General features: G+C 47.4%; 1 protein-coding gene across 2 annotated transcripts; it reads right to left on the bottom strand.

Moving 5' to 3' along the window:
* Window positions 1–14840: 14840 nt before the first annotated feature.
* Window positions 14841–50975, bottom strand: LMCD1 (LIM and cysteine rich domains 1). Of its 2 annotated transcripts, none has more exons than XM_074914025.1 (6): window positions 50926–50975; window positions 33731–33819; window positions 30852–31107; window positions 25307–25642; window positions 19288–19503; window positions 14841–18840 (listed from the first exon to the last, which is right to left on the bottom strand). In XM_074914025.1, exons 1-6 carry the CDS (start codon window positions 50950–50952, stop codon window positions 18682–18684), a joined length of 1083 nt encoding a protein of 360 aa, XP_074770126.1. In that variant the 5' UTR covers window positions 50953–50975; the 3' UTR covers window positions 14841–18681. The 2 variants fall into 2 exon arrangements, with proteins under 2 accessions (XP_074770126.1, XP_074770125.1); XM_074914024.1 differs by lacking the exon at window positions 50926–50975 and adding an exon at window positions 50317–50804.
* Between the last annotated feature and the right edge of the window lie 20545 nt (window positions 50976–71520).

Genomic DNA, 71520 nt, shown 5'->3' with positions numbered 1-71520 from the left:
CTGCCAATATTTCCGGCAGTAAAATGGCTGAGGACTGTTTAGTTTGGGATCTCCGCTGCCACTGGCTGGGACGGGGCAGCCACGGCATGGTTGCACAGTGTCCATCCCTCACAGATGCTCCTTCACTCCTGCCTCAGGAAACCCTATTTTCAGTGTCACGTACACTGTGGAAATGGCCCAGGGAGGGATCCTGGGAGGAAACCCTGATGCCAGCTTTTGGGTGGGGATGTGGGAGCTGATGCAGGTGCCTGTGTGTGGGGGGGTGTCCTCTGGGCATTCCTCCATGTCCCTGTCACCAGAGCACGAACCCTGCCAGGGAGACAACAAAGAATATAAAGACATTTTCCAGTGTAAGCCGTGCTGACTTAAAAATGAGAGCTTAGAGAGTGGAAAAACATTTAAAAAAATCCCTCTTTGAGGCAATATTAATGAAGCAGCAGCAAAAATTGTGGCAATTCCTTTGATAGCTCCATGGGTGCTGGAGTCCCCTTGACTATTTTTGACATGGAACAGCTCAGATATGACATGGAATAGCTCAGATGATAGTGAAAACATCGCTGGGACTGGGGCTGGGGCTTGGGCTCGCTTGGACTGTTTTATTTCTAAGGAGATGCTCAGCGTCCACTCATGTGGGAAGTCGGTGCACACAGGAGAGAGCAGCACCAATGGGTTATCTGCCATAGCAAACTGCTCCTGCAGTGGTTTCCTTGCCAGGGATGCTGAACACGGGTCTCTGTTTAGGAAATAAATGAGCAGAGCCCTGCTGCTGTGCAGTTCAAGACCTTGTAGCAAAATATTGGTTGTAGGCTTGAGGTTCCTGGGGAGCGCCAGTGATCTGAGGGTGGACACGGAGATCACAAGGCTTCTTCCACCATGCCTGCTCAATCAGAGGAAAGCAACAGAAAGAGCAAATCTTTAATATCAGGCAAGGAAAACACTCATTAGACACATGCTGTAACCTACTGAAATGCAGCATTATCAGGCTTTTTTTTTTTTTTTTTTTTTTGTCTACTCCTGGCCACATTACTCTGCTTCCCCAGACAGATGACATGTTTATTTGCCTGAGCTGTAGCTGGGAGCTTGTACAGTCTTACCATTGTCAAAGCACAGCCTAGCAGAGAAGTGATTTTATCTTTTGCTCTCTGCTATTTTTGCTCTTTCGGGGCTGGCCTTGCAATAGAAAAGTAATTAGTAATTGGGCAGGAGCTCAAAACAGGTTGTGTGATCGTTTGCAGAGCTCCTTGCTTTCCCAGACAAGCAAATGTTTCTAACTCCTTACTTTGTGTAGTTCTTGTGTTCAAAATTACTGTGAATTAGTTATAGGACTCATGATCATAAAAGTGTATGGTTTTAAGGACAAGAAAATACATTAATTGGTTCAGGCACTAAGAACATATGAAATAAATTGAATTTCTTTTGGGGATTAAGGAGGAAAATCTAGGGAGGCTCCAAGACAAATTTGAGAATAATATGATAGCTGCAGTTAATTGCAGTGTTTCAAATGCATTTTTTTCTTAACCATTTCAAATTTGTTTTCCCAGAATTGGGATCTCTGACAGAGAGATGTGATTTGGGTTCACACACGTCACTTTATATTCGATACTTCAAAACTAACTGGAATTTTGCATCCAGCTGCAGTTAAATGCAGTGCCAGGATATGTATATTACTGTCAGTGTTTTATTTTTACAGGGGTTTTCTGCTTGTTCTCTTCCTTTCTAGTTCTCCACTGGCTTTTCTCCAGCTGAACAACCTGGCACAGGGGTGCAGACCTCCCTCAGCACCCAACCTTGGCTCCTGGGGAGGGTGATGCTGCCAGGGGGCACCCAGGACATGGGGAGCACCCAGGGTGCTGCTGCTGCTGGTCTCGGGGGGCTTGGCCCTGCTTGGCCCACAGTGCCCTTGATGCAGCATCTGGGTCCTGAGGCTTTGTGGGGGGCGGAGGGGCCAGACACGAAGCATGCAGTGACAGTGGTGGCTACAAATCACAGCGGTGGCCACTGCTGCAATGGCCCATTTTGCCATTCCCCTGCTCCCAGCTGCTCCCATCTCAGCTCCTACCTGGGAGCAGTATCATCTAAGGGACACGTCACCACCACCATCAAGATGGGGCTTGTGCACTTGCTGGCATTACCAGGGAAAGATTTATGAGCTGTATGAAATAATAATAATAAAAATTTCTATTTTATTGTAAACCACTTGAAGTCAAAGAGCTCCTTTCCGCATTAAAACAAGCAGAACAAAGGAAACACTGGGATTGTGTTCATTCTCAGAGGCACGCGGTGTAACAGCACTCCTATAACGTTACTGCAAGGTGAGGAGCCTGCCCCTGGAGCAGGCCCTGGCCAGTTGCAATTTTGTTTTATGCAGTAAATCATAAAAAGATTTCTTTCATCACTGTTACTGACATTTGCTCAGCAGACATTAAAAACTGCAGTTAAAAATGAGAAAGATGAAATCCAGCTGGAACTTACCTGGAGCCCTGGAGCTGCTGTTAATGGTTGTGCAGTCGCAGGGTTGTTTCTTATGAAGAGCGTAAGAGCAGCAACCGCACACCATTCCGCTCGAGCCAGAGGTGGAGGGTAAGTTGCATGAAATAACAACATCTGATGAAACATGGTGCAAGCTGGAGACCATCAATGGTACCCATAAAGTCAGCAGCACTCTTGGGCGCTGTGTGATGGCGCTGAGTTTGGTGGGATCACCTGCCATCGAGTTTGTATGATGCCCGGCCCTGAAACGCTCTCTGAGGGGAGCGCAGGCAGAGCTGACAGCTGAGTGCTGCAGCAGAGCCCTGCCAGCCGTGCTCAGACCTGGCACTGAAGCCCAGGGACACACTGATTTACACTTGGCAGCCTCCAAAAACTCCATTGTGGCCAAATGCAGCCTTCTCTGGCTTGGGACGGGGGGGCTGGGTCTGGCCATGTTCTCCCTTTCCACTGTTGTCCCCACTGCTCTGTGCTTTTGGGGATAATCACATACAGCACCTCTCCTCTTCCTGGTGTCTCTCGTGCAGATCCTGGTCGCTTTTCACCCGCTGAGGGTATGGTTGGCCTCTGCATGGATGCTCAGGATTATCTTTGCACATGACTATGGGTGTGAGCTGTGAGGCAGGAGAAAAACTGTGTTTCAGCTGCGCAAAGGAAAGCGGAAGCACTGGCTTACGGGAAAAGTCATCAATGTGCAAACACCAAGCACAGCCCTAAACTTCTGCTGAAGGGCAGGAGGAGGTGAGAGGATACTGCTCAGATCTTCCAGTATCACCCCCATAACATGGAGATGGGGGTGAAAGGCAGACCAGTCCCCGGTGGGTTCCCATGGCCCCCCCAGGACCACCATTGTTAGAAAGTCCACCCTCAGAAGTTGGGGTGGCCCTCAGGGCAGGGGACACCGATGGAGTTGGCAGAGCTGGAGTTTTTCGGGATTTGGGCAGAAGCCCCAGGAAAAGCTATCTGCAGCCACCCCATGAGAATTTTTGATAAAAGTGCCAAAACAACAAGAAGACTGAAAATCCTGTATGCCGAGTGAGGGGTGGGTGTTCCTGAACAGACATTGCACACTCCGCTTTTTGCCAGCCAGCAGCAGGCTTCGTGAGCAAGCCACGGGCTCTCCATAGGGTCTGCAATTAGCAGGTAATACTGAGAGGCTTGTTGCCTGAGACCACAGTCAGTCCTTTGAATATATACTTTATCGGAGGCCCAAAGCGATGCAATGGCTTCCTGTTACAACCAAACGCATCTGGTTTGGGTTTTCGGATTTATCCCTTGATTCCTACCATAAGGGGCTGGTGTCTTGCCAACCCATTGTCTCTCAGTTGGAAACAGATGGTATGGGCTAAAAATGTGATTGTGTTCAAAACCAATTCAGAGTATTTAATGTCAACCTGCTAGCCAGATGCATTTGGAGAGCCACCTGAGCGCCCTGTGCCCAGGTGGTGGCTGCACCGTGGACCTGCGGATGGGCAGACACACGCAGGCTCAGGACCCATCCCCACTCCCGGTCTGACCGCACCTCCCCAGGGCAGACAGACTCTGCGTTTGAAATCCATAAACCCATCCATTTCCATGCTAGGGCTGTAATTTTCAGACCCTGATTTACCTCTGCCTGGAGTTTTTTCTCAAACTAAGTGAAATCAAGAATCAAAGGTGATCTGAGAACTTAACTCTGATGGAAACATTTCTCCTCCTTGGAAGAGAAGAAATAGATTAATACTCACTTCCATGGCAGCCTAAGTCTCATTTCTGGTGACTAAGAAACCATAAAGAACAGCTACTTCAGGGAAGACACATTTATCCCGATACAACATTTTCTTCAAAACTGGTTGAAATGTAGCTTTAGATTTTTGCAGAAGCTATTGATATTTCAAAATTTGTTCTGATAAGAAAAACCCCAAAACCCATGACTTTTTTTTTTTTTTTTTTTTTTTTCCTCCAGGCAACAGCATTTGTAGGAAAACCCTTGAACAATCCTGGTTTTCTTTTGGTGAAAGATCCTGGGGCAAATTTTCTGGTTCTATAAATAGATATTGTCCTCTAAATCCTCTGTGCTTTGTTATGAAGAGTGTTGACTACGGTCTCCATCTCTCCAAGACTTGGGCTTGCAACAGCCCGAACTCTTTCTCCAGGCTGTTTTTCAGCCTCCAAGACCTGATGCCAGAATTCTTTGCTCCAGGCAGAGTGGGCCAGGTTTTCCCTGCCACTGCTCGACTGGCTGCAGCAAGTTTCCACAGGGGAATGTGACCCAATGAGTTTAATCAAAGGGCACTTTTATGCTCTTTCAAAGTGTAGATGTAAGTCACATGAGGGATTATTGACTGGGATACGACAACCAGAAATTCGATGCAAAATCTAAATGCCATGCCTTGCTGAAGTGTTTAAAGCCAGACCAAGAAAAGAAAAATTAATATAAAAGGAAAGAAAGGCTTGCTCTTGAGGATTTAAGAGTAGGCTGCAGCCTCAGATAGATCAATTACTTTCAAACTGCCCATAGGGTATGAAAGATAAAAGGACAGGATTTCTGGAAAAAGTAAAACAAAACAAAGCAAAATTGGGCCACTGATGCCATCAACTGCACCCCACCCCTTCCGACTAGAAAAAGCATTGTCTGTGACACCAGCTTCGTTTCTGCAGGTACAAAAAGAGATTCCTCTTTAAGAGCAGCTTTACTTCCTACCCTAAACAATTGTCTGTGTCACAATATTATGGGCTGGGTATATGAAGGACCAAGCAGCAGGGAAGGGCAGTGTGGATATTGAGAGGCTGCAGGCAACTGGGCACTGATCCCTCCCAGCCAGGCCCTCGCTGCCAGCCGGTGCGGTTTGCATATGGCATTTGCCATGGTCGGGGGAAAGCACATACTTTTATGGTTTAAATATTGTGCCCAACAGTCAAGTAAATTCTTGTATATTCTAAACAAAGCAGAAGATGCAGCTTCCTTGCTGGTTGCTTTCAACTGTAAACACTAGGATTTGATTTGTCTAAACTTTTGTCCTTTTTGGGGAAAAAAAATGTCTTAAAGGATAAGATATTTGTAATTTTTTCAGTTTGTTTGTACTAAAATTCAAAAGGCTCTTTTGTCTGGTGTGCCTCAGTGAGCGCATCCCTGCCATGCTGAAGAGGGCAAACGTGGGTGCCAGGCAGCATGGTCACCCAGGCTGGTGCTAGGGCAGCTTCCAAAATCCCCAGGAAATCCTTGGGGTGGCCTCTCCTCAGAGACTGGTTGGATTATTCCCTCTTCATTCATATTTAGTGGTGCCTTGGGGATCTACTGAGTTGCTGACATAACTGAGTTTTATCAAGAGCATCGGCATTTCCCCAGGCAGCCGCTCCCTGCACTGTGGCAGAGGGACAGCCATGAGCAAGTGACAGTGAGAGAGCTCTTGGTGTCCTTTTACTTTAACACAACATGTCTTTTTGAGACGAAGCCTCACCCCAGGGCTGCACACATGGCTGTGACCCGGGGGGCTGTGGCCAGTTGGGAGCACCTGGGGAGGGAGTGGAGAGCTTCTCTCAGGATCTGGATGCCAGCTGGGATGCCAGGCTCGCCGCTGCTTGGGTGCCCATGGACAGCAAAAGCAGCTCTGTGGGTAGGGCGGCTCCGGTCGCAGTGATGTGGCAGGAGGCAGCCCCCAGTTGTGTGATTTTGGGAAGGCAGCAGGCGACCTGTGCAGCTTGGGGGTGGGGCAGGATGAAAACCTGGTGGGGGAGCAGGTGGGGGATGGCAGTCCTTCCAAAAACTGAATCCAAGTGTAGGATTCCCCCTACCAGCTTTTCTCCCAGCTGTGTTTAATAATGCAGACAGGTGTCAGAGCCCGACTGTGCTCTGCGGTCAGCATCCCCTGGCTCTGGCAGCAAGGGCTTTAACCCCCGGGGAGCGGGGTGTGTGGCCAGGCTCGAGGGGCTGCAAGCAAGGCCAGTGAGCTGGGGAGAGCCACGGGTTGTGCTGCTGAGGGCACGCTGGAGCCTGCCCACACCCCACTGCGTGGTCAGCACATGCCCCACTGCAGCCTTGGCTGGAGCTCCTCTGACAGCACTGGGCATCGCTGCCATCAGGTGTTGGCAGAACCATAAAACCTGCTGGAGTACTTGATCTCCCTTGAAAAGTCCCCGTAAAGTGGGTAAATGTTGCGAAGTGTCACAAATTCACATATTCCAGCCTGCAAACAGTAAGGCTCTCTGTTTCAAAAAATGCTAACGTCACCTAGAGCAAACCAGGATCAACAGGAAATATTTTTAATGTGGCTCTGAAGAAGAATTATTGTGGGAGGCTGAGGTAAGGAGAGATCCTGAGCGCTGACTCGTGGTCAGGGCAGCTCAGCCACATCGCCGGGGACGAGCTCACCCCATCTCGGAGCCAGAGGACACTGGGGCAGCAGTGGGTTTAGACAAGTTGTAATGGAAGCCCTCAGAGAGAGTCAGGGTCTCCTAAAGGCATCCACTGTCACAAGGGACACAACTCTCTGCTTGCTCCCAGTCTTTTCTTTTGGACAGTTATGGCCAAGTCCTGCATTTAAAAAGGCATCTAACATCTGGTGACAAAGATGGTGTTCTGGATGCTGATATGTCAAGGTAACACCTCCACATCCTTTGGGCAGTGTTAATATTTGGACAGTGTTAAAATATAACCAGCCTTTCTTAGTTTAGATTAACGCCCTGGCTGCGCCCCAGTCCTCGCCCGCCTGTGAAACACTGCCTGGATTTCCTCCCGCTCTCAAGCAGCAAAGGGCTTAGGGCTTGACATTGGCACTCGGTATTTAAACAAAATGCACATTAATATCTGTGGAAGTAATGCCTGAGTAATAGCTGCAGGAACAGACACGATTAAGGGCAGTGGAGAAAAACAATTAAGCTGATCAGCCAAAATATTAGGAAAGCAACTCTGCAAATACCATTTTTTGTCTCTCTCAAAAATAAAGAAGGAGCCTGAGGTTGCTGGGTGCTGTGTTCTGAATATTCATGGGGTATTACTGGTCCTCAGGCAGCGTTCATTTGCACTGAGGATCAGGAAGGCCACCAACTGTTAACCTTTGCAATTTAGTCTTTCATTTCCCACGTTAGTACCCGATGGAAAAAGCTGAAAGTGACAGTCATGGAGTATTAGTCCTGGTATTGGCTGCATGAAATCAGGCTGACCTCCCTTGTTTGCTTGAAGAGAAGAAGTCTGGGCCTGAGTCTGGGGGGAGAAGACAAGGGTTTTCTCACAGCCTGAGAGCACCAGCCCCTGGGGTAGGGGGAAGCATGGACATGGACAGACAGACAGCATTCCCATGGGACAAAGGGTGTGACCGTTCCTCCAGGGAGAGATGGAGGCCAACATGAGGGATGTGCTTGTGACCAGCCTTGAGGGCATCAGGTCCTGCTTGGGTCATGTTTGTTTTGACTCAGCTAGTCAAGATTAAACTCAGTCATTTAAAAATTAGATGCAAAGAGCTAATGACTGATCCCGCAGGCACTGGGGGAACGTGCATGCTTTCACCTTCACACTGTGTCACAGGAAGGCAAATAAACCTTGGCCCAAAACTGGGAGCCATTTTGGTGTGGGTAGACTACTTGAGAAGGGTTATTTTTCTGGCCAGGCTCTTGTCTTCCAGCACTTCCAGGCTCTCCTGTCTGACTCTCTCCCCCTCGACTGGGCAATCCTCCCTTTACCCATCACTTGTGGGTTCTTCTCTGGGTCCAGTGACCAACATGGTTTGCTACGTGATGGATGTCAGCACTATATAGACTGGTGCTGCTGAAAGCAAGCGATTCCTCCCCAGAGCAAACCATCAAACTTGCGCAATGTGGCTGTTGCTTCAAAGACGGAAAACCAGATCACCAAACAGTGCAGATCTTCTGGAATTACTCATGCTGTGTAAAGTGGGAACACAGGAAAGTATTCATTTTCTGGGGGATCTAAAATATAAGCTTGCATGTAGAGACAGAATAGTCTCCTGTAGCTCACTATGGACCTAATCACCTAATCTGGCATGAAGCAGTGATGGCTGAAGGCTCTTGCTGGTGTGCAAACCCGAAGAGCAGATCTACGCCCCCCCTCACTGGTACTGCTAGTCTCCCTGGTATCAGCCGGGATGGAGCTGGGCAGTGCCTCATCCCGCCAGGCCCAACCCGCGGTGCAGAGCGGGTTGCCAGTGAGACAGCGAGCAGCCAGGCTGCAGCGGGGCACGGGGCATGCTGCATCCCGTTTCAGGTTCCGTCCCCCCCTCGCTGGGCTGCCTCCACCCTCGGCACTCGCCTGGGAGGTGCGGTTTGGCACTGCAGGGAGTGGAAACACCCATGGAAAAAGCAACCCGAGAACAGCGTGGCTCTGTCTGTCCTGCGGCCCAGCTTGTACAACAGCCATCTGTTCGCTGGCCACTGCGTCTGGAAGAAGCGCTGGTGAATTAAAGGCTGAGGAACAAAACGTTTCATTTTGGTCTGTGGCATGTGCATGTGTGCAAGGGCAGCAGGAAGCATGGAGGGCTCTGGTTGGCTTTTCTCCCCCCCAAAAAGAAGATGTAACTCCAGTGTCGTGCCCATGTAAGGCCACACAGATGCCTGACGGGATCTATGAACGAAACAGGCTCTGGGGAAGTTCCTGACCACGGTCCAGCTCCAACGAGACCAACACAACCCAAAATCATAGCCCCTGCACTACCGACTGCTGGGATGCGGCCCACTGCTGGGCAGGCAGGGATGGGGAGGAAGAGCCTCCCTGTGCTGCTGGGGGTCACACAGCTGGGGCGCGGGCCCACGCATGGCCCTTCCCAGGCACTAATATGCTGGAGACCAGCCCAGATGCGATGGCTGAGCCTCCATCATGGGAAACCACCTTGTCCCCTGCATGGGGGAGTGAGGGCTCTGTGCCCATGGGATGCAGGGGAGGTGATGTCCCTCAGAACAAGAGTGGGGCGCGGGGCCCAAACCCAGGCCCAAACCCGGGCACGACTGAACAACCAACCCTTTTGTCATCACTGGGTTTGCAAGCTCAGTTGGTAGGAATGAAACTCTCATCTGAGCAAGTATGAGGTTTCCATCCTAACCTGCCACTTCTTGTCTCTTCTTTAGCTTCTCATCACATGGTTTAAAACATCTTTTGTTAGGACAGGAACTGTGGTGTATCTGGAGAGAGATGAGCACAACTGACTGAGCAGTTCCGTAATGCAGCAACTAGGGAGTAACTACACAAGTTGGGGAGAGGCTCAGGAATGTGCGGTGACTGCCCTAAGGCACAGCTCTAGTACAGACAAGGAAACCATTGTACTTATGCTGTTCATAAACTGGCTGATGGTGTCTGCAGAGGGATCCCCTTGAATCACCACTCCTGTGCATTGTCTGTTCTCCTGTGTCCGGGGGGCCAGCATCCCTCTTCTCCCCTGGTGCAGTGACACCACCAAAGCAGCTTGTCGTGACTCCACTCTCTTCCAGCCGCAGGAAGGTCCATCGCAAACCCCAGGGAATTTATGATAAACCCTTCAACATTAAGCACAGACAATTTATCAAGAGTAGTTAATTAAAGGTGACTTGTTATTAATCTGGAGATTCCCAGAGTATGTGATTGTTTAGTCCCTGTAAAATCACCAGAAAAGAAAAATTGCTGCAACAAGTTTTCCTTGGATTTGAAAAATGATCTTTCTTTTCTCAGTAAATTCAGAGCTGCAAAACCAGAAGGCTGGTGCCTTCCAGCTGAACAGCTTTAGAGTCCCTTTACACTAAAAGGGTTGCTTTTCAAGCCTTGTCAATCTAAGGAAATTTATTTAGTCAGTCTCAAGGGAAGGCCTTGGCAACGTATTAATAGGCTTCTTTTATAAAAGAGACCTTTATTCACTGGTCTTTAAGTTGGCCTGTGTCTCATTTGGCTTTTTGAGTTTGTGTGCAGAGAAAACGTCTGTCTGACAGTTTCCATGCTTCAGCGCTGTTGTGGGGCTCTGGAGGAATTTGCTAAGCCCGTAATGAAACATCTGGTTCAACACTAACACAGCTGCACACGGCGCCTTTCACCCCGGGGGTGAGGTGCTGCAGCCCTTGCATTACGGGCATCCCAGCTGATGCTGTGGCTCGGGGCAGCCTGCTGCAGGGGCACGCTGGAAGTGGGCAGCACAGGCAGCACGGGCAGCACGGGCAGCACGCTGGGTGATTCGCTGGTGCAAAGGCAGATGAGCCATACAGGAAAAAATAACCAGCCCTGCTGTACTGTGTGTGCTTTCATAGCCCAGATCTGTTGTGGCTTGCCTGCTAAAGTTGCACTGAGACAGAAACTGCTCCATGGAAATGGCCTTTTCCTGCTCTGGATGGTGGATGGAGCCAAAGCGTGGGCAGCTGGAGCTCCAGAGGACTGAGCATGCCTGTGGCATTTGAGACTGCAGACTTGGGCTCCCACTGCCAAGGTTTTGTCCTGTTTCACCCTGTGGCTGCCTTCCCACAGTTCTCACTGACACATGCTACCTGCTTCAAGGCGTGAGGCGTGGGCACGGGGTACCCTGGTGATTCCGTGGGACATATTTCTAGCAAAGGCTGTAGAAAAACTATGAGGGAATTATCCTTGCCAAGCAAGTGGAGCAGTGAAATATGTCAGCACTTTGCACAATTTAAAAGATCTGATAAAAAAAAAAGCGCATATTCAGCACTGGTCCTGCAGCCAGCGGGATGATGAGGCATGGCCATGGCTCACAGTCGTGGCAGCAACCAGGGCTGGGCGGGCTGTACGAGTCTTCATTTCTCAGGGGGGTGTCTGCCTGCAGGATGGCTTGAGCTGACACCTGGCAGTTGCTTCAGTGAGTGGTTATCTGAACACTATCCATCATGGTATGTTCGGAAGACACTTTATTTTCCAGGTAGACAAAACCCAGATCCCTTCAGTCTCAAGGCAGTGTGTGGATCTGCAGAGTCATCAATCAGGTATTGCTGCAGAGGGGCGAGGCAGGAGGGGAGCACACCGAGCCACGGGGCTGCTGGAGATGCCTCCACATATCAACTCTTGAAATAAGGCAACAATGCATAAGAACCTCATTGTGGAGAGGTTTACTTTTTTTGTGTGATTTGGCTGAAGAAGTTGAGTTAAGAGTAAATAAAAGCTTAAATTAGATTTATATAGGCATAATTAACCTCACTTTTTATAGAATAACACACAGCCATATGAACTTTATTTAGCTTGGTCCTAAAGCAGCAGCTGTTGCAAGTCTCTGGAAGAGTGTTTCCATTGAAACACACCAGCACTTCATGAATACTTGTTTTTTCACTTCTAAATTTTTCTCTCTGGGGCTTTTAAGCAAGTTTTATTGTAGTGTTTATATAGCCACCTCAGTCTGCCTTTGGTTTATGTTTTTCTCACCTGAAGCCACTGAATTTTTAGTTTTATTAGTTACAGCTATCTGAAATCACATTCTTAAGAATTGACTGCACTAATAAAACTCCTTAAAAGTTTCTTTTTAAGGTAATTGTCTTCCACTCAGGTATCAGTTTCTTATTGAGTTATACTGAAGATCAACAACTTTTCTATGGCTGTTTGTTACCACCAAGGTAACAAGAACAACCACAAAGTAAATAACAAGAATCCCATCAATTCCAACAGGTCAGGACCGAGTCAGTTCATTGGAGAAGTAGCCAAGCACACAGATTTTTACTTGGAATACATTGTAAAGGAGAATGCTGCTTAGCTTTTCTTGCCTAGAATGGTGTGAAACAGCCCAGTCACCATCGACCCAAACCTCTGCCTCCTGGCCCAGAGCAGAACAGCCTCTTCTAGGTTGAGAGGAAGAGTCCTGCAGAGCAGACCTGCTCTCACACCCAAGAACTGCGTGCAAATTTCTTCCTCCCCTTTTAAGGATTTTCCTACCTTTTCTGCAGGGTTCCAAAAGTACAGGAAGTGCTGAGTTAGCTCCAGGCCCACACAACATCTGTGTCCTCCAGCTCTCACCCCACCACAGCTCATCTACCCCTGATGACAGGGTTCCCGCCTCATGGGTTCAGGGCCCATATATAAATCACAGTGCCTGGGTGTTTTCCATGGACCTTTGAGGGAAACCTGTTAAATGCCTCCAGAGCTGCCCAGAAAAACCTGTGCAAAGCAGTGGTGGGAGCAAGCCTTGCTGCAAGACTCCAACCAGCTTCCTCATCTCTCCTCAGCACTGATGGGCCGGTGGTCACCTAACCTTGAAGGTGTAGCCCACCAACAGCAAGATGCTGTCCTCCTCCCACAGGGATAGCTGATTTTCTCCTACACAGCTAAGCAAAGAAATTGTATTGCAAGTTTTATAGTTTGTCTTAGACTAGATATTGCAAATATATACAAAGAATCAGCATTCAACTTAAGCAACAGCCTACTTTCCTTCAAGCCCACCCCCCTTGCAGAGGTGTATAAAGGCATTGCTCAAGCCACTGCTCATTTCTTTATTGTTTTTCTCCCGCCCTTCACAGTGAAGGCTCCCCATGCTTATATGCAGGAACCCCCCCTGAAGCTGGGGCCAATTCCTTCTCTGATCCAAGGAGACACATGGCTCCAGGGTGGGGATGACCCTGGCAGTGAGGGGGGATGCTGTGGGAAACCTGGGAGGAGGAAGGTGACCCAAACGGAGCTGCTGTCCTTAAACCACCTCTGCCTTTCACTGGCAAAATCTTTCCAAATCACAGACAGACGGTCCCTTTTTCTTCCTCAAATATTTCTTAAAAAAAAAAAGGGACCACAAATGAGACAGCACTGCAAATATTTGTAGATTCAGATCAGTTAAGCTTTGAAAAACTTCAGCTTGCAAAACTTCAGATGAAATGTGGTTTTTGCCCAGTCAATGGTTATTTTTGCTCTGCCCTCCCTCCCATCCATCCACCCTGTGCTTCCAGCAGGGTCTGCAGTCACGGGGAGCAGCTGAAAGACCCCCCCATGCCTGGCACAGCCCCCCATGCCCCAGATGGGTCCAGCGTCTTATCCCTTGGCTGCTGGCATATGCCAGACTACAGGTCCTGGCCCAGGGCTGGGGCCCAGGCACAGCCACCCTTCCCTGCCAGAGCCTCTGCGCTCCAATATTCCCTCCTCCTTCATTAAAGAGTTTATTTTCGAAGTGTTTCCTCTCCTTGACCATCTTGAGGAAATACTAGGGGTAATTGCACTCACTAAGCCTGTTAAATAATTAACCTCAAATAAGTAACGGCACTGAGCAATGAGTTAATTTTATCCCTGTAGAAATATTTAAGTATTCACAGATTTTGCAGAGTCAAGTGGGAAGGTTTCCCCACAAGGTGCAGTCGGCTCCTCGCTGGTACGGGCAGGGCTCCCTCATCCCACTGTGCACCCCTGGCCTTTGGCTCCGCTGGAGCCCGTTTTACCACCACAAGCCAGTGTTTCAGCCATGGGGATGGCGGAGGCTATGGCCTTGAAAAGCTGCAGCATCTCTGACCTTCCTCCTCACCCCACTGCAGCTCCAGTGCTCCTGCCCTTCCCTCAGGCAGCACACCCGCCACGGGACTTGCAAGGGAACCAAAGCCAGACTTTGGGGGGGGGGTGTCTTTCATATTCAGAAATGGTTTATTTAAAGTTTTAGGAACATTTTCACATATTGTCAGTCATATTTAGAACAATTATACAGAACATTTGAGTTTAAACTGGAGCTGAATGCTCATGCAGGAGGCACAAAGTCCTCATGCTCACCCTCTTTGCCCATTGATGGGAGGAAATTAAGAGCTTTGTCTTTTGTGGATTCCCAACTTCAAATACTGGTATCAGTCACTGAAGTACATGCTGCTAAACTGACTGTCAGACAATTTATCCCTACGCTTTCATGGACGAGCTAGATCAATACTAAAAGCCCACCCCGTGAGAAGTTCACCTCTTAGGGACTGCTCTGAGGGGCAGACGCCAGCGCTTTGCGCCATCCGTGCAGGACCCTCACGGCAGCATTCAAAAGGCAGGTCCCACGGCAGGTGCACCAACCTCCATGTACAGCAGCACAGAAAACGTTACCAGCCTCATGGCACTGACACCCCTCAGCCCTGACCCCTCCCCGGGAAGGGCAGCCAGGGTCTGGTACGTTCCAAATAGCAGCGTAAGGAGATGAGCCCATGGTGTTGTCCTGCAGCAGCAGCATTCCAGGTGGCTGCAACGCTGCTGCTGAGGCATGGGGACGTTAAACACCATCAGGTGAACCAGCAAGTGGGGTCAGCAATCAGAGACCCTTGCTGGGGGGGGGGAGGAGGAGGAGGTCGAGGTCATGGTGATCACTGGGAGGCTTGAGGGCTGCGCTGTGCAGGGACCCACTCACCCGGCCCGGGCCAGCTAAAGGACACACACACAGCCAGTCTTGGTACAGGAGCTTTTATTGGTGACCACGGATTGGACACTGCAAAACAAGATGATTTTCAAATAGCGACACAACAGTCTTTGCCCTTAGTCGATTCCTGTCATACAGTAACCCCGTGAAAACACCTAGATTTTTATCAATTTTCTGGACAGAGACTCTGTATACTGCTGGCTGGTGGCTCTTTGTTAGCCAGCCCAGCACACCCCTGTCAACTCAACTTTCCTGAAACCCAGAGTCCATGACCCACATAAGGCAGCTGCAGCAGCCTCCTTCGTTCTAGATGATAAACCATAGCAAAACCCAGTGTAATGTCTTCACTTGGGGTGAATAGCTTCTCATGCTTACACTGAATTTCAATTTTAATATCAAAACTAAAGACTCACATATCTTTTAATGTTAGATGCATTAGTTTCACGCTTTTGCTCCTGACATGCGAGAGGCATGGGATTCTGTTAAGCTGTTTAATTGCAGTAAATTTTTTAACAGACAGTATTTTACAAGATGCAGAAAGGCTCAAGTGGACGCCAGTGGTCCAAAAAGCCTGAAACAAGCATGTGCATGCTGAAACAGGAACTTTGGAGGAGGAGAATTACAATTTATAGATCACAAAATCAAAATCCAGAACATGCTACGGTGATATCTTTTTCCCAAATAATCAAATGAAGGCATTCATGACAGAGGGTTGCGTTAATAGAAACAGGCTGTTTAGAAATTGCTGCTATGTGTGGGTTGCTGTCACAGTCCTGTAAAAAGCCCAAAGGTGCTATCAAGGAGAATGCTGGTATCTAAAGCGGACTTGACCTCCTCTCTCACTTGGAAACCTTCCCACCACAGGGCAGGTGGTGGGGGTGACCCAGAGCGGCCCCCCAGGCGCCTGGAGCAAGGGCTGGGAATGAGGGGAGGGCACCCATCACCGCGGTGGGCAGCGCAGCGGTGCTGGACGTGGGGGCAGAGCCCCTCCCTGCTGCTGCGCTGGGGTGCCAGTGCTCCTCCCAAAACCCCAGCCTCTCCCCACGCCTCCGCTCTGACATTTATCCAAGCCCCCACCACGCACATTCCTCTGCAGCAGAGAAAACAAGACCCACTTCTTCTCCACTGCCATCCTTTGAGTCTCTGTTGGTTTCTTACGCTGGCTGTGGTGGAAGGGGGATGCCCTTTCCCCATACACCTCCCCGAGCAGAGGAGAGGACCCCACGAGAAAAGAGGTTCCCTGGAAATCCCACCTCTGACAGGTTTACATGTGGGAGCTGCCCCACAGGTGCAGCAAGCGTGCCACCATGGGGAGCTGGGAGCATTACCACCCCTCTCCATGCAGAGAGGCACAGGATGGGGGTCCCTAATCCTCAGGTTTATTAAGAGACTTTTTTTGAGGTGGAGACAAGCACCCTCCAGCCTGGGGACATGCTCAAGACACCCACTGTTGTCTCCTCCAGCCTCAGTGCAGGCCACACACCTCAAGCTAGCTGACAGGGCCCCCCCAGCACCAGAGTTTGTCACTCAGCCAGGGAAGGCAGGCAGCTGCTGCGGGAGGGCCAGCACCCCCATTCAGGCAGGGCCAGTGAAGGGCCAGGGGCCCAGCACAGCCCTCCCCTGTGCTCGCTGCATCACAAACCCTGCACGGACTATGCCACCAGCCAAGGCAAACCCAACCAGAAACACCCAGGGAGAAAACAGTGGCACACTGCTGAGTTTTCTGTTTAGTTAATAGTCTTTCCCTTTTAAAAGCTCAGTGTTTTGTTGGTCTTTTTTTTTTTTTTTTTTGCGTTTAATTTTCTTCCAGACACCTGTGTAATGGCTGTGCATGTACCTCACAGGCAAATCACTCCAAGAGGTAACCAGCTGTGTTCCCACACGGACACTGACTTTCCATCAGGGAATGCTGTTTGGATGGTAATGCCTATGCCTAAACGGTGCTTCACAGGTGCTTCACACTATTCCTATTGCTGCTTACACTGAGTGTACTGCCTTAACATCACAGGGTTTAGAACAACGTCTTTGTAAATTTTTTTAAAAATATGTAAGACATTTCCCTTATAACAAAACTAAGAAGAGGCAATAAAGCTAAGCACTAGGCTTTATTTTTCATTCCCACTTGGCTTATTACCGAAGTGCCTGTATCCACAGGAGCTTTATTATTCCCAGCACAGCATCAGGCCTACACATCCTCTCTTGACCTGCAGCATCTGACCAAGTTTACAGAAGCGGCACCCCCAGGCACTTACTGCACCCCTGATGAACCTGCGGTGGGCCAACGACCCCAGGAGCATGTGTCCCACAACACCCTGCCACACACACCCATCACCCCACCGCCACAGCCATCGCTGCCACCTCAGGCTGTTCCTGCTCTGCTCCAGTGGCAGCACTTTGTTTACTCCCTTTAATTACTCCAGCGTTTCCAGTAATACCACGCATCAGCACAGGGCTGGACAAAGCATAGAGACTGTCCCCCCCTTCCCCCCCTCCAGATGTCTTTACACCTCATTGGTCTCACGAGCTCTTATCCCTGCAGCAGGTACAGTTTCCCCCAACTCTCATCTGCAAGTTATTTTATCATAAGCAAGCAAACACCTGCAGCATGGAGCATGCTTTAGAGAGAAAACAGCATCTTCTATAGCAGAAAGAAAACCCAGCAATTGTGAGCTCCTTGCACACTCAATTCCGCAAAAAATATTCCAGTTCTCTGGCAATAACACAGACATTTAATACACAAAAAAGACCGAGCACACAGACATCTGCCAGCCTGGACTATCTGATATTTTCAGTGACTACCAGAAGCATCGCTTGATGTAGGGAACAAATACTATCCACAGAGACTCAGTGCTGGATCCTGGGATGCTGTCACCCCTTCCAGAACCAGGAGGGTTCAGGGGGACAGGCAAACTGAGGGACAAGGAGCAGGGCACAGCCCCGGGCGAGGGTGCTGCCGGCTCCAAGGGGAAGGGATGGTTCCCTGGTACTTGGAAGGGATCACTGACATAGTACAAAGAAAAATGGGTATTGCAGCATTCAGGCACAACCCCCTGCCCCAAGACAGCTTTGGCTGGAAAGCTGTTTTCCATAAAATTCCTGGTCTAACCCAGCTGAAATAAAGGCTCACACTCTAAATGCTTAATGACCTCCAGCATTGTTGTCAGAGCACAATGCCGCTCTGTGGAACCCCGCTCGCCTGGAGCAGCAGGCAGTGGGAGGCTGGGGAGCCTGGCCAGGGGACGCGCCAGCAGTGCTTCTGCATCCTGGTTTTAGGGCTAAAGCTCATCTAGGTTGAGCCAGACGGCTGTCCCGGGGCAAAGCTGCACCATTCCCATCTCACCAGGGTTAAACCCATCGCCCTTCATGCCCATCTTGTTATTTTTACATTATGGTACACTTAGGAGAAAGCTACAGCTACGTGTTGCTGCAATTTTATACCATTTGCTTTCAGAAAGTAATCACTCTGGTTAATCCGATTTTTCAAACCCATTGCTTTAGTACCTTGTCAGCAGCCTGGTAGTGTAAACTTCCAGCGTGGATTTCAACAAATATGAACAATCCTTGGTTTTGACCATGACCGGAGGTATAGTATGCCAAAAGTTACTTTTGAGATGTGTTATTTCCAAAAGACTATTACAAGATCTTAGTCACAAGAAGCTTGGAGAGACTTTATAAAAAAAACAGCAGAACACAGAACCTCCTGTTCAGTCCCTCCTCTTCAGACATGCCATGTACCTCCTACCCACAGGTGTATGAGCTCCCTTTGCTTCCTCCCACAGAAATATTCTCCTGCAAGTTGTATTGGATGCAAGGGGGCACTGAGTTGCTTGAGAGTGAATGACCAGGCTCTAATATTTTTTACCTTCCCCTTCTCACGTGCTTGTCAAATGACCCCAGTTCTGGTGGGACCTTGGGGAGCCCGCTTTGCCCCCGGGCTGCTCCCCGCTCAGAGGCGTTTGCTTTTGCTGCAGGTCGTGCACAGGAGGCTGGCCTTGTCCAGAGTGAAGGGTTTGCCGGTCAGCAGTGTCTCACACTCCAGGCAGGCAAAGTGCTTCTTGTGCCAGGCCATCCCTTCTGCCTGCTGGTAGTCCTCCGAGAAGATGATCTATGGGACAGAGAGACAGACAGTTTCTTGTTTCCACTGTCTCGCCAAGCCAGAGGACAGCAGGAGCAGGGAAGACCCAGCCCCATGCCCCCCACCAAACCCCTCAGCTGTGGAGGCCAGGCTTCAGGAATGGGTCAATAAAAGACACAGGATTGCTCCTGTGCAACTGAGCCAGTCACAGGCTGCAATTATGCACTATAAAACAATCAGGTTTTAAATGCAGCCAGAGCTGGATTGTTGTTCTGAGATAGATCCGGTGCAGCCAGCCAAGACTGTCTTTAACATCACACCACTTCACCCCATTTTCAGGTGCCTCCATCTCCCCAGAGCAGCCACAGCCCTGGGGCCCAGCACCAGGAGGATGCCATGTCCCGGGAGGTGCGGGCAGGCGAGCAGGTTTGGGAGAGAAAAACCCCAATTTAGTGGGGAAAAGCGGGCGGTCCCTACCTCGTCGCAGCCGGCGCAGCGTGGCCGGAGGCTCTCGCAGTAGTGGCGCCCGCACCAGGCTGCCCCGCTCTTCCAGAAGTAGATCAGGTCGACGAGGGGCTCGGCACAGCGGCAGCAGACGAAGCAGGCCGGGTGCCACTGGCGGGAGTAGCCGGCCCTGTCAGCGTACACCACCGGGCAGTCCCCCGGCACCGCCTGCTTGCAGGTTTCGCAGTGCTGCAAGAGAGAGGCAGCAGGGTGAGCGCAGGGCCAAGCGGGAACAGAGCCCCGATGTTCAGTGCATGGGATGGATATTTACTTCTTATACCGATTCGTGGCACCATTGCCATCCCTGGAAGGGTTCAAGGCTAAGCTGGATGGGGCTTTGAGCAACCTGGTCTAGTGGAAGATGTCCCTGCCTGTGGCAGGGGAAGGGGATAAATGATCTTTAAGGTCCCTTCCAACCCAAATTATTCCATGATCTTTGCAATGCATTTTTCTTCACTGTACAGCTGGTAAAAAGCACAATTATCAAACACAACACTACAATCTCCAAGCACAACCTCAATGCTTCCCACTTCTGCAAAGCCTGAAGGACCTACTATGTTCCTGCTTGACACCCCATAGCATCAAGGAAGACAGTGGAAATAAAACACTTAATTCCACGACCACTAAGATGTGCAGCTTAGGTTGGTTTTGTTTGAGCTCTTGTTCTGTGAGGGAAAACATGAAAATACCAAAGCCAGATTTTACAGCTGTATCAGCCTGGGAGGGCCAGCAAACACACAGCTGGAAATGAGGCTGTAGACAGAGAGCAGCAAGGTGGAAGAGCAAGAAAAACGCTAAACTGAAGAGAAAGCAAGGGCTGCAGCTTGAGAAAAGCTCTGGGAAAATCTCAACCGTGCAGTAGGACTCAGACAACACAGAGGGCATCACAGGGCACCCACAGCCAAAAGAACCAACATCCCAAGGTCTCTCACTCCACATCCGGTGCAAACATTTGGACCAGTGCTACATATGGACAGAGTGTCAAGCTGTAATGCAAAAGGTACTATAAATATATATATTTGCCAGTATTTACCTGGAATACTGTTTACCCCCTTCCAGTCAGATCCTCAGACAGGTAAAAATAGCCCCAGGCACCATCAGCTAAGTGTCTGGCCTTTGGGAACCCCCCCAAGCTAAAAACAACCTTCACTAAAAGCCAAAGGTGTTCTTCAAGAAAGAGTCAAGACATCCTACAGTGCAGAAGTACAGCACATCAAAGACAGTATTTTGCATAGAGATTAGGAACTTTGTTCTTTTCTTACAGTTTTTTAATATATGCATCTATACATAAGACATGTCATTCTAAAGAGTTCAGCACAGCGCTTCCAATTTATACCTATCCAAAGAGACAGAATTAGATTTGGCTAACCTGAAGATTAATCAGCATCTATGCTTATTACACCTAAGACCAACTGAGTTCACTCTTTAACGTGCCTGCAGAGTGATACTGAGATTAGTTAAGAGCAAGCTCTAAGCTCTCCTCCCTGAAGTTGATGGGCTGTTATTTAAGTTTCCATTTAAGTCTGGACAGTCCAGGTCAGGCTAATAGCTTCTGAGGCTGTGCTCTGTCACTCCTTAAAAGAAATGCTCTTGCATAGGGGCTGGGGCCTCTCCCAGCAGAGCCCTTGGCTGCAAGGCCAGACTTGTACTAATAATCTCTGCAGCAGCCAGGCTAAGGCTTTTATGAAACCAAGATGCAGCGTGAAGCAGCTGGCGGGTCGTGCATGCAGTGGTTTGAGCTGCTGTGTCCCCCCTCCAGCACGCTCCAGACAACACAGGGTCCAGGGCCAGGAATTTTCCTGGGCTCAGATGATGGACTTTGCTTGCAAACACTCCAATGGAAGTCAACAAGCTTCTAATAGGGGGGGAGATGAGACACAAAAATAAGATTTCTCAGTAGAAGGTAACCTAACATCTCCTGAGCTGCAGGAAGACATTGAGGATGGGGCAGAGATTTATTTTTTGGGGGGGGGGTGTGTGTGTGGAATGGGACGTGACACACCTTCCACAGGGCAGCCGTGGTCCATGACCTGAGGAACACCATCCCAATGCTACTACAGCCTGGGAAACGCTGTGCTGGAAGCACAGGACCCACCGTGATCCTCCCTGGTACAAGCCCAGTAAGGCAGCAGCAGAAAGGGTCTCTTGGGGGTGAAGGGGGAGGGGGGTTTCTTTGAGCTCTCTAAGTGTCAAACTGAAGACAAGTTCCTCACTATGTCCAGTCCATTTGGCTCACTTAAGGGACAAGTGCTAAACAGACTTTTCTTTGTGTTTAGGGAGTTGTCTTAAACTCAATTCTCCCTTTACACAGCAGAAGGCTACAGGCCTACCTACACCCACCAAGTGGCTTGGCTTTGTTTAATTACTATTATTTCTAGCACACCACACTCTTTGCTGTTGTCTCCTCCTTCCTTCAGTCTGGATTTTCAGTAACTGCCCTGCAGTCCCTGGAGCAGTTCCACCACACTGATGGGCATCTCCTATTTTACCAGGAAATCCAGCATGACAAACGAAGGCAGTGCAAGAGGAGAAACAAAATGTTTCCTGGCTTGGCTTTTCTGCAAGTCTGAAAGGGGATATATCTGCTGACACTGCTCCTTCCACTGCAAAGGGCTTCAGACGTGTTTCCAAGCGCTCCCAAGACCCACGCCCGTGAAGGAGCAAATGCAGCACAGAGCAGAAGCTGTGCTATTCCTGGTCTGTACAAACAAGAACACAAGGATGTAAAGCTGCCCCTGGGACACCAGCCTGGCTGCTGGCAAGGGCAGGTGGGCAACAATGAATTCTGTGCCCATCATATGGGATCAAGGCCGTATTTTTCCCTGTGCCCCCAGTACCTCCCCAAAGCACAAAATTTGAGTGACTCTGGGCACCAGAGCCCAACCTTGCTGCTGCCTCGATGCTGTCACCCCCAGAGAAGCTGCCAGGCCCATCCATCCCAGCCCTGCTTATCTTGCAAGATCTAACTGTGAGAACAAACACGAGCAGCCTTCCAACCCCAAGCTCAAGTTTCTTGCCAATATGAACTGTTAAAAAACCCAACTTATTTTGCTGTTTCTTTCTGTGGCAATTATCCACAGAGCTTTTCCTAAGCATCGTATATCCTCCATCTCCCTGCCATTTACACACTAAATAAAAAGTGGCTCTCCAAATTTAAGATGGGATTAGAGCTTGGTACTCATTTTACATCTCCATTGGGTAGGGAGGAGTGAAGACTTTATTAGCCAAGTTACCAGAGGTGCTGTCCAAGACAGTATCGCTTTCTCCTCAGCTTTTTCAACCTTGCTCTCTCCCCTGTCTGCTATTTTGCAGTGACAGCTCCCACAGAAGGAGCTCCCCAGACACCACGAGGCTTCCCCCGAGTGCTCGCTACATTGCCAGCCTCAAGCTTTTTGAGACAATGCCTAATTTTGATCAACTGCTCCAGGATTTGATTTGATTCCAACACAGTGGCTTCTAATAAGAGAAGACTTTCTAGTTCTGAGGGGGTTAAAGACAATTTTATGCTCGGTGGTGAACATTCAGCACATAGGACAGACTTATTAGAGTGGTGGGGCCCCTCTCTGCAGCTGAGACAAGTTCAAAGAGCTGTTTGAGTTCAGATGCCTCTCATGGCAATTTACATTGGCCCTGTATGTTTTCCTTTACACACCAATTTCAACACAGCTGGCCTGAGTGTGTAGTAAGAGGTTTAACCACCTTAGCACTGGGACCACACAGACACCCAAGGAAATCACTCCAGCTTGTTTCTTGGTGCAGATTTGGTGCCTTATGGGTTCATTCTCTTCTAGAGCAAGAGTTTGCAAGGGTTTTTTTATTAATTTTCCCCCCACATCCATGAATCTGTAGTTCAGACTCATACCTTGATCTGAAATAGGGTGAAATCAAGCTGCTGGTGCCAGTTAAGAGGTTTGGTGTTCAATAGATTCAAATCTGTGTCCTACTTCTAATGGACTCAAAGAAACATCACACAAACTGCTTGAGAATCAGGATCTCCAAAACAAGCTATTCAGCACCCTATTTTCCCCCTGCACCTATGAACCAAAGGCACTCATATCTTCCCCAAAAGTCTCCTTCCTGCCGCCATCCTGCAGGTCTTTGAGGGTTGGGACAAACACACTCCCAGGTGAGGACAGCATGTCCTGGAATGGCACCCATGGGCATTGCCTGTGGCACCCCAGAGAGCAACGGGGGGTGTGTGTGGGGGAGGCTCAGGCAGGGGACCAGGCATCATGTTTAACACTCATGTTTTAGGAGACACACAGGAGATGGTCACACAAGTAGAGAGGTACCTAAACCTCCACATCTGGAGAGTGCTGAGCTACATTTCAACCCTGAATACATTGACAACATCAAAGCCTCCAGTGTTGTTGGCTTCATGCACTTCATTTCTCAGTCCCTTTACATCTATTCTCTGTCTTCATATAGCTTATTCTGCTCACATCTTTCAGCCTCACATGAAGTGCTGTACCTCATTTTTCTAAGGCAGAATGTTCTTTCCAGTGCAGTTTTGCGAAACCCGGTACACTTCATGGAAGTTTAGCACATGTCAGATGTTGGAACACAGCCCATTGGTACCAGATCACCTGCATTAACTCCTGCATGGGAGATCAGATTAAAAGAGGCAGAGCTTTAGTAGAGGGGGATCTGTCTTCAGCACAGCAAGAAACCACAGCACTTCGCAGTCTGCTGCGAGCCAAGCTGCACAGTGTGCTGGTCAAAGAGAATCTCTTGCAACTGCTTTTGAAGCGGTTCCATTTTTCAGCTAGTGTCTCTAGAAAAATGATGCTTTAAAGTATGGAGAATAACATCCCAGTTATGTATTTACTTGGAAGGACAAACTTGCAGTCTAAATAAACCCTCATTGCCAAGATGACTTTTATTAATGAGTTTAATGGAAACCTTCCTTTTTTTGGCTATTTAAGCTTAAAATTCTTTGTCCAATTCAGTATTTTGTTGCAACAGTGAAAAACTCTTACTGTATCACCGAACTCAAAGTCAGATGCACGTAAACAGAAAAGGCCACAGCCGAGGGGAGACATTACCCAATATGGAATGAAAATGAAAACTGCTCTGAACATGTAACAATCTCAGTGCAGTGATGGCTAGAAAAATCTTGCGTTAAAAACACTCAGGCACCATTTTTTTCCCAGCTTTAAATCATCTGCTGCAAGTCACCCTCATAAGGGCCAGTATGAAATATTTTCACTCGTCATATTTTATGATAAGCATTTGTTCAGCAACCACAACAGCCACTTCAGACAGCACTGGGAGAATATAAATCTAAAAGGATGTTGGAGAATCTCAATCATTTCCCTGTGGAAAAGTGTTTCTATGCCCAGGGACATGCATGCTCTGTTCAAAGTTCCCCAGAGAGATTACAGCCCTGGGAGCACTATTGCCATGTTCATGGCTTTCAATTATTTAGACTGTGCCACCACCTCCCATCAATTGGGGTCTTTGCACTTGTGCTGCTCTGGAAGCCTGGCTGGAAATGCTGCTCACTAGCTCATGGTGAAACAGTTTCTGATCTTGAGTACCTGACTGGTGCACAATCATCCAGGGAGGTGTCATGCCCAATCTTCCAGAGCTACCAAGAATCCAAAGGTGAAATCACTGGCTCCTACAGCTAATGTAACAAAATTTACTGACCTTGATGGTTCAGCACAGCTTTCGCTGGGGAGGGAGATGACCCTCACCCTTGCTCAGTGGGCACTTGTGCTCAGCAGCAGCATAGGAGTGGTCCCACACCAGGGTCTTTCACAGTGCTCAAGATGCAGCTCAGCATCGCAGCACTGCTCTGGGAGTTTGGGGAAGCACTGCAGCAGGCTCGGAGGAGCCCATGGGAGCACTATTGTGAACAGGGAACAGATAACCCTGGCTGGTGCAGCCTTTTTCCCCCACCTAGTTGAGTCTGAATCCACCCCCTGGAAGCTCCCCAGACTCCAGGCAGAGCGGGGACACCCCTGCCAGCCCATCCTACAGCACTCACGTAGTGCCCCGCCGTGGGCACGCTCTCCAGGGCCCCGTTGGTGGTCTCAGGGGGTTTGGCAGCAGTGATGCTCTTGTCCTGTGGCTTCCCCTCCTCCTTCCCGCCGCCACCCTGGCCTGGCAGCGCCACCTCCCCAACGCCCAGTGCTTCAGCTTTATACTTCTTCACGAAGTCTTCCATCAGCTTCAGCTCGCCCTCGGCGAGGCCGCGGCACTGCGAGGGGTCCTGGTCGTACAGTGGGAGTTGTCTCATCAGCTGCCGCCTGCGATAGTAGGCCCCGTCAGTCCCCGCCACGGGCTGCATCTCCTTTGGGATCAGCTCCATGTACTGCATGGCCTGGGAGGAGAGAGCATTGGTAGTTACTCTGAGCTGCTGAGGGAAGCGTGAGCTTTCTCTGCAAACAGATACTCCACTTGTCTTACGGAGCCAGGGCAGAAACTGTGCCTTTTCCCCCTCCCTTCTGCCTTTAGAGTTGTTCCAACTTACACTTCAGAAAGAAGAGGCTGAACTGGCTCAGATGCAAGTAGCAGTCAGGTTATATTGCTAATAATTTCATCCTCAGAAAACAGGTTGGAGGCTTTTTTTTTTTTTTTTTAAGAAAAAAACCACCACCAAAACAGACTCCCCAGGAAAGCAAAGCAGCAAAGACTTGCTTCACTAGTTTGCTCCCAGATCCAAACACACCCTCCCTTGCTGGCATTAGAACATCACTATTCCACATAATCATGACAACAAGGCTGCTGAAAAGACCAGAAACCCATAAACATCAAAACCGAAGACTAGGCAGCTTCCTACTGTCTTGTGCCAGGACAGGGAGAGCTCTGGGGAACAGGTCAGAGGCTGCACCAAGAGCATCCCATAGCCCTCATGGGCTGTGTGCAGCATAGTTTACAGTAAAAGATCCCTTTTATCAATTAAAACCAAAAATCTTAATACAGGAAATGGAGTCAGATAGCAGTTGAGTCTGTAGGCAACACTGCCAGCCACCAACTCTACCCGACTGCTGATTCTGCAGTAAAGGCTGAAGGTGCTTGGTCACCAATGCCCTGCAACATGGAAACTAAATGCCAAGAAAATATCCAATATAAAGTCCCCTACTCAGCTGGCCACTAGACACTATCTTAGAAGCAGAATAAACTGATCTTGTGAGAGCTCTGTACCACTCTGAACTAGTGCTCGTAGGACAGTGGGGTCTGTACAGTTAACTTCTTCTGGCCTGGTGCTAACGGGAAGGGAGTTTCCCACTCAACGCATTTTTCCTATTGTAGTGTGAAGAGCTAAGGGGCAGCCAGTTGGCACTCTGCCATCCCATTTTAAAGACCAGCATCCAGCTGCATTAGATTTGTTTCTTACTTTGTCAGCATTTGAAACTGAATTTTAAAAAAGTAGAGAAGCAATTAACTGCTCAGTGTACATAGTCTGGTTCAGTACAGCCTTTTAACTACAGAAATGTTTGCACAACACTGAACAACTCATCACATCTGTAAAAGCTTCAGTGTCAGCTTCCACCTCAGCTACTTCCAGCCAGACAGCAGCATTGCAGGGCAAGATTCCAGCCTGAAGACTTGCAACAGCAATAGATAAATGATTTAATGGAAGCAGGGCTTCTTCCTTGCTTCTTTGAGCGCACATTAACATTGCTGCACGTTACAATATCAGACACCAACGCCCAGTCTATGGTGTATGTGCAATGGTAGGACTGCTGCCCAGGAGTTTACTGGGGGAGAGCTGTTGCCCTGTGGAAGAAGGTGCTGCTTAGGTGTAGTGGGTCAGAATGCTGCAGGATGCTGCAGAAGTGATCTGGTGCACAGATGGCTTTCACAGAACTGAGAAATCCTAATAGGAACTGCAGAAACAAGACTGGAATTACCTGACAGCTCCTCCCAGGCTGCATGCAGGCGCTGCCCCACAAAATAAGGATATTGCCAGTGGTATCAGACAGCCAGAGAGAAAAGCAACCAAAGTCTTGGTGCTGTACAACTGAACATTAGGACAGTGTATGCTATGCAGCCTGTGCAGGCTTGGTTCAGCCAGAGCACTAGTAGAACAGTTAACACAGTAGGATCTTAATGGAAGAAATTCTTAATTTACTATAAATGTGCCAAGACTAACGAACACTTACACCAGAGCTACAAGAGCAACATGTGCAGCTCAAGCATCTTGTTCCACCCCAGCCCCAGACTGCACTGCCAATGCAAAATGTCTGTGCTCAAAGCGAGAGAGAAAAGCAGTCTCCAGCCTTTCTTAACAGTACAGCTGGACTGCTCAGTGGCAGGTTTCAGTACCTGCCCAGACATCTTGGAGGATTTTACTCCTTGATCAAGAGAATGCTTAAAGTTATAATTGCACATCATAAAATGTATCCAGAGAACAGATCAGGGAAGAAATTCAGCCTGACACCAAAAATCGAAGTCAAGGATAATAAAAAGTTGTTTCTCCTGCTGCTACCATGCAGCATTACTGTCAAATGCTTTACTATGTTGCCTTAGCACAGATAATGTTGAGAAAGAGCACTAAGTTTTCACTGTTAACTACTGGATTTTAGAGCTATTTTATGGTCTGTGCTTTCCACTTCCCCCAAGGATCCTGAATAACTACTTCATAACTTCTCCAGGCACAGCTTGATGAAAACACACTCTGAACTTCCTCCTATTATTGGACCATCCATTTCAGGACAACAATATTAAAAACAATCCCAAGTTTCCACACTGCCTTCAGAAGGAAACCACTGGAGCGAGTCAGTTCTGCACTAAAAGCTTTTTGGCCCAAATCCCTTTTGAGCTATCCCGAGAATGGCTGACATCCAGCATTTTTCCTAAAAGTTTGTCAAGTTCATCTTCAAGCCAAAATTTATCAAGGTTGTCTTCAAAATGCTACACATTGTTTACTTGAACCAAGATATCCTTTCAGGCACTACCAAGAGTTCCAAAGATTTTGGGGGGCATGTACCCTCCAAGCTGTCCCTTGCCAGCACCACAGGGACTGGTTTGTTCCCCACAGCCTCTGCTGCATGGAGCTGCATTCAGGGTCACACCAAACACACGCTCACAAGGGGGTACAGTCAGGGTTCAGGCCCAAAGAAGAAGAAAGCAGCCCAGCAGCCACAGGTTTGGCCATCCTTCGCAGCAAGGAGCCAACCCCGTGCTGCAGTCAGCCCATCGAGCAGCAAAACCTGGGTTTCTGATAAATCCGGGCTGAGCAGCGTGTTTAATGAATCAGGCTGGGTGGGCAGAGTGCCATCATTGTTCTCCCCATCCCTCACGAGCTTCCTGATTCCCCACGGGACCTGCGGAAGGCAAACAGTTGTTAAACAAACATTCCTGCTGGGCCAACTCCTACCAAAGAAAAGGCTGTGAGCATTGGCGCGACGATTAATCAGCTGGGCAGTCGGATGCGTGGGGGTCTCAGTCCCTCATTAAAGCCCAGCAGTCTGCTCCAATGAACACCACTGACCCCAGCTGCATTCCCAGTACAGACTTCAAGCCACCCCCAGTCAGCCTTTCCAAGAGGGTAAGGGCAACTGAGTCTTGAGAAAGTCAGTCTGCCTCTTGGGTCTGCAGCTGTGATTTCACATTTGTTTTCCCAATTCTTCTTTTAAGAAAATCTGGTTGCAATTTTCAGCAGCTTTAAACTATTTGTTTAATTTGAAGAGCAAAAGCTGTCCACTAATGACAGTGTAATATATGATGTTTTTAGTACCACAACACAGTTAAAAGCCAGTTAAATGCTTTCCCTCAAGAAATGCTCTGCTGGCTAACACTTCCACACCCCAAAAACCACTTCCATTCATTCCCACATGGCAATATCGCTCACCCAGACAGAAACCAGGCACGGGAGGGAAGGTGGGGCTGGGGGCTTGTTTTCAGATCCAGCCCTTGGCATGGGACCATGCTCCCCATCTCCCCTTTTTACCCTGAGGTCTCTTTACAAAACCTAAACAAGTATTTATTTGGACTAGACTATGTTTAGCCGTAAGGAAAAAAAAAAAATCTCAGCTGCAACACTGAGTCTGGGAGGGGTTCCTCAGGCAGCAGGGACAGGCAGAGTTCAGGCCCACGCAGGCAGAAGCTGTGGGCAGGATGCTCCCAGGCCTTGGCATGACAAACTGGTCCTTGGGGGAGGAAACTCCATAAATCTGCTGGGGACAGGGATGGGCTGGTGCTGCACCTCAGCTGAGGCAGTGGGAGGGTCCCTGGGCAGAGAGGGTCCAAGCCCACCGCCGCCAGAGGATCTTTTCCACTGGAGTGATGCTCTTCTGTGAGTGGTGAAGCACAACTATCCGGCTGTCCACCACCGCCAAGAGAAATTAAACCCCCCTTTCCCTCCTCCTCTGCTTGCCCAGCAAGTCAGAGCTGAAAAACAGCATTACACAGAAGTTCAGCCACGAAGGAAACCCTGTCAGCACACTGCTCTGGCTCCATGTTGGCATTCCCACAGGTGCTCGTCCGGGGCAAGGTGATGCAGATTCAACAGGAAACAAGGCTGTGTTCTGGGGAGGTTTGGGGCCATTTGTGATTTACAGAGGCACAAGTTACATTCCTGGTTAATAAATCTGAGATGCCAGGCCTACTTTAAATCCAAGATTTTAACGACTACCTCAAGCAAGCAAGGAAAATAATTACTATATGAAAGGCTACAGTTACTTTGCCCCTATTAAAGCCCATATCCATACCAGAATAATTTAGAAGCACAGGACTGGATTTAGATGCAGCATTACTTCTTTCCACATTAATTTCTCTGCTTTTGAGAGACTAAAGTGTAATTTCCTGAGGTGTTTCCTGAAAAAACCCTCCAGGTTAGGGGAAGTGTCCCAGCTACCTCCCTCCACCTGCACTGGCTGGTCCTGGGATAGGCTCACACCCAGATTTGCAGATCAGACTCAACAAGCCTCTCCAACAGGGAGGTCAAAGCCCAGGACAACACCTCCTGCCCAGATAAACCACCCAAACAGCTTGTCTCCACTGTTTCTCCCAGAAGACCCGCCCAGACCCACCTTGTTTGAAAAGCACGGAGGCAGTCTCAGGAGTTAACTTGTCCTGGGGGTGTCCCACAGTTTGCAGCGCATTTTGCCTCCTGGGTGCTCTCCTGGGGGTGTTTAAGGAGAGAACCAACACCCGGACCCAAGAAGGCCTGGAGGAATTTCTCCTGCATCCAGCCTGGGGTTTGGAAGCATGCAAACGCCTGCGTGGGCTGCACAGGCGTGGTACAACTGGCAGGACAGCAGGGATGGGATGTCTCCACAGCAGTGTTTTTATTGGACATGAGCTTTACCCAAGTAGTGAGCTTTATAGTTGTAAAACCCATCAAGATTTCTCCTAGAAATGTAAGCAAACCTATAAAAACCCAAAGGCAATCCATTTCTCTCTCCTACCTACTCTGATTATTTGTATTTTGGATAACCACGTAAAGTGTTACGTACATTTTTTGCTCTGTGAGGCAAACCATATGTTTTACTATTTTTCCCCGATAACTTTATTCCAGAGCGGAGTTATGTTCTCCATTAAGCAACACAACTACCTGCCAACCATGCTGTGGATCATCTTACCAGCTTCTGGGTGAGCCCTGGTGGAGCCCACTCATATGTGATGGTGTCAAAGGTGGGGTCTTTCCGAGACACGATGGGGTTGGTGATGATCATGCGGTTCCTTTTGTAAATGCGAACGCCATCACCTCCTTTCACCCGGGCGGTGAGCGTGGCGTACTTGGAGTCCGACAGCAGGCGCCCAATTTTCCGATCATCCTCCAGGTCTGAGCTGAGGCTGTGATCCTCCTGGCTGCATTTGCACGACTTGCAGATTTTCCTGTGGATGAGAAGAGAGATCATCCTTCTGGTGGAAGTTGGGCCACAGTGGGCATGTGATCATGTGATGGCTGAGCCACAGAGTGTCACCCTCTTCCAAAGGTTAAACACAGACCAGAGTTATGGCATAAGATAAAAGGCTCCTGTGGCCTGAGCTGCACATGGGTATTCGGCACGATTCATAGAATCATAGCCCTGTTTGGGTTGGAAAGGACTTTAAAGATCATCCAATCCCACCCCCCTGCCACGGGCAGGGACACCTTCCACTAGCCCGGGTTGCCCAAAGCCCCGTCCAACCTGGCCTTGAACCCTTCCAGGGAGGGGGCAGCCACAGCTTCTCTGGGCAACCTGTGCCAGGGCCTCACAGGGAAGAATTTCTTCCTTACATCTAATCTCAATCTACCTTTTTTCAGTTTAAAACTATTACCCCACATCCTATCCCTATGTGCCTCCCCAGTAAAGAGTCCCTCCCCCCTTTCCTGTAGCCCCTTTAAGTACTGGGAGGCCGCTCTAAGGTCTCCCCGGAGCCTTCTCTTCTCCAGGCTGAACACCCCCAACTCTCTCAGCCTGTCCTCACAGGGAGGTGCTCCAGCCCCCCCATCATCTTTGTGGCCTCCTCTGGACCCACTCAGGCAGGTCCATGTCCTTCTGATATTGGTGCCCCCAGAGCTGGACACAGCACTGCAGGGGTGTGTGTGTGTCTCACAAGAGTGGAGCAGAGTGGGAGAATCCCCTCCCTCAACTTGCTGGCCACACTTCTCTTGATGCAGCCCAGGACACGGTTGGCTTTCTGGGCTGCGAGTGCACATCGCTGGGTCACGTCCAGCCTTTCAGCCTAGAGAGATCAGCAGTGGTACAGAGCAGAAAGCTGCAAGCCCCTAAGTGCTGTCCCAAGGCAAAAGCAGCCACAGCATTGGCAACAGAGCACTGACTCCCACCTGCCACAGAAAGATGCCACTGCCTGTGAATTTTGAAAACCCCTTAAGCATCACTAAATCTCCCACCCTCACCAGGCTCCAACAGTTGAGCACTAGCCTCGATTCTTACAAAGTTTTAAATGCCATTTAAAAAGTGACTGCTAAAAGAGGAATTGATACTAATTGTCTATCATTTTAATTACAATAGCTATAGATCATCAAGTTAAGTCTAAGGTCACTCTGCTGGACAGCTTTTCCACCAAACACTAACAACAAAAAGGACAAAACTAACTCTGATGCAACCCCAAGTATTTAAGCAGGATCCTGGAACAAGCATGATTCAAATGAGTCTTTGAGTCAATTAAAAACCCCAATAGTAGTGATTCAACCGAAGAAGTGTGTTGAAGTTTGGATTTCACACAGCTGAGGTACTGAAGCGAGGAAGGGAAGGCTGCAGGACACAGTTGCATGCCACCACGGTGAAGCATTCCAGCAGCACACCTGCAGACTGCACCGCTACCACAGCCCTGGCTGCACAACCAGCAGCAAACAGGAGCTCTCCCAGCTCACAGAAGAGTCTAGTGTTGTGCAAGAGAACCTCAGAGGGAACTAATACTTTTTTAATTAATGACAGCTGGATAGGTCCCTTCCATTTCAAAGCCCCCTTTGTTTCTCCCATTTTGGTTTGGAAGCAGATAGGGCAGGGCAGCAGCTTGCTGCCCAGAGCCAAGCACGCAGTACTGCTCGGCTCCCACCAGCTGCTGATACTGGTGGCTGTTTACCTAAATTAGTGTTTTTAAGGGGAAAAACGGAAAATAAAGTATCAAATAACAAGATGTTACCCACACTTGGCACAGGATTTCAGTTGTCGGGATGCTCAGGACAGCCAGCAGCAATGGCCACTGTGGTGCTGCCAAGCGGGCACGGCACCGAGCCCTCGCCAAGGGCTTTGTTCCACTCCGCCAGCCCTGCACCCACACTCACCCTCAAGGACAAGGGTGACAGCCAGGCACTTGGCACGACTCCGGCCAACAGTGCTGGATTGTCCTTTTGGTCAGCATTTCCCTGCCTCCAAAGCAAGCAAGGATGTGTTTCTTCTAACTCCTTTCCAAACAATCCAACAGGCAGAGAAGCCCTGCCCTGGCCCACACGCTGTGCAGGGCATCAGGTGGCTTGTGCCAAGCACAGCTTGTAGCAGCTTTGGCACCATGTCCCCCTCCCCATGTCCCCCCAAACAGCACCAACAATGCAGGGCTGTGCCAGGGACAAGCCCATGGCAGGTGAGACCCTTCTGCAGGCCAGGCCACCTCACACCCAGCTTTCTCCTCTTCCCAAGCCACAGATCACTGTCAAGACCTGCACCCAACCTCACAGAGATAGTCTCAACTTCCAGGGAGCAGCCAGTGGTAGCAAAAGAGGAAAAAAACCCACTGCACGAGAGCCTCAGCTTGGTTTAAGCACTTGCGGATGAGGTTTTAACTCAAAATATAAAACAGTAAGACCAGTGGGGAAGGGGTATGGAGACCAGGGAGCACAAGTATCTGCCCAGCTCAGCAGCTGTCCCAGTCAGCCAGCGTGTCCCCTCCACACCTCCCACCACCACCCCAGTGCTCCGCAGCTATTTGCACTCAAAGCCACTGGAGTCTGAACATCAGCAGGACCAAAGGGACAGTGTCAGGGCAGGGCCTGTCAAGGTCAAGATGTTACCTCCAAGAATGTGGCTCAAAGCCCGTGCACGTCCCTCTGCAGCGTAAACAAGGCACACCTCTTCCTGACTGCAGCTGGCTCGCTGACATCTGGAAAAGAACAGGACACTCGAGTTGGAAAGGCTTTATTCTCAAAGATTATCTGAGACTAGAGTACCAATGTTGTGTTTTGTCCTTCAGATGTGCCTTATCGCATGAAGCCTCAAACTTCCCAAATGCCATTTGACCTGCTACAAGTTTTTTTAGGGATGCTCGGGAGGAAGATTTTTGCCTTAAAGTGAGAGAAGATGGCATGTCTGGACCAGTGTGGGGGTATGGCACATCAAACAATGAACATGTACACACACTGGGCAGCCACCTTAATCTCATGCACACAGGCCTCAGATCTCATTAAATGGTTATTTGGGTTCAGCTTATGTATTGCACATGAATCTTTCCAATCAGTGTGCAAGTCAAATTTCAGGCAGCGAGACATGGAGGTGCACTACCATGACCTGATGTTAAACATTTTTTACTGCAGCTTGGACCTCCTTGGTCTTCCTACAGGGACTCAAGTGTATTTTGGGAATGGGGCGTGCTCCCACACCTCTGGTGCTGGGCTTTACAGGTGGTTTCCATGGTGAACAGGAAACACAGGAGGAAAAGCAGGATGGGAAGAAGGGCTATGGTTGAGCTGCACTTTCTGCTGCACACTGAAAACTGAAGGAAGTCACCTGTATACATGGGTGCTCACTGCTGCACAGAGATGGTCCTAAGAACTTCCCAACAGGAGAGACAGAAGTGCAAAAAGACAACAGGAGCCAATAACATTGGAAAATAAACCTATTTTAGTGTCTGCGCTGTGGGTTTATCAGACATGGCTTTCTGAACGTGAAGACTACAGGAGGGTATGATGGGAGACAAGAAGTACTGCAGGAAGCATCAGGGAGAAGTGACACCACAGGACATTGACTTTATCTTAGCCTGGTTGTTTTCACAGAAATTCTCGGACTCCTGTCTGAAAGACACATTTATTCTCTGTAAAAATGGACTTAAGGAAAACAAGAGCAGTCCTACCCTCAGGACTGCTACAACAGCAGCATCTCAGGAGCCTTGCCTGTGCAGTCAGAGGTTAAGCTAGAGAGTAGTCACCCACCTCTGCAAGACTAATAGAGGCAGTTCTCAGGGAGCATTATAAAGTGTCACTGCTGCAATTTTCTGACCATTTTGGATCTCACAGTCTGCATTTTCCATTAAGGCTTAGCACATACAGGTCTCACACCAACATGCCCTTTTTGGTGCTTGCTCCCATTCATCAAGTTTTTGTAGATCTTTAATCCCCCTCAAACCACAAGCTTGTTCTAGACATTGACTATTCATTAATTAAGACTCCATGAGAAGAACAGTTGAAGCTGCAGAGGTTTCTATTCTAGAGAAGGGTGTTGCCTGCCTGTGCAATATTAATCTACTCCATGTGTGTTTGTGTTATAATAGTCTTTCATTACAAGATAATACACTATTTAAATCAGTATTTGTTATGCTGCCTCCTGCCCCAGCTCCTTGTCTTCCTTGCCCAGACCCAGCAGCCCCCATCCCCTGCACAGCACAGCCCTCTCCAGCTTCACACAGGGACAGGCAGAGACCATCCCTGCCAAAACCTGTTTTCAAATGGAGGGATCAAGAGCAGTAAGAGAACAGAGGATGTTTTTAAGATGTGGGTTTGGGTGAACATGATCAGCTCCTTCACACTTGTAGTGGTGCGTGTGGTTAAAAAAATAAATTCCCCTTTGAGGAGGTTCTGCAGGGATCCTGCAGGGCTCCACAGCTCTGCTCAGATGCAAAGCCAGTGGTGATGCTGGCAGCTGCTCCTTCCTCCTGTTCCCTCCTGCTTCCACCTGTCCCACTCCCAGCACCACCTCCCAGGCTCCTCAAAGCTCCTGTGCAGACCTGGGGCACCCCAAGGTCTGCACTGACATTCCAACTCATTCTGCAGCTTTTGGGAGGAAAAGGTTATTTAATGGCACTCAGGAAAGACATTTAATTTACTTGGAAAGCCCAGTGTTGCTAATAAGGACAAAGCATTTATGAACAGATGGTTCTAGAAATGGCTGGATGCTGTTTGCCAACTTTAAGCAGACAAGCCTTTACATGCTGGTTTTGGGCACAACTATTAAGTCTCCATACAAGGCTGCTCATTCTTGAGAAACACAGCCCAAAGGGTACGAAATGACCCATTTCAGCTCACTTTGCCCCCAGGACTGCCATTTCATTTGTGCCTTGGCTTTCACCTGTAGTTTAACTCATTTTTAACCTACAGGTTTTTTTCAAGTATTTTGAAGCCAGTGAAAAGACCTCTCACCCTGGGTATTCATAAAAATACATCTTAAAATAGTCTTAGCATGCACATACACCCCACCCTGCCTCTACTACCCAGAAAAATAGGACAATTTTGTTTCTCCAGCTATGTGCCAGAAGAGATAAAGACATTTAAGATTCCAGTACAGACCACTTAGAGTCTTTGCCCGTTGTGGAACTCTGTGCTAGATACCCACTAACTGATGGGGTTTTTTTAACTGACTCTGATCTTCATGAGTCAGAAGCTGAGTATAGGCAAGGGACTATGAATGGTTGTTTACTTAAAATACAAACATCTATATTAAATTAATTCCTTTGGAAGAGTTCCATTACATATGAGGGGGAAAGCGAGGGAAAAGCACTGTCAGTAGCAAGAACCAGTAAGTGAACCCCCAACGAGACAGCCCAATGCTTCACAGCCTAAGTGCCAGGGCAGGAACTCACAGATGTTTTGGGGGGGCCACCAGCCTGTGACCTCCACACAGATACCTAAACCCAGTATTTCCCTTTATTTCTTCAGTGTTAACAAGGCCTTTCCTCGGTAATTTATTCAAACTGGTAATTAGTTCTACTTGTCCAAGTATGACTTCTGCTTCACATCCCAGGTCCAAGTTTAACTGCTCTTTACTCAGTCTAAACCCCAGGAAAGTACCTACTGAATCAGTTCTCCCCAGAACACCCTTGCCCCTGCCTTCCAGAGCAGGCTGGCACTACCCATCACCCCAGTTAGCCAAAGGATCTGTGTCCAGGCTGCTAGAGTGGTTTTGGACACCCATCCGACACCAAACGCTGCCGCAGAACAGCTTGGGCATGACTGCGTTGGCAAGGGCAGGATGAACATCCCAAAGGCTGGCAGAGCTGGGATCCAGCATGTGGTGCCCCACACCACAGGCGAACAGCCAGCTCACAGGAGGACAGACCAGTCCAACAAGTGCTCCAACCCAAGGGGCATCCTGCAGCACAGCCTGTCCCTGTGAGGCTTACTGGAGCGAGGCAGGCTGCACCCCTCTGCCTCCTGACCTGGCATAGCACCTCTGCCAGCACCCCAGGAACTGCTTTTGAACTTCCACTGTTGTCTCACTGTAGTTACACATTTACTCAGCCCAAACAAATGCAGTAAAATGGATCACATTTAATAGAGCAAAATCACAGCTCTTATCTTAAACTGCCATTGTTGTTTCACTTGAACAAACCCATTGGCATCAACAGGCAAGCTTTGCCTTGGGGTTATATAACAAAAGCTGATCATCCATTTCCTAAAGACAAAACTAAACAAGTACTAGTCCTGATCTTTGGCCACGAACTGCTTCAGACATGTGTAGAAGAGCTGGTCACTGGCCCTCCCATTTGTGCACTGCTCTAGCCAGGACAAGACAACATGCCTTTAGCCAGGAGCTCCAAATCTCCTCGGAAACTCGTGTTTGTAGGTGTGAGTGGCATCACTCACCTTGCAAGCTAGCTGTGAGGCTGAAGGTACAGGAAAACATTTGGGGGAAACAATGCAAAAATGGAGAGGCTCTTCAAGACAACACGTAGCTCCTGAGCCAGCTCAGGTTCCCCTGCCCTCAGAGATGTAGGTCTCCAGCAGGAAGGGAAGGTGCTGGGATAGCAGCTCAGGTGGCCCCATGAAGCCTTGGGGACATCCCTGTGGCATGGACAGATGTCACCAGGAGCAGCCTGGGCAAGCAGACTCAAGACCCCTCCACATGGGGATGGGGCATTTACCCACTGATCGCTGCATCACCCTGCCCTGACAGCTCAGAGCCCTCCAGGCAGCATCTCCTCACCACGACTGGAAGCACAGCCACGTCTCTCTTTGGAGGACAGTGTTATTCCTCACTCCCTCGGAAGTGGAGGGAGGTTTGAGCCACTCATTTCCACCGCTGTGCAGGGGCCAAACATAACAGGGGCTGCTGCCTGTTTTTCAGGCTGCCTGGTCAGCAGGACTTCCTGCCCAGATATGGAGCTTCTCCTCACAGCTCTGCTCCAGCTCCTCAAATATGCATAAAAGGAGATTTCTTTAAAAAAAGACGCAGCAAAAACCCAAACCCAGTAAGATAATGCAAAACAAATGGTCCCCAACTATCTTAGACTCCACATATGCCCAAGCCCATTTGGGAACAGCAGTGTTAAACAGAGATACTGAAGTTCAAGATAAAGAGTTTGAAGACATTTGTAATGCTTTTTAAAAAAAAGCCTGTGTCAAACTGTTTGGAAGAAAAGCAAATTGTGCTCACCATGACTAGATATACAATGCATTTTAAGATTTCTGTTTTGCCTTTTTTGTCTTATAGCATTCTTGCTATTAAAAGAGAGAAAGCAAGACAGTGCAGAGGAAATTCTTAGGTAGTGAAATGATAGGAAATTGAGGCCATTCTACCCACAAAAACATCTCTGAACAATCTCAGGAATATGCCAGTAATACCATGGTTCACTGTTTTACTGGCCAAAGGCAAGGCCATTCTAGGCACTGGTAGGTTTGCTCAGTGGTTAGAAAACAGAGAGCCTGTAATGAGAAGTGACAAGGCAAAAACCCAAACATGGCTCCATCCTGGTTTAGAGTTTGAGGACTCCTTTGGAAGGGAGCACAGAGCCTAAGGCAGGTATGGCAAGATGGACCTCTGGTTAGAAGTTATGACAGGTCAGAGTCCAGCTCTACCAGCCTGCTCCATTTGCAGCTCAGCTGAGGCTCAGAATGTTTTTTTTCTGTGTACCATCACCCTCTGCCCAGCTCAGCCCACCTTGGCCAAAGACCCTTTGACAAAGGGTCTGCTGAAGCTAGTCTGACAACCGAGTTTGGCACAAGGGGACTGTCCTCAATGGCACACAGGGAAAACTGTTTTCACATCCACGTGAGTTGAAAATCCTTCCAAAAAGTGGAAGCTTCTTTCTACTCTCCTCACAACCAGTTCAGTGCCAGAGATTTAACACTTCCACAAAGAGGAGACTTCAGACTAAACTTGTGTTTCCCAGTGAAGGGTCCTCTAGGAACAACCATGCCATGCCCAGGCTAATGCTATAGGTAGACAGGCCAACTTCTAGACCACAAACGGTCTGAACTCAGACCTGCCAGTGCTCAGACACACCAGCACAGGCCCTCAGAAATGTCTCCTCCCTTCAAGGTATAACCTGATATATATGGACACAGAGTCTCATTAGCCATTGTGGGTTTGTGGCCTCCACACCTTTTGCTAAAGCCGTAGTGATGAACAGCTCACTTTCAAAAGCATCCATAGGGAGACGGCTCCTGAGATCCTCCTGCAGATGTGATGAGCAGGCTGACGTATTGCACAGCAAGGAAAGAGTGCCTTGGGATGTTTGGGATGTGTTTAACATCTCTGCTTTGTATAACCACTGATGTACAGGGTGGCTCCAGCACACTGTTCCTGGAACTCTCATTTCATGAGACCCAACTGTTTTATGGAGTAGTGAGTAGTAGAAATTTAATGTTATTATAAAATTTTCAGAGCTTACAAGGCGGCCAGTTTGGGAAAGCTATTATCCTAATGTTCTCCACTAATAGCTGCTTTTGCAGAGAGGTTGGTTTATCTCAGGTCACTCCAGAACTGGGAAGTCCCACCGAATGTCAGTAACACACAGCTTAATCCATCGAGTGCCATGAGAACCCACTGCAATATTCTGCTTTCCTTCAAGGACTTTAATGAATTTGATACGAGGGGAATGAAGTACAGTAACAGCAGATCAGTATCTAATGCAGCCAAGCACATGCCTGAGAGGCTGTTTCACCACCTGCAGCCTGGTCCCCCCAGCTAGAAGCACCCATCTTTGCTGAAGAATTTGTTACTGATACTGGATAAGGGAAATGCAGTCCTGAGTCTGGCACTGGGATTTTGGTGATGCTTACTTTTCCTCCTTTTCTTTTGTTACTAGACTGCTCCTTACACCATCTTCCTTTGGCTATGCACAAGGCACAGGGTCAAGACAGACTTGATAAATTAGTTTTGACCTCCAGCAGAAGCATGCTACATGTCAGGAGACCACAGCATAGGCTTGGTTAAGTGACAAACAAGGTGAAAATAGGAAAGTGGAGCCAACTCCAGCTACTAAATCAGTCACCGTAACAAAATGATGATAACTGAAGTAAGGAGATCCTTATCTGAGCAAGGATGCTTAGACCATGCTCCCTTGGAGGGCCTTTAGTTGTCTTTCCTCCTGCATATCCACAGGGACTTTGGTCAAATCACAAAAAGTTTGTGATAGTCCTTCAGAAGCACCCTGAAAGGCCTCATTACCTCCTAGCAGGACTGTTTCACCATGAGCAGTACATACACCACATGCCACATGAGAACACAGGGCAGGTTCAGCCAGAGGACATCCCCTCGGTGAGCAGCAGTGCCAGCCACCACACGCCGCTGAGGGGAGTGGACCCACAGCTGGCAGATTCATCTGGAGCTGCATCCTCGGAGGAACTCGGGCCTGAAATAAGGTTCAGAGTTTTGGCAAGTTTGGCTAATATGGTTATTAACCAAAGCTTGTTGAAGGCTCAAAGCTTACAAGAACACCCTGCAGGAGTTAGCTTCACATGCAGTGATGGGACATGAGGCAGGACATGTGCTCAATGCCACCAGAGCAGACCCACAAGCAGGCTGCAGGGTAACCCCATGAGTGTCACTGCTCCCCAAGTCACCTGCTGCTCCCCAGCCTCTGAGAGTGCTTGTGGGACCAGCTGTCATGACCACAGCTCTAGAAGGAATGGGCAAAGCAGGGCCCTCCTGCTTCTGCAGAGGTTTCTGGATCCTGAAAGCAGTTATTGCACAACACCTTATTTGGAGGCTAAAAACAGCAATGGAGACACGTAACTACCTCAAGTATGTTTTCTCCTCCTTTTTAGGGAGGGAAGAGGAAAAGCTGGTTTCCAAAAAGTTCCTACAAGTTCACAACAGCCCTTTAGAGCTGAGGTCCTCATTTCACCTCGCCTGACAGTCCAACCGTTCCCCAGTGCCTATGGCAAGTTCAGTATAAACCCTCAGCGCAGCCTCTGGAAGACCCTCACACAGTCTCAGCATTTGATACCCTACCCCAATAAATCACAGCCAAGCTGGGAGAGAGCTGAGTGAAGCTAAGAGACCATGTGAACCCTTTGGGTGGGGTTCTTCCAGCTGCAACAAATTTTGGAGATTAACAACTCTAGCTTTGAGAAAGTCCCTTGAACAAAGAATAAGGGAGAAGTCATACAATATTCACATGGGTGGGACCAGTTTGCACAACAATTGTTGAGGAGTTTACAGATATGGATGGATAGCAATTAATTTATTGTCATTATTTGACTGTAATAGAGCTAAGCTTGCAAAATAATAGGGAGCTAACTCAAACTTCCTTAAGGATTTCCAATAACTGGAGGGTGTGTTTATATCTAACAGAAGACGTATCTGTATCACAGCAAGGGGAAGGCGGCAAGCTCTGGAAAAGCACACCACCACCAAAGCTAAGCTGTGTTTAGAGGGGCTGCAGTAGAAACCTCAGCCAAGCCCAACAGCACACATCCAAGGGTCTGTTTTACTTAAAAGCATGAATAAAGCCTTAGTACATACAAAAAGCCTCTTTGGTTGTATTTTCCTTCCTATTGTGGATCCAGCAGGGCAGATTTGCTACAATTGTCTTACTATACGCAACCACGCGTTGCACCCAAGTGTCCCTTCTCAGCATACATGGTATTGCCTCTCCTCCAGGAAGGGCGAGCTACCTGGCAGCCCATTTGACCACAGCTAAGGACTTCACTTGGGCAGCAAGGTCAAGTACTTGGCTCTGTGGCCTCTGCAAATCCACAGGGCATCAGCAGCAGGGACAGAGCCATCACAGACACCAAGCCCAGGCATGCACCTTGGGAAAATGCTCCAAATTTAAGGCAAGGCAGGACATTACAGATTCTCTGCTCTCTCCCCAAGCCTTCTGGTAACTAGAACAACCCTAGTTCCAAGCCCATACTGTTCTGTTCACTATTGGGAGTCTTAGGGTATCAATGTTTCAAATAGCTATATATAGTAAAAACAGCACCTCAGTAATATTCACTCTGAACTAACAAGAAACACATGTCAAATAGCCTCACTCCTATTTTAATTTCCTAATTCTGCTTTTCAGCTTGATGATGCACTAGAAGAAATAATTTTTCAGTTATCTGGTCAAGTCACCAAGACTGTTTTTCCTTCCAGTGGTTCCTATGCCGGCAAGAGGTTTGCATCAGTCCAACAAATCTGAACTCACAGGTGCTTGCTTAAATGAGGCCCTTTGATTTTAATCATTTGGCCAGCTTTTGTACATACATTTAAGTGCAGAGGCAGTTACCACTAACACTCCTGAGGGTATAAATGCACGACTACCTGCATTCCAGCACAGTCATGCTGAAGGCTGAGCTCTCCTCTAAAGCTCTGCATTCACAAGGTGCAACTGAAGTGATGTCAAAAAATCAAACCCCATTTTTGGTGTAATCCAGAACTTCAGATAAACTCAAAAGGCACTGAAAATATGGCCCAAGTGTCCCAGTAGTAAAGGCTGTATATATCTAAAAACCCCCACAGCTTTTAGCTATTTGAAAGTGATTACTCTGAATCCTAAAACACTGACTTAAGATCCTTTTGCTATGTAGAAGAAACTCAACGAATCCTCTCCTGAGTGGCAGAAATCTCCTTTCAAGAGCTTGGCCTCAAGAACCTTAATTCATGGTTTGGATGGGCAATATCTCATTTGGCATTTTCTTAGGTAGCTTTCCCATCTTGGAAAACCTCTTAAACTCCTTGAGGAATGGGATTACCTGCTTGTCATTAAACCTGCCTCAGCCTTTTGGAGAAAAATTACCCCCAAAAGACACCACCGGAGAGCTGAAAAGTTCCAGAAAGCTTCTTTTGTGGAGTTGTTCCTCAGGATCAAGTGCTGAGCATGACCTAGGGCAAGTGTTGCTCCAGCAGATTAGGAGCAGCTGCTTACCTGACACCAAGTGCTGACAGAGACTAGTGAAGCCTCTGGAGACAACTTGACCTCAGCTCACTGTGGGTACCCCAGACATCTGCCTGGGTGCACAGCAGCCAGCCATGCCAGCCCACCTAACTCATCTTAAATGCACACTAAGACAACTACGGGAGATACTGAAGGAACCCAGCCAACAAGCCCTGGGTGAGATGAAATGCCCCTGTCCCAGACAGAGGGCATGGAGCTCAGCCTGGGTTTGCTGCAGCTCATCCTCTTTTCTACAACAGATACACCCCAAATCTCTCATGCAAGAGCCCCATCTGGTTTCACCGCCCTGCCACTTGTTAGGGAAGGCGTTTGCTGCTTCTGCTTACAGAGCAGAGGTGAGGTCTGCAGTGTCCCTCACCCCAGACAGACACAAAGACTAAAGCACAAAGAACACGAGCTCTAGAGGCGCTCCTAGGGACATGGATTTTTCTTTCCACACTGTCAGGGGCAGCACTAAGGACACTGATACACCGGAGCAGAAGAGCCACAGCAGAACTGCCACTCTTGAAAGACACTGACCTTATCCAACAGTTTTACATATTGGGAATTCCACTAGTTTTTTCCCCTCCTGATGATGACCAACAGACATCCTCCTCGACTATACCTGATGTCCAGTGAGGTCCAGTTTCAGGTTATGCGTCAACTCCCAGTACTGGCACACAAGAAAACTGTCCAAAACGTACCGTGGACCAGCTGAAAGCCAAACAGGAGGGCTTCAAATTTGTGCAAGGGCAAATAGCTACTCTTAGAAGTACACTGATCAATATACACACTTGCTACTATAATTTTGATTGAGAATGGCAAAGGATTGTTTTGATTTATTCTTGCTTTCATAGACAGAAAACATCTATTGTAATCATGACCTGAAAGCAATTTGTTTCCCTGCCAGATTCTGAGCAAGCAGTTATCCAAATTACCACTCAAGAAAAAAAAAATCACTGACAAAAGACTGCCTTTCATCTCAAATTCTCTTTACAGGATTTATTTAAGTCACCAGTGAATGAGTTGGTATCATCTGGAATACTGGAAGCACTTACTGATATTAAGCTTTGCAGAGTAAGAAGTTTGTTGCCTCTTATTTTAGCAACAGAAAGACACGGAAAAGGCACCAATATCTGAGAAGACTATTTTGCTGGAGCTGCCAGATCTCAACTCGCAGGATGACAGAGATACAACAGAACCAGAGCCTCTGCAAATATCTTGCTCCTCCAAGAGCACATATTTGGCAGCATCCCTTTCCTGACTAACAATGTGTGAATTAATGATAAGAGAAGGGCAAACTTTGGAAAATAAGATGAACAGATTTTTCCACAAGCAAGACACTTGGTCTTAATTCTAAAACCAAACCAATCTGCAAGTAGCTGTATGGAATGGGAAGATCCCACCCAAATTTAATTAAACAGCAGCTGTGGTGAGTTCAAGTGCTCAAGTGTCTCCTTGCAATCAGCCATTTCCTTCCCTGAGCCAACTTTGTCCTTCCCACCTCCAGCATGTGGAGGAGGAACAGAACATCCCTTGGTGCACTGACACCTTCAGGAGCTGCCTCCATCAAATTTCTGTATGATGCAACCAATTTAGTCCTCCTAAATATCTTCCCAACTCTAGTGACTTTTGCACTTGAGGAGGCCAAGACACAAAAAAAGCTGAAGATGTGTCCCAGGGCACAAAGGCACAGCACAGGGCAGAGCCTGGGCCACCCTCCTTCAGCTCATCACTCCTGCACTGCAGCATCACTGTATCAGCTCTGAGGTGGCCACTCACCAACCGCTCCAAAAACTCAAAAGGCCCCCCCCAGCTGTGCAAGAATACCAAAAAAGCAGCTTGGGCACAGCATGTTTAAGAGGAAAGGTACAGTAAATTAGCAGCCCTGTGACCAGTCCTCAGAAGTCACACCAGCCTCTGGGGCTGCAGGTCTGTGCTCCCAACCTAGATGTCCAGATCCAGGACAGGTACTTTAAATTAGGAGTAGTGCTGCTCTGTTAACTACGTCCTGATGCTCTGGATTAAGACACAAGGCTGTCAGGAGCTGACTGGCTGTCCTCCTGCAGACTACTCTTTGGTAGCCCAAGCAGACTTGGCAGCACATGCAATAGGAACACAGGATGTTTTTATTTTTTTGTCTGGAGTTTTATAACCTCAACACAAATTACCCTCTTACAGAGGGGGGAAATAAAGAAAGGTGTTTGAGTGACACGTTTCCAGGTCTTCAGAAAGAGCAAATAAACAAGTCTCAGTTAATTTTGTGGCTGGTGATGTCCTGAACCCAAATGCAGCAGCTGAGGGCCATGCCACCTCAAATATTGGTAGGGCACAGGCAACCAGCCACAATGCTTTTGGGTAAGTTTGCTTTATGTTCCTCTGATAAGATGACAGTAGATTTTTCATCCTATGACAGGTTCCTTCCCAATAAAACACTATCTGGAATAATTTGCCAAAGGCTATGTAAAAGCTAATCCTGATAGAATTTATCCTGTTTTCTTAGTAGCTAAGGCAATAAACCCCCAGCATTTAAAGCTTCCAACAGACATATACAACTGCGATAGAAATTACTAATGATATTTGCACAGCAGTTTGTATACAACAGCCACCCAGCTGCTTTAGTGCTTCAGTGCTTCTTCTAACCAAGGCTTTAACATTGCAGGCACAAGCAAAACTTACTTTCCCAGAAGCATGTAGTTTTGCATGTCTGAAGGATCCAGCTAACAGCATCCACAATTAAGCACTAGCAGAAAAAAATCTTTGTTTTACTTATTTCCTACTACTGAGCCATCCTCCTCCATTTCTCTGGCATTTTTATTTGCCCTGTTTGACTTTCAGGTGAGTCAGCCAGTGCATACTCCTGTTCACCAGTGCCTATTTTAGTTCCCTGTGGTTACCCACCCCCTTGGATAAGGAAGAAGAGGCTTTCCTTTCCCTTCCCTTGCCGCTCTGGTCGATTCAGAAGAGCCATTACTGAACAGGTTTGAGACACTGCACCTAGTGAGCTAAACATTAACAATTTATGATGCTTTACCTGTCAGCAATTAAGTCAAAGCTGTTCATTTCCGTTGTACCAATTGCTTTTAACACTGTGCTTTTGGCTTAGGAAAGCAGAGAGACAGACCTGCAGGGGAGTTCAAAACCAGCACACCCAGCAAGAGGAAGGAGTCCCCCACTGCAGTGAGAAGTCACTGCTCTGGGGCAGTTCAGAGGCTTTCTGTGACTGAAGTGATGAAATCAAAGGGTTCAGAGTAGGTGAGATGGTAAAAGTATGAGGAGTCAGGCTGATAACCAGCATTAGGAAACTCTTGCTCTTCCAAAAAATTGGAAATAGCTGTCCTGAAATATTTCCCATTCTCTGAGCTCCATCTTTAAATGGAGCAATAGCTTCAAGCTAGGACATCCAAATACCTCTTTTCCTGAATGGCTGAAATACAGTATTTCCTTTAAAAAAAACTTCAGCCTAAACAAATACTCCAGACACTGCCTCCCTGCAGGACGAGAGGGATTTTGTAACTTGTAAATTGTATTTTATAGGACTTGATTTAGCTCTGAGTCCAAGTCCCAAAATAAGCTCTTTAACCCATGTGCTGCTTTATGATTTCATATCTATAAATACTTGTCAGAGCTAAGCAGGTTTCTGCATTAAGATCAACATCTGCTTCCCTGCGACAGCTGCAGCAGCACTTCCTCCCTTGGGCTCCAACACAAGGACGCTGTTCTTGGAGCAGGGGTTTCAGTCCCCACTACAAACCAGCTTTCAAAGCAGGACACACAGGCAATAGAGTCAACCCCCAAACCATCAGCTACATATAACCATCACCAACCCAGAGACCGAACCCCTTGTCCGTCGAGAGGAGGGTACCAATATGTCACAATGGGCTTCTGCTAGTGGAGGCTATAATGAGAAATTGTGAACATGAAAGTCTGCAAGGTATAAATAACTTTTGGTGGTCTAATTGTTAAAAATGATGAGGTCCAAGTTTCAGTAAACTGAAATGAAATTGCTTGTACAGTTCCTGACAGCCTTTACACAGATGAGCACTAGCACGTTTGAACGAGTATCCTGATGGCTGGGCAGGCATGCTCACTGCCGTTGCAGTGCTTGCCATCTTCATCACTGCCTGCCCAAACTGCTTAAAAGTGGGTTTGGACAGAACTGAGATTTTGCAGCTGTGTCCTGCAGAAGACTACTGGGCATAGCCCTCATCCCTGGGGAGCCGAGTGTCTCTCTGCAGGAAGCCAGGCATCCGCAGAGGGGAGCACACGGCTGGGGTCAGCCCAAGGAGCCTGCACACCTCTGTCAAGGGAGGCAGTTCGTGAAAAAGCCAAGTCTCCAGTGTGTTCCTCAAGTCTTTTTAAAAAGCTCTAAGTTTTTAGGCTTTACAAAGGGCAAGCTCCCAATCCTTAATAGTGTTCCCATCCACATCTGTAGATGTATGCAGAGGAGTCTTCAACGGTCCAGATGCTTTGACGGAGACAGGAGGCTTCTTTCTTCCCCTGGACCCTGAGCCACCCAGACCCCTGCATACACAGGGGCTGATTTACCACAGCAGCAGCAATGTTTTTTTTCCTCTCCAACAGTCTGCTTCAGATGTTTTCAGAAACCCATGCTAAAGGACTGAAGAAAAAGTTAAAAGAACCAAAATTTGTATTCACTGAGTAAGCTTTACCTTGGCTTTCAACATACTTTTAGCTTAGTGAGTTATTCTCTTCTCCTGACAAAAATGGACTGAATTTAGTGAGAACAGTACACAAATCCTGCTGCCTGCACAGTCCAACTGAACCAGCTCCAGTAACGCACAAAATGCCAGCCATCACGCTTTATCTTTGTTTCGAGTTTTAACTCTCCATTTAGAATTTAATCTAAACAACCCATTTGCCAAACAGAATGCTGTCCCACTCATGCTGTTTTAATTTCCTCAGAAAGAATCCCATAATACGCTAGGCAAGACATCAACAATAATTAAACCCAACAGTGATTGAAAATCAAATTTTCAGGGCCTTGCAACAAGCCCTAATGAGTTCCAGACTTGCCTTCCCCGACTTGCTCAAACTGGTTGTGCGACACTGCCAAGCCAAATTAAAATTTGACAGTATTCCACCCCATGCCCAGAAAAAGTGCCCTTCTCCCGATTCAGGAAATTAAACAGCCGTCTACTGCAAAGACGCCCATTTGTCTTTGGACATATATTATTTAGACAGTGATCCAGAGTCTGTATTTTTTTTTTCTCCCCCTTGTTTTTATTATGTCATTTCATATCCCTTTTGAAGTGCAGACTAGCTAGGACTTTTCCTTTTATATACCACTGTGCTGGGTTCCAGCTCAGGTGACAGGAGATGGGCAGCCCCAGGGCCTCACACCCTCCTTAGGGCTGTTCTACCCCACAAAAATGCACCCTTCCACTCCAGACAGTTTGTGCTCATCCCGTCACATATTGAAGTGAAATTAAAGATGACATCTTGTTCTTTACCCTTCCACCACAGGGAGCTAAGCTAAGAGGCTGTGATGGTTTCTGCATTCACAAGTGTCCCAGGGTGCGTTGTAAGCCCTGACTTACCACTGTGCAGCTTCACAGCTCCATCCCCCGGGGATGTTGCTCGGGAAGCTCCTGGGAGATGGGTCTAGCACAGAGACAGCTCTGCCAGGGCATATTTCTGCTCCATAGTGCAGATCTCTTCAGCCCCCCTCACTGCCCACATCCAGCCCTGCTTCTCCACTCCCTCCCACACAGGACCTCCACTCAGCCCCCCCCAAGCCCCACGCTCTGGCCCAGGCAGGAATTGAGCTGCCTGAAAAAAACCAGACTGACCACAGCCCAGCACAAAACCCACAACTGCAGCTGCCCATGAAAAGGGGTAAGTTTTGCCTCCTGTGGGACTGATCTGCACTCAGTGCCCAGAGAGAGCTTCCTGAGGGCCTCCAGCTGGCACCCAAAGGTGTCCCCCCCAAACTGTGCCCACCAGTACCCTATGAATCTGTCCAAGGGTTATCAGCAACAGGGACCCACTGGCAGAGGACACACTGAGTCTGTGGGGAGAACACAGAGATTTCCCCAGCAGGTTCCTGCTGAGCCCCGGCCACCTCCTGCATGCCTGTGGGGGACAGGGTCACCCCACAGTGACACAAGGGGGGGGCCTGCCCTCACCGACAAGCACTGAGAGGGTCCCTGTTGCAGCAGCCAAGGGGGAATCAGAAGAGCTGGAAGGAGGAGGGGAGGCAGGGAAGGAGGAACCCCTCAGTCCCACCCCAAAATTTCAGAATTTTAGGCAGGACAGACGGCAAGCAGGAGCATCACACTGCAGGGGGAGGGCAGTGCATGGCACAGCCCCCTCCACCCAGTGACCCCCCGACTGCCAAACACCAGCATTTGTCCGGGGTGACCTGCAAGCAGCATTCATTTTGCAACAAAATCCAGCAAATAGTTTTCTTTGGGATTCTGCAGCGGCACAGTTCGAACCTAATGGGACAGAAGGAGCTACACCTCAAAGAGACACAGGCTGGCCCTTCCCAGTTCGACAGCCAGTGAGGGATCTCCAAGGACAGCCTTGGCAGGAAACTTCTCAGAAGTTCATAGCAAAAGGTGCCATCCCCAACTCAGGCAGGTCTGGGGGTGCCCCTTGTGCCCTGGCAGACCCATGGACCCAGTCCCAGGGCATGGCACTGCCCAGTCGGGGCCATCTGGCATCAAGAAACAGGATTACAACAGTGTAGAAACCGAGAAGCGCTGACATTAAGTGTTTAACTCATCTCCTAATTATGCAGTGACAAAGGTACAGCGCGGAAGGTCGTAAGAGCAGCTGCTCCCAGGCAACACATTCCCCACAGTTTTTATTTAGTAATTAAACCCCCTTCCACTCAGCTCAACTCCAAATTAAGAGGGCGTTTCAGTTATTCTGGTTCTTTTGCTCACCAAAAGACACCGTGGCTAAAACCCAGGATTTCCTGGGGAAAGCAAGTCTTTGGCAGCCCCCACACGAGAAGCAGGTACTTCCCAGAGGGTCTAAAAGGAGACAAGCTACTCCCCTCAAGGACACAAGCTCGGAGCAGCAGTGGTCAGAGTCTAAATTAGACAAGAAACTGTTGCTTTTCCAGCAAAAGCTTTGCTGAAGCAGATTTCTGGCACATAAAGAACCCCCCCAGAGGCATTGCTAGGCACCGCGGCTGGGCAGACCCAGCATGGGCACTACACACAGCTAGATGCGCTCTACGGAGGGAGATGTAGGAGAAATTTAAGTACTTCAGAAATTATTTTTGCCCACTCTTAACCCTGAGCATTTAATAACTCCCATAATACTCACGCTCTGTGACATTCCCTCTCTCTGCATCTGCCGCTTCAGCTCCTTACTCAAAACCAGTGTAACAACGACTGCTGGAGCGGGGGAAGGGGGCGATCCAGAGGGCTCCGGCAAATTTTGACTCAGGCCACGCATATAAAAGGAAATAAATAACTGGGAGCAGAGTGCCCCCGTAGCCGGATGGGCGTCTGTCTCTGGGGGGGGATCAGCACCGCCCCCGATCTACCGAATACCTGAGCAAGCACAGCGCCGGCACAGCGCACGCTGGGCCGGAGAGGATAGGAGGTGAGGGGATATGGGGGAAAAAAGAAAATAAAGAAGTTTTGCAGCCCCGCTGGTGCGCGCTGCACTGCCCCTCCTCTCTCCCTCCCTCCCCTCAGCCGAAGGCAGTTTCCCAGACGCGCAGCCCCGAGCGGGCAGGGGCGACCCGGGGAGGGGGGAAAAGGGGAGAAAAAAGCGCAGCCCGGGCAGCCCAGGTCGGTCGGTCGGTCTGTCTGTCTGTCTGTCTGTCTGTCTGTCTGTCTGTCTGTCTGTCTGTCTGTCCGTCCGTCCGTCCGTCCGTCCGTCCGTCCGTCCGTCCGTCCGTCCGTCGCACGGCACACGCGCACCCACCTCCCCCAGGCCGGGGCCCGGCTCCATCCCGCGCCGCGCCCGCCGCTGCCCGGGCCGCCCCCGCCACGAGCGGCGCCTTTCATTGGCGACCGCGGCTGCCCCGGGCCGCCCTCAGCCAATCCGCTGCCGGCAGCGAACTTTCCTGGCCAATGGCGTGCGGAGGGGCGGGGCGCGCTGGCTAACGCGCGCACGTGTTGAGCGGGGGGGGGGCGGGCGCGCAGCGCTGCGGTGCGGTGCGGTGCGCTCCGTGCAGCGGGGCCGGGCCGGGCCGCCCCCCCCGCCGCGGCGCCCGGGGCTTAAATAACAAAGAGGGCTAAGGAAAAAAATACGAAAAGTGGTTTAAGTGTTTTGAAGTGCTCCCATCCCAAAGCGGCGGTGCTGGGGCGGGGTGCGGAGGGGTTGGGCCCCGGGGCCTGGGGGTGCCCGAGCGTGCGCGGGCCTGGCTGCGGTGGAGGGAGCCGGCAGGTCGCAAGCCAGGTCGCCTTTCTTGCCTGGGCTGTCCCGCTGTCCTGCTCTCCTATCCCGCTGTCCTGGTCTCCTGTCTCGCTGTCCCGCTGTCCTGCTCTCCCACTGTCCCACTCTTGCTGTCCCTCTGTCTCCCCCTGTCCCATCGTCTCGCCATCCTGCCGTTCCAGGGACACCAGGCGCAGGGAAACGGACTTCCCAGCTCAGACAGGAACGTGCTGGGGCAGTTTATCACAGAAGACAGACATGCAATTTTTTAGCAGAAGAAGCTGTCCAAAAACACATTTCTGCTGTTATTCCAATGTATGTTAAGCGTTGAATGACCATCTATTGCCTTTTGGGTTTTTTTTCCATGACATGCTAAGGTCATCTTTACAGCTTTCAGCAAATGCTCCTGCCGGCTCCTGCTTTGGTTCCAGGTCCAGCACAAAGCCCCTCTGCACAGGGGAGGGTAAGGGGGCTCCATGTGCTCCTGTCTCAGCTTTCTCCCCTGGTTCTCTCTTTTCCACTGTCCCCCGCTGTTCTCCCTTCTTCATCATGCCTGAGTCCAGGAAAAACCCGCACCGAAAGAACAGAAACCAGGATCCAACCATCTCCTCGGGTTCTGTGATCAAAGCAGAGCTACCAGGAGCAGGGAACACAACCAGCTCAGGGCTGGACTGTCTCTTTACAACTGTAACTGGAAAAAATAATCCTAAACTCTTGTGTTGATTTAATATCTCGCATGTTGGTACATTTTTCTGAGATTTCTTGCATACATTCCTGCAGAGAGGGAAACAGGTATCCCAGGCTCATTTTGACCCGTATGCAGTTTCTGAGAGTCCTTCGTGGTTAATTATGTCCCTTTGGCTGATCTGCTTCCACATGTGACCCTATCAGGATTTCTTTGATCTCACACTGTGTTCTGTCCCTGGATATACTTTTCCAAAATGAAGAAAAACAATTTACAGCAGCCCCATGGAAAGGAGAATGAGTGAAGGGCAGCAAAGGCTGGTACCTCACTGGGAGGAGACTGGGAATGCAATGCAGGCACCTCTATTTCCCATGTCGGGCTCCAGCTACACTCTGCTTTGCTGCCTACGTGGTTCCTCAGTCTGCGGGAGAAGATAAGGACTTCCCGCTGCTTCCAGCTGTGGGAGGTATCTCCTGGGTCCCTGCAGAGGGATATGAATCTGTCCAGCGCCTCAGGGGGAGCAGGGATACTGAATCCTCCAATAGTGCCCCAAAATCCCCAGCGATTATATCGTTCTGGAGCTGGTGAGCACGGGGCTGCAGTGATGGGTGCTTTCCCTCTCCAGCAGGATGTGGTGGATCGGTGCCTCCCAGGATCCAGCCCGGTGGGAAGCAATTCCCTCTGTTCAAGAGAAATAATCAGGATGGAACCATGTAGGAATCCTGACCTGGTAGAGCAAACAGGCCAAAAGCACCAGGGGCTGTAACCCCCCTGGAGAGCGGGAATGTGCCCTGATACATAGAGCGAGCGTCCACATGGTTTTAGAAGAGGTGTTTAACCATCCCCCCAAAAATCTGAGTTAAAAAGCAAGGCAGAAATAAATTCTGGAAAGGTAAAGTCCCTCTGGGGAGGGCGTTTGAACCTGACCTTCCAGGGGCATTTTGGGAGCGAGCAGAGGGAACAGCACAGGGATATTGTTTCTCAAACCAGTGCCATGAAGGGCTTGGCAGCCCCGGGAAACATTTGAAATGGCAATGGGGTGACATTATCTCACTTTCCCAAGGCACACGCGCACATGCCAAGCGGGGAAATAGGAAAGAACTTACAAAGGGATTTCTGGGAGCCACGAGGCATGGGGTGACTGCACCCTGCGGGAACAGTGGCTCTGCCCCAGGGACAGCTGCGGCCGGGTGCCCTGCAGGAAGATGTTACATGTAAAAGTGATGGTCTGGTTTTGGTTGGGTTTCATTTGTTTGTTTGTTTTTTTAGAATTATTTCTTGTTTTTTTTGTTTTAAATAGCAGTTGTAAAGCTGTGCACCAGCAGGCTCTGGGTGCCAGCGCAGTGACCAGGCTCTCCCCATGTAGCAAAGGCTTTTTATCAGCATGAAAACAATGCTTGACACAGTGCATAATTAGACTGTGTGGTTTCTTAATATTGGAAGACAATAAAATCAAGATTAGAATAAGATTTAAAAATATCCTAGATGCTTATATTTGCAATAAAATACATCTGGAATTGTTGTAATTAATGATCACACAAGTAAATCATGACAAGTGATAACTAAGTGTAGGCAGAGCGAGGAGCCATATCAAGGGCAGATTATTTTTGATGTTCAGAAACCCTTTGAGAAGCACCTGATAGCGGCTGCTCTCAGAGACTGGAAGCTCGGCCAAGCTGGATGGCAACAGGCTTAGTTTCCAGGCTTCTGAACGATTCAGTCAGTCATCAGGAACAAACACCCCCCACCAATGTTGTCTTTGCGGACGAGCCGTGCTCCTGGATCGTGGCAGGTTGCGGAGCAGAGCGAAGAGCAGCCAGGGAGAGGTGAAGGCAAATTAAAGGCGGCTCCGAGGAGGACCTGGCCACTTAAACTGTGCCCCGGGAAGGATGCCAACGCCAGTTATCACCGACAGCCTCTGAATAATGAGTCTGCGCTATACTTAGCTCTTTGCTAGGAAGAGACAAAATCATCCTATGACTAAACACAGCTAAATCTCTGCAGTAGTCATTCCCCATAAATTGACGACAAATGGACAAAGGGGTAAGATGCTCAAATATGAGAAACAGAGATTTCAGCTTCCTGTTGATTCACCAGCAGCTTTTATCAGAACAAAACTCTTCCCGCAGAGGTGTCACCAGACTATTGCTTCCTGAAGTGCACTCAGTGCTCAGCTGAGTTCTGAAGGCAGAAGCCTGTACCAGGGACAAAAAAATTGTTGCTAACTGATAGAAATGGCAGTAAGAGGTTGGTATTAGTAATCATTTCTGAACCAAGCAGAGCTCCTCGCTTCTTCTGACAAGATGCTGAAAGTGAAGCCAGACTTCCTGTCTCCTTTAAGTTCATCTTTATTGGGCTGCAAGGTCAGGAGTTTATTTGAGTCACTGAGGACAGGGAAGAAAAGACGTATTAGGGCATCTGTGGAGGGCTGTCTTTCCTAGTGCATCATTCTCTGTGATTTAAAGCATCTTAAGCAATACCCATTTCTCAGGTCAGAATCTGTACTCTCTAAGATGGATTTTGCAAGGTCTAACTCAGTTGAGTTTGCAGCTTTATTCCTCATTTATATTCCTGCCACTCGTACTGTTTCAGCCGTGGCTTTGATGCATGGAGCAAGCTGCCTTCCAGCCCTTCTTACTTTTGAATCTGGAGCAAGAAGTCCCTGTCCCCGTTGCCCCTTCCTGAGCCCCTGTCATGTCTCGCAGGCCTGTTTTTTCATCTCTTGCATTCCCGCACGTGAGAGCAGACGCCTGGCAGCAAGGGAGCAGCGTGCTGAGCCCGGCTCTCTGGTGTGTGCATCAGGGCTGCATCGGGAGCTCAAAGGCTTTATCCTCATGCAATTGAGACCCACCAAAAGGTAGGAAGAGGAGGATGGAAAAGGAGGGGAGCCCACCATGCTCAGTACAGCCCTGACTTTCTTAAGAATTTCTTGATTTCTTCAGGAATCCCACAGGGAGGAAAGGGTCAAATTTCTGCCTGGAAGTGATGCTGACCTGTTTTGTTGTGAAGAAGTAAAAGGCATTACTGCAGAAAGGGGAGTGACACCTTGGAGCTGAAAATGCATTTCTCTGTTAAGCAGAAGGCTGATGCCTCTGGGCTGACAGAGCTGGCCTGAGCCCTGTGGAGCCCTCAGTGCTGCTCTGACCCCCCAGGGCAGATCCATGCTGATACCATTAATTTAAAAGAGCTGCTTGACTTGCTTCTTGACTGATGCAAGTGAAAGTTTGGCCCAGAGACAAGAGAAATGGCCAACAACTATAAATATTTCTGATGCCATGAACTAGTCAAAGTCATGGAGAGCACACCCTGACACACTGATGCAGAGCACCACAGCCTCAGCCATCGGGACCTGTGTGAGCTGGTGAGGGCTCTCACTGCTTTGAGAGCAGTTTGTGCACTGCAGAGCAAGAAGCTAATGCTGTGGTTAAAGGGATTACTGCAAACTAGGCTGTATTTTCTAGTGAGAGAATTCATGGTATTACATTCTTGGCTAATTTTCAATTTTTCTCTTTTGTACAAACATAAAGGGATAAATGAAGTAGAAAATACTGCTCCACAGCTGCTTTTGGTTAAGATTTTTGCCCCTCTTCCATGAACATAGTAGTAGATCTACAGATTTGGTTGAAATATTTTTGAACAAATTTTCATCACAATCAGAGCAACACAATCAAACGAAAAGAAGAAAAATAAATCCAAGAAACTAATCAAAGACAGGTAAATGACAAATCCAAGCAGCTCCTTTTATATTGATTATTAAATAAAACAAGCCAAATACCTGTATGTGCTGATTTTGACCATGGTTTGTTGTAAAGAGGTATATGATTGCAGTGGAAAGAAAAAAATCCAAACTGCATCAACTCTAAGAAATATTTTATGGCAACATACTATGTTTTTTTCATTGGTTGTGATCAAATGAGTCATCTAGTTTGGAGTCAAAAATAGATCCAGTAATGTAGATTAAAAAATAAAACAGCAATACATGTGGTTATGGACACAGCTGTTACAATATGAGTTTCCTAATTTGGCTATATTCATGCAAGGTCTTTCTTCCAAAGCTTTTTGCAGTTAGTTTCATCATCAAAAGATTATTTGTAGTGAGTAAAGCTCTTAAAGTCATGTATTGGTCTGAGTCTCTGAATTCTGTAAGCCTATCTATAAAGTAAGAAATGACATATAGCGTTTCTGAAGAAAGTGAATCATCCTTTTTGCCCTTTTATTTTGACTTTTTTCACTTTTGCCTTGGCCATGCTGCTGAGAGGACGTCACTCCTGTTGAGACAGGCCCATCGGGAAGCGGCTGCCCAGCACAACCAGCTAAAGCATCCGCCGGGACCGCACCAGCTTCGTCCCACCTGGTAGGAAGACAGATCTGGGAAGGGAGGGAATTATTTCTGGATGAGGCAAAAGCTCTTGAGAAAGCTGTGGGTGTACACAAAGAAACTATGAAATGTCCCAGAAAGGATGACCCAGGGTGAAGGGCTGTATTTAGCTGACGTATGTGGCTGTAAAAGGTCAGCAGATGGATCCGGCGGGCACTGGCCAGTCATGGGTTGGAAAGGTGGTGGAGGTGATGGGGGTGGCAAGGCAGACAAAGACCAGACAGTAGAGACCATGACCACAGGAGCTAGTTGTGGTGTCTGAGCCACAAGGAAGCCATCCTGGAGCAGGTGTGGTTTGGTTCAGGGCTGCAGATTCTTTAGCCTACAAATGTCAGAGACCTACAGATCCAGCAACCCTGGTTACTTATTGCACATCGTAAGTACGTGTAAATAAAGTAGTGGCTCTCCATTTCAGTATTACATCAACTTTCTGTGTCACCCTCTCTGTATGGGTGTGTATCAGGCTCTTTGAGTTGCCTTTATTTCAAGACTGAAGTGTGACGGCATTTAGACCTTTACTACCAGAGTGGGAAATCTTAGAAGTGCAAGAATACAAAAGTAACAAAAATAATTTTGCAGATTATTTTAGTTAAAAAACAGAACCATTAACAAAATAGAACTAATCTTATTTGATGCTATTCTTTAGAGTCTGGTATGTAGTTTTATGGATTAGACAGTTTTTCATTTTGACACTAAGAGTCCTCTATTAACTTTCCGAAAGGCACAACTGAAAACAACTCGGGAATCTCAAAAAGAAAAATACTTGAAAATAAAGATTCCTCCTCTGCAAAGTATCTTCTTAATTGAAAAATGTCCTTGAAAGTCTTTCTCCTAGCTCCAACTTCAAACCCTCTTTTGGAAGAATTTAAGAGTAGCCTTTTACAAAGTATGCAGTAAAGCCTGCCAGCCCCACTGAAGGCATCCCTGCACTCCCAGGATGGACAGAGGATGAAGGACTTCTCTCAATATCCTTCATGAGAAGAACACTAATTTTCATGTTCAGGTTATGACTGTTTTCCCACTTTCTTTTTTTTTTTTTGTTGCCACTTGTGGTGCATAGCCCAAGGTGCCTTACTTACTGGTTGCCGCTGTAATCATACAGACTGGTTGGAATGATTTTCTTTTTATGATAACACGTTGCCTTTTAAATTGGTATCACAATGCTTCAGTAATTCTTTTTAAAAGGTTGCCATATCACTGCCATTATTCATTGTAGAAGGACCCACTGTAGTTTGATAGTAGGTGTCCTGTTTACTTAATGATCTACTGCAGAACTGCTAGCGTATATTTAAGTTGCCATTTACTATAGTAATAAATATTAATCAGCCTCTAAAAGAAGAAATGTGCCATTGTTGGGAAGAAGTAAAAGAAAATTTTATGTTACCCTGGGCTGTCTCGTTTCTGCAGGGACACAAGAAAAATGGTGTTTATCATTTGGTATTTCAACAGAAAAACACTGTAGGGCCTTTCTAAATCCATCTAGCTTAACTGGTTGCTCACAAGTTCAAAAAACAACTATGGATTTAAAAGAAAGTATTTATTTCCCTATAGTTTAGCTACAGTTTATCAAATGTTCTTGCAAGTTGAAACCACACAGCACTTAAAAATGAAAGGCATCTCTGTACCATACGGGCTGTTTCTGACCAGTGGCAGACAAAATCACAAATGTAATAGTTTCCATTATTTGCTCAAATGGTTGTAAGGACACCAAACAACACCGAAGGATTTCAAGCCAAGTATGAGCTGACATGCCTGAAGTGTGAGCCCAGCTCCAAAGGACAAACTCTGCCTTCCAACAAGACTTTGGCAAGCCTGTTCGCTAGGATGGCTCCTGCGTAATCGGCTCCGCACCCACCTCTGCTCTCACATCCCTAATTACTGCGTGTGTGCTGGGGGCATGATCCCTGGTAGCTCTCCTCATCTCAGGCAGAGCTCAAAACACTGCACTACAGGCTCTTCTCCACTTCACAGCCCTTCGGGCCCCTGTTAATGTCTCATCTTTTATTGTTTTCCAGGTGTGGATGCTAATAAAAACGTACTTGAGAAGTGCCAGACTGTAGCTGCGTCTTTGCACAGTCACACTCGATAGCTCCAGAGGAGCAGCAAATAACCCTCTTGTTACACTTTGATGCTGTGAGGACAGAGGCAGGAGGGTTTGTAGAGATAGGGGGAACCTCTCCACACCCACTGGTACAACAGGAACCTATGGAGTGGCTCGACCTGGGATCTAATGAAGTCTGTCAGCTGAAAGCTTGGTTCCTTTTCCCAAGTGTATCAGGTCACATAATAAAAGATATTATCCCTTGCCTTGCCCAGATTTTGTCCAAATGAGTTTGAAGGACAAGGAACATCACAAGACCTGCTTACACTAACAGGGATATTCTGCATCAGATTGCACATGTTCAGTCTTGTGCTGTAGCCACAGAATCACCTTTTCCTTTGGAGAGCCTTCTGTTCTTCTATTAGGAATGGCTCCACCTATTAACCAATAAACTCTTTTGTTTAATTAATATTTACCCAAAAATGCCTAAGACTTCAGACCATGCCTGGAGATCTGACACACTGAAATCTCTTCACAAACATGCGATGCAAGTTCATGGGTTGGTGTAGGCTGTCTCAGCTTTTGAAAGGGATCTGCTCTGGCCAGAAGGGAAGGAACGGGCAGTTTTCACCTCCTTTTGGTCTTGGTATGTAATTCAGAATCAATTTGCCAGTGTAAATGTCTTCTTTTTTTCAGAACAACAGCTATGGGAGCCATTTTTGTGGCACCTGAGCACACAGACTTCTTCAGGAGGCATCTTTATGAAGCTGGGGACCCGAATGCCATGTATGCACCCACCTGAATCATCAGGCAGCTGAAGTGGCTTTCCAAAGCTGGCTCAAGCAAAAAGGAGCTGTTTAGGTTAGCAGCTCTTTTTATCATGAGCAGTGAGTTCCCTTTCTTTTTCCCATTCATTTCAGAGCAGATCAGTCATGCTCTGTTAACACAGCGTAGGATTTATGGCTGTGATTTAGTAGGTACGAGTTACCTACTCCTGTCTCCAGCACGTTGCCAGAAGTCTGGCATGCAACCCCCTCTGACATTACATGGACGTTCCCTGTATTTATCTCCATTCCTCCATTAGTTTTGTGTTAATCTTGTTTATTACCTCGTTGTTACTCTTTAAAAACTGCCAGCTCATTCATCTCGCAGAGGCTCCCACTCAGATGCTGTCTACTAATTTGATTTAAGGGGCTGTAACTCTTTCGACCCGTCACTGGAAAATATGCCCTCCTTTGGCTCAGGGCTGCTTTAAGGAGCTCACGGTCTGAATCAGCATCGAGATGGGGGGGTTGTTAAAACACATTCTGTCTGAAGAGTTAGGATGGGAGAGAAGCACACCTGAAAATGACACTTCCCAACGAGAGCCCTCATGTTTTCGGTCAAGTTTGGTCAAGTGCTGTGGAGATGTGCAAAGACCAGGGTCAGACACTCCTCCCCTGCTCTCATAGCAAGGGTCAGGAAAACTCAGAAGGTTGCAGGAGGGGGAAAGTAGACTTGAGTTTTTCCAGTCCCAGTCAAGATGTAAGGACACTGTAGAACCATTACTTCCCATCAATGCACTCATTTCCTCAATCTAGATTGTCTCAGAGACTTCTCAGGTGATTATCTGTCTGTGGCCAGTTACACACACACTGGAGAGCTGCTGGAAGCCAGTGAGTGATGCTCACTGAGATGGCATCAGTTTCATATATTCTGAGAAACATAAACTACTTTTTGAGATCTTGATTAATCACCTTTGGGGCTCTCCCAGCAGACAGTTTCCTAACAAACCCACCTGAACAAGTCTGCACCCCAACGCCCAAGCACCCTCTCTCCATTACCCCAGAGCGCTGGGAAGGTGATGGAAAACCAGTCCAGAAACAGGGAAAAGTGGGAGTGCTGAACAGGGAAACTAGAAATGGGGCTGAGAGATATGGCCACCGGTGCTGAAGAGAGGACATGGGGCAATTGATCTGTGCTGACCACATTGTTGGTGATTTCAGGGAGATGTGGCACTGAAATCTGTAATTGAGAATAAGGGAGAGGATGTTTCATGATTTTAAAAGATAAAGTTTTTTCTGTTTTCCGACTGGGTCTTTGAAACATCTCCCTCCTGGGAAATTCATATAAATGAGAGACGTACTCAAGGTACCATCTAAATAACAACAATGTATTAATATTTTAATTCTGTAATATAGGCTCAGTAAAATAAACAATGCCAAAATATAGAACTCAGTGATGTGCAAAATAGAAAGTCTCTTCTCATTTGCTTGAAGCCGAAACGATCATGTTTCATTTAAGCTAGATAGCTTACTCTCAGAATGATGGTGTGGAACATTTTTCTGTGTATGCATCACAAATAGAGTTGAAATACTCTTGAATAATAGCACTTGATCATAACATAATAGGAAAAATGAGAGGATGATCATAGAATCAGAGAATCATAGACTGGTTTGGGTTGGAAGGGACCTTAAAGCCCATCCAGTCCCACCCCCTGCCCTGGGCAGGGACACCTTCCACTAGCCCAGGTTGCCCAAAGCCCCGTCCAACCTGGCCTTGAACCCTTCCAGGGAGGGGGCAGCCACAGCTTCTCTGGGCAGCCTGTGCCAGTGTCCCACCACCCTCACAGGGAAGAGCTGTGTTCCAGCTGCAGCACATGAATGATGTTACAGATTGCAGCATAGCTGGATCCTGCACAAACAGACCTAATCTGCTCTGCAGTCCGGGGCTCTACAACTATTAATATGAAGCTGATGTTCTTTTGTAGGACACAACATATAGGTCTGATGTACAGCAGAGATGAACACCCCGTTAAACTCCCGGTATTCTAGCCAGCATGCTAAATTGATACTGATGTTGGCTCACCCTTTTCTACTGGATGTGAGATAACAGACAATATCTGAGCTGTTGGAAATCTGAGAGCATGCACACGATACCTGATCTGGCATGAAGAGAGGGGGAACATCCTCCACAACAGATCTGAATCTGCTGAATGTGTTTGTAACGCATGAGTGTATCATGTGTCTGTGGTGTTTATATTAGGGACCAGGAACTCTAATTCTCTTTTTTACAGAAGTATCACATGATGGACTGAGTTATAATCTGGAGAAGGTGCCATTGGATATTAAACATATATGAAGTACTGGGAAAATTTGGGAAAGATAGAAAGTGAACTGCTGGCGATGGTTGATTGTGACCATTGTGTGTGTGTATCCATCCATCACAGCCTGACACAGACACACATTCACAACAAGATTTTGGAATGTGGCTATTGGCTGCAGATGAAGCCAGATTTATGGCTCCTAGTGCATAGCAGCATGTGGAAGTAAATCTGGGCAAAGGAATTTCCTTGTACCTGTCATTATAAAGATTTTATACAGCATGGTTCCAGCAGAATTATTTATCTGTATAATCACATCAACAACCAAGGAAGCAGAGTGCTACACAAGCATTATGGAGAGAGATGGTTTTGCATTGATACTCATTTGACTAAGGGTAATAATGCGGCTCCAAATCCATGTAACTGGACATTGGCATGAAAGAACACAAAGATAGATCCAATTGCCATAGTCCCCAATGGGCGACAAAAACTGATTAGCTCAGTAGACATACGCTGGTAGGAAGGCAAGAGTGAAAGCCTGAAGGGAGGATGTTGAACAGACCAGTAAACAGGTAAGTGGACTTTGGCACTACTAGGCAGACAAATTTAATTTTTATATGTGATAAAGTAATAAAACAAATGACTTTGCTAGCCTTATCATTACAGCTTGAGATAGTGTCTGATCATTAGGCTAATGCTTTTAGAGAACAAATCTTCTGCCTTTTAGTGAGTTCTGATCTTTTGGGTTGAATTAGGTAACCAGTAAATGGTGATTGGATTATGGACCTTCTTATGTTACTAAATAAAATAAAATGGGACTAGAGAACACATTAATGCAGCACATATATGCTCTGTAAGTAATATTCTTATCTGCAAGGAAAGGGAGAGTGTAGTTCTGCACATAAATATTTGGGAAGGAAAGTGAGGAATGACACAGCTGAAGAGAAAGCTTTAACTGGAGGTCCCTTCCAACCCCAACCATTCTGTGATTCCGTGATATGATTCTGTCTTAGCACACACAAAAGAGGCTGTGCAGAAATGAAACCCAAGGGTATATTCCTGATGCCTTAAATGATATGAACTCTGGCTCTGTTCTCATGGTCAGTCATATTCTCTGAGGGTCTTTGTGTGTCCAGTGAAACCTCAACTCCCACCCAGCCCCATGCTGCTACCAGCTCTGCCTGAGGAGACCCCAGAGCATTTGTGCAATTTTGCTGGAACTGGTTAAAAAATTACTGCTGGGAGAAGGGCTGGGGAACTGACCGACAGAGATGGGCTGGTACACACACACAGGGACAGGTTTGGCGTTCTTGGTGGTCTTTGTTGGACCAAATCCTGAGACATTTGAAGGGAATGGTGGCTGCCCCTCACCTGGAGCATGTTACAGGCTAAGCAGAAAGTCTGGGGATGTTGGGTCTGGGGGCTGTGGGACCCTTCCAGCCTGTGAGAAGGCAGAGCCTTTGAGGGCTGTTGTATCAGGTCACTTCTGTCATATTTGTAATTGCTGTTTTATGAGGAGTAGAGAACTGTGCAGTCTAAGGGGGGGAAAAAAAAAAAAAAAAGCAAGCAAGCTAGCTTGAGTATAAGTTAGAGCTACCCAGGGATTTTTCTAATTCATTTTCTGGCCTCAGTTATGGTTTTATGTGTCTCTCTCCTTTAAGCAGTCAATAAAAGCAGCCCTTCTATGGCAACTACCTCCTTCATCATTTAGACAGACATAACGCACCATTCTAAGGACGCTCATGCCAATTAGCACTGAAAACTTTTATAGACAAAGTATTTTAAAGGAGCTAATCAGTTATATTAGCATTTTCCATTAACATCTTTATTTTCAATCATTCAAAATGTGCATTAGTGGTCTGATTCCAGCTCTCTATGGGGATGATCAATGGAAATTTTGTAGGGATGGTTCTTCCTTGAGAGATACACGGTGGGAGGGACCATCCTGGCCTTTGATGCGCACACAGAGCACGTCCGTAAGCGCTTGCACTCGGAAGTCCCAGCAGTGCACGATCCTGAATCAAAAGGCACAATTGCTTTTTTTAACTTTCAGCTGCAGCACAGCACATACCATATTTGCAAAATGGAGCTTGGCGCGTCTGCATAACTCATTGCTGTGGAAAGAGTCATCAGGATGATGTATTGAAACACAGCCATCTCCATTATGGTATGCCATGTATGTTTTTAAAAGCTATTTTTAAAATTAATAGTACTCTGTAATGCTGATAAAGTAGAAAGCATTTATAATTTGTTGCACTCCCAACCTCTTTCTAAATCCACATTAGTCTGCTTTCCGCTTGACTGAAGTACATTTTTTTAAAGATATGTTGGTTTGAAATTTATTAATAGTGTATTAATGGAACAAAACCTTTATTATTTAATGGGTACATCATTTAAAAGTGTTATATAAAGGCTGTTGTGCTTACTTTCCACCACTAATCTACGTCTCAATATTTTATGTCAATGCTCCTAGTGCTCACTGCCACATGAACATTCACGCTTATCTCACAGGCTTCTTGCTCTTGATCAGGGGGTTGAATAAGATATGGCCACACTGTACAAGGGGACACTTTCAAAAGCACTACCTGGTTCATGTATCAGAAAGAGTCTACATACATTAATGTGTGTGTCAAGACAAGGTATGTAATTCCACCATGAAGGCTCCAGCAAAGAGCACTTTACAGTATCTTGAACTTTATGCACATAGCTTTGAAATTTTTAACCAACAGATTTGAAAGACCTGGTTTTCCAAGAAACTGAGGTTGAAATGGTGTGAATTATTCTTTATCATTCTCCTCTGAACAGGCACCTCTCTCTCTAAGCCTGCAACTAACATAAGGAATGGAACCTCCTGGCAATTTACCTCTTTTCTAGTTCATGAAGTGAGAACCTGGGGGAGCTGATCTGACCCCAGCAAGCCACTTGCCTCCCGCATGTCCCTTCTCCGTGCCTTTGCCATGCATCTCGCAGATCACACCACCCTCTTCTCTGCTTCCATCCCTGGCAGCTCTGCAACCACTGAACACTGAGAATTAGCAACTATTTTTCTACCAGACGCTAATAAGGAGCTGGACCAAACAGGAACATTCTGCTCAGAAAACCCCTTGACATGAGAGTATTGCTCCCAGGAGGGAGCTGCAGGCCTTCAGTGTCAGGAGGTTGCCCCAGAGCCTGTGTGCTAGCCCTGCAGCTCACCTCCTGCCAGAGTGAAGGTTGGGCTCATGGGGGTGAAGCTCATCCCCAAAGATGTGGTGCCTGAGACCAAGTGCACACAGTTAAACTCCATCTGGTCTTTGCTGCCCAGTTCACACCATATAGGATACTTGATGCAGCTGGACAAAGACTAGGGCATAACTATGCCAGAAAGAATAATCTATCAGAATTATTAATGGTGTTTTTCTAACCTTTTTAATGAGGAGATACTAACTTCCAACAGCACTGGAGTGTTGGCATCTTTTTTTTTTTTTTTTTTTTTTTTTTTCCAAAGAGGTTTAATTGAGCTAGGTATAAATAGCATATCAGTAAACAAGACCTTTTGGCTCTGTGAATCATGTCTAAAATATTTGCAAGCCCTCCACAGCCTCTCTGATGGTGAAGAATGTGCTCATTAGGCTGGTCCAGATGCATTCTGCAATCCAGTGAGAACCTCATTCTCCAGCAGATAAATCACTGCAATATTAATGTACTTGTTTGCAGACAACAAGCACTACAAGGCTAAGGCAGCCACTCAAAGGACCTTGGCGTATGTGTCTGTTAGGACTCCCCAGATTTTCAGCGTTCCACCCAAAAAGGGTTTTGACACAAAAGTCACAGGAACCTGTGTTAATTTAATTCCCTTTAATTTACCCCCTGCCTCTGAGTATTCCAGAACGACTCTAAAAACTCCCATAAATAAACCTGTACTGAAAGCAAAATGGACAGTGGAAAAAATAGCAGTTTTTACTCTGAGTTTACTTACTTGGGCATTTCTCAGCTGACCGTTTATACGACAAACATCTCTATTTAATCTTGGTTTGGTAATGTAAGTGAATGGTTCCCATCGTCTTCTGGAATGCATTTTGTTTTCCTTCAGTAATCTCCACGGCATTAATTGCATATGTTTATGCAATGTGGAAGTGTTTGCAGCATTGGAAACTCTCTCTTTATTTCTAAAGTCAAACTAGACATCAAAACATGTGTACGTGTGGATACATACTTACATACTACCCAACTAACTGCCTGAATAAAAAACCAGACTTGTAAAAGTGAAGTCAAAAAGCAGAGACAAAATACCTCAAAGGTGAAGGGTACATAGAGTGTTGTTTTGACTTGAATAATAAAAGTGAAATGCCTAGATCTAAAAATATTCTAGAGTATACTTAGGTCCCAGATTCTTCATGTTTCCTTAAAAAATGCAAATACGGGGATTGGAACTTTTCTTATCTTGCCTAACTCCTCCAGAAAATTTAATTTGTTGCATTTATAGACTGCCTTTTATCTAAGGATTTCGAAGTGTACTGCTGATCTTAATTAAAATGATTGTATGTAGGGTTTCATAAGGTTTAAAACTCTTGAACAAGGTAAGGAAAACAAATTGATTCAAAGAGAAAAAGAAAGAAACCCAAGAGGCTGGTAGGATACAGGAGAACAGCTCCCGAGTCACCTTCTCCTGCTGATAAATCCTCTCATACATTGATGGCATCCTTGATGTCCAGTTCCACTTTGAACTGAACACTGGGCTATAAAAAGACAAAACCAAGTGCTATGCGAGTTGTGATCTCAAATGATAATCCGCAAGCTGACATGTATTCTACTGGCTGCTACTTTTAAGTCCCCTGTCCCCTGAGAACAACACACTTAGTAACAGCAATAAATATATTTTATAAAGCTTCCCAGCTCTGTTTCAGAGCAATTGCATCAATACATCTGATATTTTATCTCTTCTGGTGGGGATTTCATTGGTTAAAACTGAAATCATGATGGCATGAAACACGGGATGGGTGTTCAGAGGGTGATTTTGTTGTGGGCATGTTCTCACCTGCACATCCCCTGCTGGGGCAGGCATGGGGATTGCTGTCTCACAGGATGCAGGGGCATTTTGCTCCCTGTGGAAGGAAATATGCAGAGATCCTAAGAGTCTTCAGCATGTTGGTGCTGGGCATTGAAGAACCTCTATGGAGAGGGACTCTTGGGTCATAAATGTTTCCTGTTACTTTCAAGCTATCACCTATCTGTTTTATTCCAAAATCTAAACGAGAAAATAACTTGCTGTATTCAGGAAATGCACTGGGGAGTTCTCACTGACGTAAAACGTGCAGAGCCTCACCCCAGTGCTGCTCAGCACTCACAGAGCCCACTGTTTGAAGTCATCTCCCATTTCTTTTGTCAGCTCTTAGATTAGGAGCTAATAAAAACCTCAAGCATAATGGATGATTTTATTTTGCTTGTCTTAGTGTTAGGTAAACTCAGAGATAAGAAATATGAAAACAGTCTGTAATATTAAACTACATATTAAATGGTTGCTTTTCAAGTATTTTATTGGCTAGGAGGAGAACGGCAGTCAATCCCAAATTTGGATCCCTCAAAGAAAGCCAAAGCACAGGTTGCACTCGGTCACACGTGAACTAAGGTTCATTTAAGATTTGCTCGTCCATAAATCTCGGTTTGTAGCTGCAGTCAGAAAAACACAGTCTGCGATTCTTTTCTGGGAAAAGCAGAATGGTTGAAATAAATGTTCTTGACCATTTCACATTTCTCAATTGCCTAACTGCTGGCCAGGATTTCCCCTGCCCTTTGACGTACCCAACACCAACCCTCTTGCCGCTGGCCTCACGGCCTGCAGCGGGCTGGAGGGGCTGGTGGCTCCCCCCAGGCAGGGGACATGGGGGGCAGACCCTGAGCCCGACGAGGGCTTGGTTCTGGTCCAAATCTTGATTTCAGATTTCCAGGCGAGCTCTGCAGGAAGGCTGGCTTCCCTGGATTAAGGTATGGAAAGGTAAATTATTATACATAATGAGTTACGAGCCCAATGTGTTACGAAATTTCAGAGGGCACGGAACAAGGCAGGTATTAGTTTGTTACTGTTGTGATCTCTGGGTGCATTTAATTGGGTAGTTGCAAATGCATGTTCTCATGTACCACTTAAAAAAAAAAAATTTAGTTCTATTGCCCATTTCCAGGCACTGCATTTTCACTTGCTGGGAAAGCTCATATATTCCAATGAATCACATGCTTTTTCTTGTATAATCACCAGATTCCTGAACTGGCATGGTAGTAACAAGTCACTTAAACTATTTGCAATCATAGGACAAGCTCCTCAGTGTCTGTAAATCAGCCTCTCTGCTGACTCCACTGAAGCTACACTGATTTACTTCAGATCTGAAACTACTACATTCATTTTTTTAACTGAACCTTATTCTTTGTTGATGTGACATCCATGAAGGTCACAGATCTGTCTATGTGATGCTGTATGAAAGGAGACAGCACACAGAGATAATCTTCAGTAAAACAACCCAGACTGTTGATTCCTGTTGATTCAGAAAAACTCCCAGAACTGCTACACATGTCCCTGTACTCCTCTGTCACTAGAAGGCACTGACTGTAAATCTGTGAGCCCAGCCATGGATGTGCAGTTCATTCATCCCTGAATAATTCTGCTGAGCTTGTCAAAAAAGTGGGCTTTTAGTACAAACTTCGGTAATGCCTTCTGTGACCTGGTCACAAGTCTGTTAAGAGCCATTTATCAGGTTTGTTTCAGTATTTAAGAAGTTTTCTATAAATCTTGAGAAAACAGAAATCTGACTAATGCTCATAACATGCAAATTGCATCTTAATGAAATCAGTGGAACTACTTGTAGACTGGAGAACTCCTCTGAGTAAAGCAGGATCCCAACTAACTTTTACTAGATCTGTTATTCATGATTTTCCTTATTGAACAAGACCTTCTTTTCTGTATAACCAAAAGGACAACATCTGGCCACTTATACTGTGGAGAATTCCCCAGCTACAGAAGAGTAAACTTGGCAGTGATGTGAACCAATCCTACGGTCAGGAACTCCTTCTGTGCCTGAAGAAGACGCAGGATCACCCAGCTCGATGGTGTCCCGGGGAGCCCGTGGGCTTGGCCACCATCCCTGGGCCTGGCTCTGCATCTGTACTCTGACTCAGGGAGCGTCGCTGCCCTCAAGGAGTCCCGTCCAAGGGAGAAGAAATATTGGATGGTGATGTACTCCTCTTTGAGGATTAAATGACACAATCTAGCCATATGATCCTACTCAACCTTTAAGTGTAAACTAGAATTGAGAAGCACACATACAAATATTAAGAAAATATTGATTGAATAACTCCTCCATCAAGTTAGGTAGCACCCGCCACCTAGGGAGTCATGCAAGAAATGCAGGGAAACACTTAAGTGATAAAAATTAATTGTAAATACAATTTTCCTCTTAAGTGTAGACAGTTCATACCCATTTTGACCTTTCCTGTGCTCCTGCACTTGCCATGAGACCTCTGGACCTCTGTGCTGGTGGCCCATCACCAAGGAAGGGAAGCCACCCTTCCCCCCACAGACAATTCACCAAAGCAGGGCAGCAGAGTGGGCTCATGAGCTCAGTTTTGTCTTCATGGCAAATATGGTTGTTTTAACGTTGAAAGAGAACAAATGTGTGCTAGTGCGTACTACTGAACAGGATGTGTGTCTACACATTGCCGAGGATGTCCAAGCAGCAGTACAAGGTGCACGGAGAGAGGTGTATTGGAAGCCACCAGAGATCCCTGCTTTGGTACTGGCTCCCTTCTCTAATGAAGCAACACACATGGGTTGTCTTAGTTTTTAATCATTTCAGTGAAAAATTCCTTACTTACTCGTATAGCAAAGCAAGGAAGATGTAGACTCTCTGTCACGTGAAGCCTCTGAACGAGGAACGGGTACCAGCCCAAACCCATGGGCACTGTGTGGGCTGGGGCAGCCGGGAGAACCACGAGGCTGGTAGGGCAGGGACTGTCCCACCACACCTGAGCAAGGTACACACTGCTGGGTCTCATTTTTTGGTTCATAATCTTTATTTTTGCTAGCTGTTTCTAACCTGATGTTGCTTTTTCTGTCCCATCTATCTCTGTCTATTTCTTACCATTTTGAAAAATAAACCAATCATCACTGAAAATGCCAGGTCAAGAAGTGAAAACCAAGTGTTTATTCCCACAGTAAGAACACAAGCCCTAATGGCAGACTCAGCCCTACAATCTCTCAGCCACCACTATGGCAAAACCACAAGTAATTTATTCAATAAATTCTGCCTCATTTTCTTGTCACAAATTACCAGTATTCACTATTCAGTTCATCACAAAGTGATTTCTGCAGACAGTTCTTGATCTGAAGTTCATTTGTAGTTCATCTTCAGAATTAATTTCTTTTTGTTGGGCACATTAATGGCATATTACTTGTAATTCTTCTAATGAAGCTTCCAGCATGAACACTGGCATTTGCAACTTCAAAATGGGTTTTATGAAAATATTCCCCACTTGATTAAAATTGATTTACGAAAATGTCCAAGTAAATTGCTAAATATTCATGAGAAGTGGATATAAAATACTCCATAGCAAATATGAAATCAGCTAGCCAAATATTTTGGGGACCCATTTCTGGCTGGAAGAAAAGGGAAGCTGGTGGGACTCTAGAGTCACTCCTGTGGTGGACAGAGTGCTGTGTCAGCATCACGGCTAACTCCAGCCTGGTAACTCTTAGTTTTTAGGTCTTTTCTCAATTGTTGTTGTAATTCCTCCATCCTAATTACAACACAGTTGTGGTTCACTGGATCAAACATGTAAGAGCTCAAAACTCTGACACTGGTTTACCTCTTGTAGTCTTGCTCTATTATTGGTTTATGTTCAGAGGAGAAAGCAGGCTGCCTAGAAATCTCATGAATGAGGGGGAAGAGAAATTATTTTCTTCTCTGGATAATAGAGATGTGTGTAGGCTATGGGGGATGCCAGCTGGGGCTGGGTCTTTCTTCTCACCACCTAGCCCCAGGAATGGGAGTTTGGAGGCAAAGATGGTGGCCGAGAAGTCTCTGTGCATCCGCAACTGCTGCTCGCTGGTCCTGCTGTCAGTGGGCTCCTGGCCTTGGCTTTCCAGGGAAGAATTCCAGGGCTTTGCATAAGCCTAAGATTTTGTGATTCTGGAATATTGTTTCTTTTTGTGGGTTTGCTTTTATTCCTTCAGGACTCATGTCATGCCATTGCTTCATTCAGCTCAAGGTGTTTGCTCCCACCTGCAGCAGCTGAAGCTCTGGCCATCTGCAGCTCATGTTCCACAAATTGATTTCTCTAACGCATCTGGTGAGCGCTTTTCCCTACCTCTCTTTTCCCAATAACATTCTAGGTTACATGCTGTCTCTTAGCAGACTCATGTTTAATGCCTTTAATCTTTATCTACAATTTCTCGTAAAAATCTTCTTACATTGACTTTTTAAGTCATTCTGTCAGGGATGTTGACTTCTCTGTGTTAAATGAATAGTGAGTTAATTAATGGCTCTACTTCTGTATTGAATCTTCTTGACTTTTTTAAGTTCAAAATCAGAATCAATAATCCCTTTATCAAGAACATGGAGATGTTAGACAATAATATTTTTCATGGCTGTATTGAGAACAAATGTGTTTGATGCTTCTGTAGGGATGCCAGAAACAAAAGCAGGGTTATTTTTGTCAGAGCCTCTGCCAGATTTCTTTGAGCTCTGTGTCTATCAGAAAATAAAAGGCCTTATTTAAAAGATATAACCTTTGCCATTGTTTCCTTCAGGTGAAGTCCCTGTCCCCTGAAAACAAAGGTAGAGCTCTCATTAAGATCCGAGTCAATATACTGGCTCTGGGGGTCACTGATTGCATCTGCACCTCTTTGGAAGCAGCCCAGATACCAGCCTTCAGGTCTCAACACCAGTGCCCTTTTCTCTGCTTTAGTGGGAAGGCTCCTGCGATGGCTT

Source organism: Athene noctua, chromosome 10 (assembly GCF_965140245.1).
Source record: "Athene noctua chromosome 10, bAthNoc1.hap1.1, whole genome shotgun sequence".
NCBI lineage: Eukaryota > Metazoa > Chordata > Aves > Strigiformes > Strigidae > Athene > Athene noctua.
The sequence above is the reverse complement of the archived record's forward strand: the minus strand, read 5'-3'. Positions and strand labels throughout refer to the sequence as shown.

Bases quoted from the DNA above. Each gene is read 5' to 3' on its own strand.
- LMCD1 (XM_074914024.1), bottom strand. From the start codon at position 50,448: ATGCGTGGCCTGAGTCAAAATTTGCCGGAGCCCTCTGGATCGCCCCCT. The intron at 25,643-30,851 runs GTAAGATGATCC...CTCTCCTCCCAG, and splicing joins CAGGGCTCACCCAGAAGCTG to GCCATGCAGTACATGGAGCT. The intron at 18,841-19,287 runs GTAGGGACCGCC...TCTGTCCCATAG, and splicing joins GCTGCGCCGGCTGCGACGAG to ATCATCTTCTCGGAGGACTA.